A 69221-nucleotide genomic window follows, 5' to 3' on the forward strand; every position below is an offset into this window, starting at 1 on the left:
ACCCCCCGCCCCCCCACCTCCAGCTGCTCTGTAGCTTCAGGGGATTGTCGGAGCCAGTGTTTCTCGGCTTGTAGCGTGTCACAAACCAGTGAAATTACAAAAAGAATCTTCTGGACTCATGTTGACTTGTCAATCTATTATTTTGCAAAGCACAACGAAAAGAGATGGCTCTCTCCTTTCCCCTTCACCCCCATTCCATAGAACGTGCCACACGTCTGGCCGGCTCTGTCCATGGTCTTTACTGTCCAGTCTGCTCAGAAAGGTGCGCAAGTCATCACGGTCAAGCACCTGGGAGCCCCAAGGGGCTCTGGGCAGGACCCTGGGGTGAGGGAGGGATCCAAGAGACAAGGCTTATCAGAGAAAAACGTGGTCTAAAGTTCTTTTATTATATATGTAGATATATATATATATATATATATATGCAAATCTGTTTTATGTACAGTAATTGGTTCTATCAAATAATCATACCACGGCCTTCTACTAGTAATCTTTCCCAAGACAGATTCAGGTGAAATTAGGTATTTGGGCACTTCGTGGACCACCGCACTTGAGACTCCGTGACCGATTTCAGTTTGAGGCCATGCACACAATTCAAAATATACACACACGGGGTTAAGGCGCGGAGAGTGGGCTGAAAGAAAGCACAGGACTGGGAGCGAGTAAACTGTGTATTCTGCTTGTGTGGGAGCCCCCATGTGACCGGCAAGCACTGTGCGTGTCTCAGCTTTTACTGCAGTGGGGGCTTCTGAACATCTGTAGTGATTACACGGTGGGTGGACGGGCAGCAGGTCTGACCTGCTGGACGCTTCGCTGAGGGCTCATTCCTTCTCCGCCTCTCCTTTCTTGGACTCTTGTTTCAGTTTGTAATCCGCTAGGGCCGCCTTAATTGCATCTTCGGCCAGCACTGGAAGGGGCACAAGGAAAGATCACCTCAGTTTGTAGACGGCACAGAGAGGGACTTGGGAATTGCATCTCTAAGAGCTGGAGGGCAGCGGTTCTGGGGAGGGCTTCTCGGAGCCCCCTAGCCAGGGTGCTGGGGTCAGGAGCAAGCCTGCAAAGCCACCTGTTTCCTGAGCCCGATTACCCCTGCCCGCGGCTTCGGAGGCAGACTGGGGTTTAAATACCTGGGATCCTAGGCTAGTCCCTCAGCCTCCTAGAATCTCCTTTCTGTTCTATAAAACTGGGACATTCTTTCCTTGCTGGGATAGTGCGAGGACTTAATATAAGTGACATGTCGGAGGGCCACAAGAGAGGTCAGTTGTCATCTGCTCACACAGAAGTCAGGAATAAACGTAGTGGATGCTGTCTGAGCAAGCTGGCATAACGTAGGCCATGCCACTTTGTTGACAGGTGGCACCTGCCACATCCTCTAGGGATCCCGAATCTGACAACTTTTACTTTGGGGTCAATATTAAAATGAGGCTCTGGGGGAAAACAGAAAGTAAGCAAGTGGCAGAGAGCAGCAGCTAAAGGTTGCAGTGCCCAAGAAGGCCAAATGAAAAGGCTGGGACTTTTCTGAAAATGCTGACTTTATTCCTGGGTACTTGGAATCCCAGCTCAGGTGGAAAAAACTCGGGTCTCAGCAGACTTCCTGACAACTGTGTTAGCACGTCCCTGCCCCTCAGTTCCCCTGTGAGTCTTGCTCTGGCAAGAGGCCTGGCTCTCTGCTGATTTTTAACTAATTTGGTAAGTTAAGGCTACTGTTTCTCATTCCCTTCTTCCCCTAGAAGGTTGAGAGAGGATGGAAAAAGCTTTAAAGACAGAGACTGAACTAGAAAGCCAAGTGTAAGTCTTAAGGCATCTGGGCTTTCTCTTAGCACAGTGGACAGGGGACTGTTGCACAATTGGGCTTAGTCATTCCGTATACACAGAGGCAGACTGTATACACAGTAACGGCACCTGGGAAGGAAGTGGTAACACATGCGACAGATAGGATTATGGCAGAAGCGGAATTTTCTCTTATTGGTCCAAACTTGACTCCAGTGGGGTGGGAACAGACAGATTCTGGAATCAAAGGTTGGGGCTTAGGGCCTGGCTTTCCCACTTAGAAGCCATGTGACTGGGGCGCTTTAAGCTGAGCCCCAATTTCCTGGTCTGTAAGAGGAAGAGATAATGACACTATCTGTGGACTAGAAGACATTTCTGAGGCTTAGACATGATGCCACGAAGAGCTCACATGACGCCCAGCACACACCACCTCCTGCAAGACCCTCCTGGAGATCAGCTGTGAGACCGGGGTCTTTAACCATCTGAAGGTTATGGACTCCGCGGCCAAAACGGACTCGCCTTTACTCTGCACAAATGCCAGTTGATGCCATTACAAAGTCACTCCCAACTGTGCAAGCTAGTTGGCATTTTGGAGCAGAGACTTACTGGAGCAGTGCAGTTTCACGGGGGGGAGGCAGAGCTCTTTGGCGATGTCCGTGTTCTTGATGGTCAAGGCTTCCTCCACCTGAGAGGCATACATGAGACAGTAACAGTTTTAGCGATGCTCTAGGTTGAGGAACAAGCACTAAAAAGGGAAGGCCAAAGAGGCCCTCAGGACAGCGTGGTGGGGGATGACTTCCACTTAACCACCCCAAACCACGCTCACTCATGCGTCAAGGCTGCAGCCGGGACTCTCCAGTGTGGCCTATACACACCCCACTGCTTGGCTCGGGTAAGCAAGGCCGACAAAGATACGTTTACAGGCCAGCCAGTGAGACGTCTCTCAGGGGTCTGCTCAAGGCCAGCAACAGGAGTCTTTTTTTTTTTTTTTTTTAAAGCAGTGATTTCCTGTTCTGGTTTTGTATCAGCTTCACTGATGTCCTTATACCAAGCGTTTAGACTAAATCCCTTCAACTACAAGCGCTGAGTAGTGTCAGGGAGGCCAGAGAGATGGCAAGTAAGCCAGTGGCACAGACGGCTGGAAGTGGGATCTTCCTCTGCCTAAAAGAGAATCTATCTCACCAAAACAGATGGAAAAGGATGCCTGACTTTGCTTGAGCGCCCAAGGGCAGGGGAGGCAGGCCCATGTGGAATGGAGCCGTGCTGCCTTAAGGAAAGCCAGGTTCCCCATTTGTCCCCCCGTTTCCCAATTCTGCTGCCTCCGAGGATAATGCTTCACGTTCTGTTCCTAGTAACTCAGACGGGAGGACAGCAAGGTCAAAGGCAGGCCCTCTTCCTCCACTTTCTGATCACAACTCAAAGGCCAGATCCTGGGAGCCCAGGTGCCTTGTCTCACTTCCCCTTTCCCCGAGGACAGGGCTTAAGAAATCACTTCAGAGGCACCTCCTCCAGATCAGGTTAGGTCTGTGCTCGCCAGAGGAGCCTGCCAGCCAGAAGGCCCGGAGCCACAGGAAGCAGGTGGCACGTGGCCTGGCACACTGCGCTGCTGTAGAGCTGCCCAGCTCCCCGGGCACACACCGCTGTGACTCAGCTCCCTGAACTTTGTTCCTCGGGGCTGCAAAGATAAGCAGTCCTGTATTTTGGCTTTCCTGAGAGGTTTTAATAACTGGATTTTAGAAACTCCAGCTCTTCACTGGGTTTGGGACCTTCTACCTCTGCAGCTGCTGGGAAAGAGGCTTTGGCAGAGAAAAGAACAGAAAAGATGTTCCAGCTTCTCTCATTTCCACCCTCAGAGGGCCGGCCGACCGCCACTTGGATCACTGTTCTGACTGATTTGCTTGCTTTGCCTCATCTTGGCTGTTTGATTCTTTAATCCCTCTTTTAGCACAGGCTGGTTTGTTATTTCATGAACCCTACAAGCCACCTGCGATCCTTCCTGGAACATATGGAAGGGAATAAACAAGAACACAAACCACAATATAACCTCTCCCACCCTTAAGACTCCTAAGAAATTTTAATCAGCAACCTTGGAGAAACCCACAGATTTCTTTGCAGTTCTTTTTTGTTAGTGGGGGAGCTGAAGATTTTTTTTCTATTTAATTAAAATCAAAACTAAACAGAGGTGCCTGGGTGGTTCTGTTGGTTAAACATTCGACTCTTAATTTTGGCTCAGTCAGAATCTCAAGGTTATGAAGTTGAGTTCTGCCTCGGGCTCTGTACTGGGCATGGAGCCTCCTTAAGACTCTCTTTCTCCCTCTTCCCCTCCCCTCCCTAAAACAAAAACAAACAAACAAACCCCTAAATAAAACACCACCCAAACCCCCAAACAAATAAAAATGACGAAACCCCCCAAAATAAAAAACACCAAACAAAATTATCCATAATCCCTAATGTGGAGAATTTAATCAAAGCCTGAGTAGGAGAAATTAAAAAAATTCTGAAGAGTATTTCGAAAAAAATTAACCCCCCCCAAATAACAAGACCCTTCCCTTAACTCCGAGGCAGGTTTGTTGGGAATGTGATTTAAATGTCAATCTGCAAGCAACCTTACCGTCTTCCCTTTTACCCACTCAGTGGCTAATGAGCTGGAGGCAATAGCAGACCCACAGCCAAATGTTTTAAACCTGGCGTCCACAATCTTCCCCTTTTCATCCACTTGAATCTAGAAAAGAGACAGGAGTTAAGCAATGGTTCCTGATGCCACCCTGCAGAACCTGTATTTATGGGGGGGTCACTGGGGCTCTCCCCAAGGGCTTTGGTCTTGTTTTCCACACCCTAAGTTTTAATATTACTGAATTTGCTTTGTCACAAAGGACTCAGTGATGAAGAGGTAAATGTAGGAATGTTCATCAGAATGAAACAGGCCTACGTGGTAAAGAAAAGCTGAAAACTATGCACCCCCCCTTTTGTTTTGCAACCCTAGTCTGCTTTTTGGCTATGAAGTCCTGCTCCTGGTTGCTCGGTCAATCTGCATCTTTAAACACTGGGAGAGTCTGCAATATAGGTCTCTGGTTAGTGCTTTTGAATTTGGCATGAAATGACACCTAGTGGTTTCCTCCTGCCTTGTTTCTGTTTTCCAAGATAGACAGGAAGACCTCTGGCAAGCTGACCCCTCATCACCACGGAGATGTGGACAAAGCTACAGTTTACTCAAAGCGCCAGTCACTACCTTTGTGTTGTTTCCAATTTGGGGGAGGCTTGATATGTGGCATTTCCTGTCTCACTGGGGATTGCTAACTGAACGGTTGTGGTTTTCCTTTGATCAGTAAAATTCACAAAACTTTCTTAGGTGAAGTTGGAATTTAAGCTAATAGAGTAGAAAAGTGACACGAGAAAGGATGAGCACAGTGTACAAGTAAGGAGAACTAAGATTCAGTCCCTACCCTAATAACTGATAACTTCGAATCATCCCGTCATCTCATAAGAATTTAGATAAAGACCAAATGGAAAGCTGTGCATTCAAATGTTTTGTAAACAACGAAACACTGTATGAGCAAAGGGATTACTGATGAAAACCAGTGAGTACCTGCAATTTCATTACATCACCACATGCTGGAGCCCCCACCAATCCAGTTCCAACATTTTTTGACGTCTTGTCAAGGGACCCCACGTTTCTAGGATTTTCATAATGATCAACAACCTGAAATGAGAAGGTTAAGAGAAATCCATGATCACTCTTTTTTGTTACTGGTCAGCAACCTGAACCTGGCAGGCAGTCACTAAGCATCAAACTTCACCTGGGAGGAAGGCTTACACTTATGTCAATGAGACTTTATGACCCAGTCTTTTTGTACCTCTTCTCCAACTACCTTCAGAAATTTGAGTTACTGGAGAAAAATCAGCAAAATCATGTCTTAAATCCATAGTTATTTTTTTTTAAAGATTTTATTTATTTGAGAGAGCGTGAGCGAGAAAGAAAGCACATGGGGGGGGGTAGGCAGAAAGGGAGAAGCAGACTCTCTGCTGAGGTGGGAGCCAGACCTGGGGCTTTATCCTAGGACCCTGGGATCATGACCCCAGCTGAAGGCAGACACTTAACCGACTGAGCCACCCAAGCGCCCCTCCATAGGGTTTTTGATCACAAATAATTACCTGATCTTTACCACCTAAGTCCCAGATTTAGGCTCAAATAACATTTCTGGTATTTCCAAATCCATACTCAAAGGATTATTATTAAAAATTTTAAAAATAAGTATGGTCCAGCAATCGAAGGATTTCCCAGGAGCCTCAAGGAGAATGTTACACGAGGAACAATGCCATGGAATGTGTCCGTTTGTGTATAACACAGTAACGGTCCCGTAACTCTATTTCAAGACCTGGAAATCACTCTGGTGGAGCAGCGCACCCTGGTGGCTGAAAGGCTGCTAGTCCACGTTTGTCGAGCGCGTAATGTCAACAAAACACACCCCTAGGTGGGGGAGGAGCGAAGTCCCTGGCCAACCTGCTGAAGCCAAAACAACACAGCATCCGTTCAAACCCGCACACAGAAGGCTTTAATGTAACCTTGAGGCTTGTTCACCAGTTAAGCCGTAAGCTTCCGGATCTTCCAGTCTCTTTTACCCACTTATCCCACCACGGATTTTCACTCCAAGCCCAAGGACCTACAAGATAGTACCTCGTCTGTACTTTTGGCCCATGTTGATTTACCGTGTTCTTTAGTTAGTCGTTTCCCGAGTGGGAAAGCTTCAGGACTAGGGGACTTAATGCCCTCGGAAGGCAAGGGCTGCAAACTATGCACCTATCCGGTACTCCCCAACGCCTTTCCCCCCTGCCAAAAAAAAAAAAAAAAACAGGACAAAAATTAAAACATTGTTGATTACGTGTCTGACTCCACTCGGAGGCCATGAGTTCCTACAACACTGTAAATGATCTCCATGTGCTGGGCACCATGCTGAGGACTCCACAAGCACTCTCTTGTAGGGGAATGCTAAGAGCTCATTTTACAAATGGGGAAAACAAGTTCAACGCAGAGCAGGGACTTGCCAAGGTCATTTGGCTAGGGCAATGGCCTCGCTGAAGCTGGATGTGTCTGTCCCTGGAGTGAGGCTGGCAGGTCATAACAGGCCCTCCTTCCTCGGCTGTTGGGTTTTGAGGCACGAAATCGCAGCCAGCAGCGGGGCCCACGGGCAGCGGTTAGTTTTATCTGAGCAGCGAAGAAAACCTAGTCCAGTCAGTCGCGTGAGGGGGTGGTCCCTATCCCCGCAGCAGTGGGGGCTCCCAAGGCCGCGCACCATCCCGCGGCCACTCCTCCCCAGGTCGGGCCTCCACTGAGCGCCGGCATACCTGGGTCCTCCCGGCGGTCCTAGCCCTCCCGTCCCCTTGCCAGTGCGGGTCCCGCGCATCCCCTCATCTGCCCCTACCTTCTTGTGATAGAGCCGGGCCGGAGCCGACAGTTCCCGGGCGGGTAGGCGCGGGCTCCGCAGCAGCAAGGCCGAAGCCGCCCGCCTCAGACGGCCCGCTCCAGCCGCCGCCATCTTCCGGGCTTGCGCCTGCGCAGGCAGAGCGCAAGACGGAGGAGAGGAACGCGCTAGTGAGTCGGCTCCCGGCTTGGGGCGCGCACCCTCTTACCTCACCGCGACTTCGCGCCTGCGCCCTCCCCCTCCGTGCACGTGTCGGCCTTTGGTCCCGTCTTAACCACGCCCCTCCGGGGTGGGCCAGGGACGCTGACCTGAAAGACTGAAGTTGGAGGGCTTGTTCCGAGTGCAAGGTTTTGGATCCAAGGGGGTCAGGCCGGAGTGGGGCCCAAGTTTACGTTCACAAAGCCCACCGCCAGAATGCGGCATAGTGGATCAACCAGTCTACTTTTTCAACCCGATTTTTTAGCATAGGAAGTTGAGGGCCAGAGAGGTTTAGTAACTTGTCCAAGGTTGCCCAGACAGACGCATTTGGGATTCAAGCAAGGACAATCCTGAGTTGGAATCCGCCTTCTCCTCCTTCCCGGCTGTGTGGCCCTAGGCGAATGACATCATCTCTTTAAGCTTGATCCTTGCTTTCGTACTAACTCAAGGACCGTTCATTGAGCAAGTGTCATGTGTCAAGGCACTATACTAGGCTTTGGGGATCTAACAGAAAGAAAAATACATTAATTCCTTACATAATTAACCTTGCTAATGAGGGAGAAAGGCAACAAATAAACAATATTTTCCGACCTCAAAAATGGGAGTTTGAGGAAACGAACACGCCATACCCTGATTTTTTAAAAGAGTATGTATATGTCTGCATCTATTTCTCTTTTCATAAAGCAGCAAACCGACATATTTATATGACAATGCCTGGAAATGAAGAGTTTCTAAATAAACGATTAGTAATGAAATTTATTAATATTGGTTTGCAGAATATGGTCTTATAAAAGCAGAAAACTCAAATGTATTTCACTTTTACTTAGGCACCAGGTATTACATAAAGGGGAGGAATCTCTTTGGGAAATAGGTTTTTCTCGGCAAGGATCCTCGTGAATCCTTCCCCGGGGACTTGGAGTTTTCTCTGCGTTTGAGGCTCAGTTGCCGGGGAGACTGAACCACGCGCCAGGTCGGGCTAGGCGGTAAGGAAGGCATTTATTCCAAAACTCCTTTTGACCTTCTCAAGATGGCGCCAAACCCGTCACTTCAACCATCACTCCATGATTTCCTGTACGGCCTCCACTTCCCGTGCAAAGACCCAACATGTGTCCGAAGTTGCGACAGAACACATGCCGTACCGGGGAGTTCTTATTCTGAGAGAGCTTTTACACCTATGTAAAAGCAATACGAAGTTTCATGCATTCCTGGATTTTCCCGTCATTCGAGCTTCACAGTTTCTCTTTCCGTAGCAAGGGGAGCGGGGTTTTGATCAGGCGCACGCCGCGGGCAGCTTCTACTTCAGCGGGTCTTCGGCTGCCGCGAGAAGACCCGGGAGTCACTGGAAGCGCAAGATGGCGACGGCGGCCGCAACATCGGCTTCGGAAGCGGAGGCTGAGCCCAAGGCCGGGCCCACGGCTGAGGGCGAGGAGGATGACGTTAAGACTGCTAGGACGAGGAGGAAGGTGTTGTCGCGGGCCGTGGCCTCTGCGACGTACAAGGCCGTGGGGCCGGGGTGGGACCAGCCGGAGGAAGGTGTGAGTGAGAGCGATGGGGACGAGGAGTACGCCATAGCTTCCTCCGCGGAGAGCTCCCCCGGGGAATACGAATGGGAGTATGACGAAGAGGAGGAGAAGAATCAGCTGGAAATCGAGCGGCTGGAGGAGCAGGTGCGTCCGGGGCTGGGCGGCGGGCTCCTTCCCTCAGGTTCCCAGTCCCCGGCCCTTCTCCCGGGTCTCCGGCGGTAATAAAGCCGCCAAGGCCGCAAAACCGCTATTAATCACCACGGCTCCCGTCATTTCAGCGTTTACTGCTTGCCTGGTGCTTTGCAAGCGTTATCCCATTGAACGCTCGCAGCGAGCTAGTGAAGGAAGTAGTGTATTCCCCGTTTTATGAGAGGAAATTGGGGCTCCTCGTGGAGGGAATTCTCTAGCTGAAGATTACACTTCTGCAAGTGGCGAGCCAGGCCTTAAACTTTGAAACGACTCCAGAGCTCCCGCTCTTAACCACACCGTTAAACTGTGGACAACAATAGCAATAAAATTGTACTCATAAGAGAGTGGTTTTTTTTTTCTTTTTCGTTTTCTTCTTTTTTTCAGTAGCAGTGCCCGCAATGATGAACTACGGTGCGATAGACAAAGCAGTGATAGACAAAGCAGTGACCGTGACGACGATGATAGAAATGGGACGGTAGAAATTTCAGCGTCTGGAGGCTAAGACCCCAGTTGTAGCTAGTCCGTGCTTGTGTGAGCTTAGGCAAATTTCTTAACCTCCCTGAGCCTCCATTTTCTCACCTGTAAATTGGGAGCCACAATTTCTGCATCATGTAGTTGTCGTAACGTTAATTAATAGCCCAGTGCCTCGCACCTCGTGGTACCGTGATCTCTAATTTGTAACTCCTGTGTAATCCAGGGTCTCAGCAGGAAATAGGTGGTACATTCATATTAGGATAATTTGAGAGAAGGTCAATAAAGGGCCTACTGTGTTTATTAAAGTGTGATCAGAACGATCAGGATTGGAGGTGCAGTACCTCAGGGCTAGTGACAGCAGGACCTTGTGTCCACCTTTAGGCCTGAAGAGATGAGGGGAGAAAACCGACCAGTTTTCTTAATAGTTGTGTGGAGAGGGCACCTGAGAGCAGGTGAGACCTTTAGTCAGGGGATGCAGCCCCACCCCATCTTCCCATCAGGGATTGGGGTTGGGGAAGAATACTGTGACCTCTCTTCCTCTCTCCAAACATCTGCTGGTGCCTTTTGCTGGGCAAACCCTGCTGGAAGCAAGAGAGCTAGAGACCCCATGGATGTGGTCCACACAGGAGGGCACAGGACAGGGAGGAGAGGGGGAAGTAGAATTGGAGGGCAGGGCACCTGGGTGGCTCAGTCGGTCAAGGGTCTGCTTTCTGCTCAGGTCATGATCCCCGGGTGCTGGGATTGAGCCCCGAGTTGGGCTCCCTGCTCAGCGGGGAGCCTGCCTCTCCCTCTGCCCCTCCCCTCTACTCCTGTGTGCACGTGTGCACATGCGCACGCTCTCTCTCTCTTTTGCAAAAATAAATAAAATCTTTAAATAAAGGATTGGAAGGGCACACAGAAATTGAGCATTAGTAATGAGGACACAGGCTCAGAACAGATGATGAAATGATTGCTCAGAGTCACTCACGAGGGGAATTGAATTTATCAGGGTTGTCTGTGGACCAGAAGACACACTGATATGAAATCACTCAGCGATGTGAAGTTGTTAACCTACATTACTCAACCTTGCTGGGTGTGAGATTCCTTATAATGTCCTCTTTGGCAGTGATATTTTCGTTGTGAAATAGTGATGATATCCATCGGTATCGTTTGTTTTCATTTGTCATCATATTTGAATGTCAAAGGAGCCTAGTTGGAATAGGCAAGTGGTTCCCTATTCTGCTTTTTAGAAATAAGTACGCCGGTGTTCACTCCATCTTTTATTCATTCAGAAAATGCCGTGTAATATAGGGTGCCAGGCTATGTCCCTGTCCCGATGGAAATCTGTGCTTCCGACTTCTAGCCTTCCTTGGGCTTTTCCTCGAGCCATTTCATTAGCCCACTCTTCTGTGAGGCAGGGGAAAACAGGATTACCTGTTTGAGCTGTAGGGCAGACTTGGAAGCAGAAAGATTAAGTTCTTGGTGAGGGTAACCAGCTAGTGAGAGAGCAGGATGGGTCAGTGCAGAGGTCTCCTGGCTACTGGTGTCCTGCCCTACCTCAGGTCACAGAAGGTGGGATGGAATTCAGACCGTGACCACACTGTGATGTGAACTGAAGAGCCTCTGGCTTTATCAGGCTCTTTATCATGGGGTCTAGAGACTGATTTTTCCAATTTTTCCAAATCTCCCTCCCGCCTCATCCTGATAGCCTCTAGCTCCTGCCGTAACTTGTGGAGTGTAATGATGGATAACTTCTAGACAGGCCTGTGAAAAACTCCACCTTTTCATATTTACACATTCCAGTTCTCTGAGCATATTTTGTGGAAGCTTGAAGTTAGTTGTGGTATCTGTCCATGTCCCAAAGCAAAGATTTCCCGTTAACTGTGTTTGTGTCCTGAAACTAAGTTATTCCAGCTCTCTGAGCCTACGGTGTCCTAGGTGGTGGAAACACGGGTTGTAACGGTGCCTCCCTCACAGGGCTGTTGTGGAGCTTAAGTGACCGGCTGCTTACAAAGCCCCTGGCAACTTTGACACATAGTCGGTGCTGTGCCACGGCCTGCTCTGTTCTTTCCCCACCCTCCCATGATTGCAATGGTTGTGTCTTTTGGACCAGGCCTCTTGCTGTTTCTCTGCCACTGCTCTGGGTCCAGGTTGTGCTGTTAGGGAGTCAGGAAATCAAAACATTTTATGCATGGGCTAAGCCACCTCTTTCTTTAAATCATCCTTTGTTGCTAATGATGTTCTGAGACCAGAATAGACCAGTATACGTGCTCACTTGTCGGTGCTAAGTGAACTCTGTGGAAGGTCTCTTAAGTGCGTCTCAGTATGCATTTAATACACATACTTTCGGAGCACCTCTTCTTGTATAGTGTCTTTATTATTTGGGCCTAGAAATCAGAAATTTGGACCAAAAGCCATCCTGGGAGGCAGTTTCTTTACTTCCTTGACTTTTATACCTTTTTTTTCCCGACCTACACATGGCGTTCATATAAGGGGCGCTTGTATAGACATTAGTCACACTAACAGGACTGTCCCCCCTTTCATGTTCCAAAACCACATTCAGACCCAGGTGAGTTGAGAGCAGCGGGTGACAGGGAGAGCCTTTGCCTCTTGTTTAACGAGGAAAGTACATTTTGGGCAAACCGCACTTCTCTCGTGAGTGTTCCTTTGGTGCTCACTTGACAGTCGGTTTTGAAACATCAGTGCGTCCTGACAGCCCACTGGAGAAGCAGAGATTTACTCCAGCTCCTTCCTGGTACAAATGAGGAAACTGAGAACCAGGGGAGATTAGAGCACTTGTGTCCTGACCTAGTCCAGTCCTTTTTCAACCCATCATGTAATCATGGGATGGACTCAGCTTGTTAAATTTTACATATCAAGAGCAGGAGAACATTGCTGAAAGTCTTTAAGATTTTTAAAAAAAATTATAGGTCAGACTCTTACTGTTTCTGAGTCTTTGTTGTCTTTTTGCATGTAATTCGATATATACAAAGCAGTTCACATCTGTAAATTGCGAACTGTGGTGATCAAATAAACACTACTTACCCCACCACTTGGTCTAAGAGTCTGAGCTTGATCAGTACTGTTGCTTGCACTTAATCGGCTTTTCCCCTATTCCATGGCCCTGCCTCCCCTCCTAAAACCCAGGTAACTACTTCCTTGAACTGGTGTGCTTCCTTCTCTTATAAAATATGTATAGTTTTATCACCTACATATGCATCCCTAAGTAATGCTCACTTTTGCTAATTTTTGAGCTTTTGGAAAGTGTATCATGCTACATGTAATCTTTTGGGCCTGCTTTCCACTCAGCAGTGTTTCTGGGATTCATCCGTGTTGCTTGTAGCTGCAGTTCGTTCATTTTGCCTACTGTGTATTTAGTATGTCATTGGGTGGATGTCCCACCATTTATCAGTTCTTCTGGCATTTGGATTGCTCACAGTTTATTTTTATTTTATTTAATTTTTTATGGTCCTGTTACCAACAAGCTACAAGGAACATTGTTACTGTTGAATTGTGCTATTATTCAACACGTATAAGGATTTCTATGAGTAAGTGTTTTTCAGACTGGGGTCATGGTCCTGGGTCATGAATTTTATTAGACGCAACCACTGCCAGTCTTGTCGTATGTTTTCTGTCTGCGTGGGTCTGTTTCTGGGCATTCTCTTTTGATCTGTTGGTCAGTTTGTCAATCCTGTGTCAATTCCACGGATTAACTCATTGTTACTGAGACTTGCTACCTGGTGAGACAGGTCCTCCTCGTATTTTAATGCAGTAGCTAGTGTCTAGATTATTGAGTACATTGTCAGAGTGTTAGTTGAATGAAGGAGAAGGAAGTACTTAGTGCTGAGACGTTGTGGCAGATGTTGAAAGAGGTGACACTAGTGTTTGTGTGCAGACTTAGGGGAACCCTATACCCCAACTCATATGAAAGCTTTTTGAAAAAATGAAACTTTTCATTTTGAGATAGTTGTAGATTTCCCTGCAGTTGTGAGAAATTCTGCAGAGATCCTGTGTACCCTTTACTGGTTTCTCCCAACGGTAACCTTGGTAAAACTGTAGTATAATACCACCACCCAGATGTTGACATTGGTACAGTCAACACACGGTTCTGTCACCACAAGGGTCCTTCCTGTTGTCTTTTTACAGCTACAGTTCCTGACCTCTGGCAACCACTAATCTGTTCTCCATTTCTATAATTTAGTCATCTCAAGAATGTTATGTAAATGGAACCATATAGTATGTAATCTTTCTGGATTAGCTTTTCTTATTCAGCATAATTCCCTTAAGATTCATCTCACTTGTGGGGCACCTGGGTGGCTTAGTTGGTTAAGCATCTGCCTGTGGCTCAGGGGTCTGTGGATCCTGGGGTCTTGGGATCCAGCCCCACGTCGGGTGCTCTGCTCAGTGGAGAACCTGCTTCTCCCTCTCCCCCTGCTTGTGCTCCCTCCCTTTCTCTCTCTCTCTCTCTCTCACTCTCTGCTAAATAAGTAAATAAAATCTTAAAAAAGATTCGTCTAAGTTGGGTACATGTTGTTCATTTCCTCTTTGTGGCTGAATAGTATTCCACGGTGTGCGTGCCCCACGCTTACTTAAACCGTTCACCATCAGAGGACTTCTGGGTTGTTTCCAGTTTTGGCTCTTAGGAATAAAGCTGTTACGAACATTCACAAAGAGATTTTGTGGGAGCATAGGTTTTATTTCTCTGGAAAAATACCCAAGGGTGCACTTGCTGGGTGATGTGGTAATTGTGTGTTGAACTTTATAAGAAACAGCCCCGCTGTTTTCCAGAGCTGCCATACACATTTTACATTCCTATCAGCAATGTATGAGTGAGCCAGTTGGGTTTTTTCCCTCCATCTTCCCCAGCATTTGGTGTTGTCACTATTTTTTATTTTAGTCATTCTGTTAGGTGTGTAATGATACCTCATTGTGGTTTTAATTTGCGTTTCCCTGAGGGTTAATGATGTTGACTACTATTCATGTGCCTTATTTGCTGTCTGTGTGCCCTCTTTGCATATACCTGTTGGTTCATGTCTTTGACCCATTTTTTAATTGGATTCTTTGTTTTTTACTGTTGAGTTTGGAGTTGTATCTTTTAGATACCAGTCCTTTGCTGGGTATGTGGTTTGTAACTTTTGTTTGCATCCGCAGTAAGATAGTTCATAGACCAAAAAGTTTAAATTTTGATAAGGCCCTAACTGGTCTAGAGTTTTGTTGTTGTTGTTGTTTTTTTAAAGATTTTATTTATTTATTTGACAGAGAGCCAGCCAGCGAGAGAGGCAACACAAGCAGGGGGAGTGGGAGAGGAAGAAGCAGGCTCCCAGCGGAGGAGCCTGATGTGGGGCTCGATCCCAGGACGCTGGGATCACGCCCTGAGCCGAAGGCAGACACTTAACGACTGAGCCACCCAGGCGCCCCTGGTCTAGAGTTTTTTTTTTTTTTTTTTTTTATTTATTTATTCGACAGAGAGAGAGACAACCAGCGAGAGAGGGAACACAAGCAGGGGGAGTGGGAGAGGAAGAAGCAGGCTCCCAGCGGAGGAGCCTGATGTGGGGCTTGATCCCAGGACGCCGGGATCACGCTTAACGACTGCGCCACCCAGGCGCCCCTGGTCTAGAGTTTTTATCATGAATGGGTGTTGGATTTTGTCAGTGCGTTTTCTGTGTCGATGGGTATCATTTGTGTTTAGCCTGTTGATCTAGTGGATTACAGTGATTGATCTTCAGAGACTGAGCTGCGAACTCGCCTTATGTACCTAGGACAAATTCCACTTAGTCAGGGCGCATGATTCTTTTCATACGTTGAATTTAGTTCTGTAAGTTTTCCTCTCCATACTGTGTTAGCTGTATCCTTATTTTGGCTTGCTGTATTTTCATTTAGTTCTACATATTTTTAAGTTTTCCTTGAGACTTTCTCTTTGACCCATGGATTATTTAGAAGTATATCACATTAAACATTAATTTCCAAATGTTTAAAGATTTCCCTACCATTACTGATTGCTAATTTAATTCTGTTGTGATCAGAAAACATACTCTGTATGATTTCACTTTTTAAAAAATTTATCAGAGTTCGTCTTACAGCCCATGATCTGGTCTCAGTAAATCTTCCATGGGCTCTTGAGGAAAAGAAAGATGTATTTTGTTATTATCGGATGGAATGTTCTATATATGTTAATTAGATCTTGTTGGTTGTTGATGCTGAATTTCTTCTGTATCCTTGTGCTAATTCGTCTAGTAGTTCTTTTAGTTGGTGAAGTGGAGGATATTGAAGTCCCCACTGTAAGTGTGTGTGTCCCTTTGTTTTAGCTGGAACAGTTTTGCTTAATCTATTTCGAGGGTCTGTTGTTTGTTGCATACACATTTAGGATTGCTTTGTCTTCCTGGTGGGTTGATCCTTTGATCATTTTGTAATGCCCCTTTTTATCCTTGGTAGTTATATTTTCTCTGAAGTCTGCTTTATGTGATATTAATATAGCCACTTCTTTTTTTGGACTAATGTTTACGTGGTATATCTTTTTTTATCCATTTATTTTCAGCCTTCCTGTGTCCTTGAATTTGAAGTGAGTTTCTTGTAATCAGCATATGGTTGGGTTGTGTTTTTATCCACTCTGCCATTCCCTGCCTTTTAATTAGTATATTTTTTAAAGATTTATTTATTTTATAGAGAGAGTGCATGAGGGGAGGGGCAGAGGGAGAGGGAGAGGGAGAGAAACCGACCCCCCCCCTTAGCACAGAGCCCCCCTTAGCTCAATCCCATGACCCCAAGATCATGACCTGAGTTGAAATTAAAAGTCAGTTGCTTAACCGACTGAGCCACCCGTGCGCCCCCTAATTGGTATATTGAGACCATAAACATTTAAAAGATTGATAGATAGATAGATAGATAGATCTATTTATCAGAGAGAAAGAGAGCGAGGGCACGCACAAGCAGGGGTAGTGGCAGGCAGAGAGAGAAGCAGACTCCACACTGAGCAAGGAGCCCAAGGTGGAACTCGATCCCAAGACCCTGGGATCATGACCTGAGCCGTAGGTAGATGCTTAACCGACTGAGCCACCCAGGTGTCCCAAGAGCATAAACATTAAAGATAATTATTGCAATGTTAGGTCTAAAGCCTGACATTTTATTTTCTGTTTGTTTCCTCTGTTTCTTGTTCTTCTGTTTCTCTTTTGTTGCCTTCCAGTGAGTGACTTGAACATTTTTAGGATTCTATCTTGATTTATTTATAGTGATTTTTAGTGTATGCTTTGTGTAGTTTCTTAGTGGTTGCCTTGGGAATAGTGTATTTGACTTACATGGTGTCTGTGTTCCACTGCCGAGTGAAGCGAGGGAATCATCCTTCCGTTCAGGTCACTTTAGCATCCCCACTTTTAAATATCATCGTTTTGAGTATCAGGTGGTCTCAGAATTTTTGTGTCGGCTATCCCATACAGCTTAGAAGAGTCATGAGAAGGGTCATCCAGGATACCTGTCTGTATTTCATGCTCTTTCAGTTCTTCCTGCCTTCCTGATGCCACAAGATTTCTTTTATCATTTCCTTCCTCTTCCTTTCGCTACCTTTTAGAAAAGTCCACTAGTGACAGATTCTTTTAGTTTTCTGTCGTCTCAGATGTCTGATAGCTTTTTAAGCAGTTATTTTAATTTGTTTTAACTTTTAGTTTGAAAAGTTTCAAATATAAAAATAAATATGTATCTGTCACTCAGCTTCAACAGGCGCTGCCATTTCTTGTTTCTCCCAGCAGGGGTTTTCGCTTTTGTTGTTTTTGTTTGTTTAGTAAAAGAGGAGAGCTTTCACCTTCACAGCTGGCAGGTGCTAAAAGCACATTATTCATCACGTTTTAAAATCCTCACAAGAACCTTACGGACCAGAGACCGTAGTGGTATCCCCATTTTACAGATGAGGAAATGGAGGCTTAGCAAAGTTAATGACTTGCCTAAGGTCACGCTTGGTGTTGATTTGTTTCATCAGAATGGTTCCTGTATTTCAGAGAACAACCCAACTGCATTCTGTTAGGGACTGGAACAGAATGGAGGCTCTGTGCGTTTATTAGAGAAAGCCTCGTTCATTGATTTTTCTTCCTCTTCCCCGGGGGTAAATGTTGCATTGCTGTCTCAGTGGCTCTCCCAGATAGCACATCTGTTTTGTTTGTAGCAGAGACATGCGTTGTCACCAGTGGTGAAAAATGCTAAGTTATTTTGATGGTGGCATTTTAAATTTCACCTTGTGTCCTTTTCCTCTTAGCTATCTATCAACGTCTATGACTACAACTGCCATGTGGACCTGATTCGGCTGCTCCGGCTGGAAGGGGAGCTTACCAAAGTGCGGGTGGCTCGCCAGAAGATGAGTGAGATCTTTCCTTTGACTGAAGGTAACGTGTCAGCAGTCGGGCTGCTTTTATAAACACCGAGAACTGAAGGGTATACATTCTGTTTTCACTGAAACTGGGACGTGTTCCTTACAGAAATTTGGAACATATAAATACAGTGGAAAGAAGAAAATCCATCATCCGGTGTCAGTGAATTCTAGTTTTTCATCTTCTGGTTTTTTGCAAAACAGTCGTGATGGTGTAATACTGGCTCATATTTTGGATCCTGATTTTTTTTTACCCTACATGATTAAACTTTTCTCGTGTCTAAATTCCCATTCCAGTGTTTATGTATTTAATCCTTTTTCTCAGTACCAGGTAATTGTATTGTAATTAAACTTTTATGAACAATTTTTAATGTAAATGTTTCATACCTTGTTTGTTACACAGTAGTTGGGCATTTAGATTATTTATACTTATTTGAAACATTATTACGCTGTGCATCTTGTAGACCAGTCTTCGTGAATGTTTGTAATTGATCCTTTAGGGAGGAGTGGAGAACACTGGTCCCAGATCCAAAAGCATAACTTCTGAGTATAGAAGCTGAAATCAGATTTTCTAGATTTGTTCCTGACTACACATCTTAACTAGCTGTGTGACCTTAAGCGAATTATGTAAACATTGTAAGACTCAGTTTTCCCAGCAGTAAAATGGGGCTAGCAGTAGTTTCTACCTTATAGTACATGGATCAGATGAGGTATTCTGTGTACAACATGGAATAAATGCCCTAACATGTCGTAAATGCTTAGATAGATGCCATCATTATTCATTATTGTGACTATCATCTACAGGAATTTTAGAAAGATTGAATGAGAAATACATATATGTAAGTACTTAGCAAAAGTATAAAATGCCCAACAGGTGTAGGATACTATGATTTTAATTATTTGATCTTATTTGGAAGCATAAACCTTCTATGTGCTCGGTGCCAGTTTTAAGAATTGAATTTCTGTGAACCGTGGCAGGCTGTGTAAGGTGGGTGAAACGTTTGTGTGCTCGTGACTCGTGGTGAAGTCCCTGCTTTCATCCTGCCCTTTGGTGAAGGAGATGGTGATGCAGAGGTGCTGTTGTCTTGCAGAGCTCTGGCTGGAGTGGCTGCATGACGAGATCAGCATGGCTCTGGATGGCCTGGACAGAGAGCACGTGTACGACCTCTTTGAGAAAGCCGTGAAGGATTATATTTGTAAGTTCCCTATTCGCTTTTTGGGGTGTCTGCGGATGCATCTGTCTCTGCTGCCCTGGGTTGCATTGTGAGGTGTCGCTCCTCAGGAAAGAGAGGGTTAGTCCAGCAATTCGAAAGGTTTGAGTTTACTTATTATTCTCATTGTGGTTTTCTTTTCTTTTTCTTTCTTTCTTTCCTTCTTTCTTTCTTTCTTTCTTTGTTTCTTTCTTTCTTTCTCTCTCTCTCTCTTTCTTTCTTTCAAGATTTTTTAAAAATTTATTTGTCAGAGAGAGCACGAGAGCACACAAGCAGGGAGACCGGCAGGCAGAGGGAGAAGCAGACTCCCCGCCGAGCAAGGAGCATGATGTGGGGGCTCGATCCCTGGGTCCTGGGATCATGACCTGAGCTGAAGGCAGATGCTTAACCGACTGAGCCACCCAGGTGTCCCTGTCTGTGGTTTTCATTTGAGGATATCTGATTTTAAAATACAGTTAGAAATGTTTGTAGTATGGGAGTGAATATATTCACACCCAGCATTTTTTTGGCAGGGAGAACTTAACATGGTATTTTCAGACAACTAAAGGTTGCCTTTTACACGTTGAATGGGTTTTTAGAAGTTTTGGACAGAATGCTTTTTTTTTTTCTAATTAAAAAGCTTTTAAAAACTTTATTTTAAAGTAATTATAGATTTACAGGAAAATAGTACAGAGAGGTCCTATACTTACTTCATCTTGCTTTCCCCAATATCTTGTAACTACTGTACAAAATCAAAACCAGGGAATTGATCTTAGTACAAGGTGCGTGTGTACTTCTGTGACATTTTATCCCACGTGTAGATTTTAGTAACCACCGCTGTAATCGAGATACAGAACCCTCCATCACCACAGAGGTCTGCGTTGTCTGATCGCCTTGATGTTTTGCCAGTGCAAGTGGAGTGTAGACACCTTCTCTCCTTTTAAGTTTCTTTACCCTCCCTTGTTGGTAGTATAATTCTCTAAATATTATCTTTATCAGAGAATGCTATGGACAACATGTTTTTTAAAAATATTTTTAGAAATTTCCCCTTTAAAGATGTTACTTATTTGAGAGAGAGTGCGCTTGCAAGTGGGGGTTTAGGGGCAGGGTGGAGCAGAGGGAGAGGGACAAGCAGACTCTGTGCTGAGCACGGAGCCTGACCCTGAGATCATGACCTGAGCCGATATCTAGAGTTGGACGCCTGACCGACGGAGCCACTCAGGTGCCCCGCCCCCCAATATTTCCTTCTTTTAAATTAAACATCCTTCCATACCTGGTTTTCCCCGCTTTCTCCTCGTGACAAGCACTGGTGCTTGAAGATAGACTGCCCCGACAAAGAGAATTTTTCATGTGCCTTTACCAGCCAAAAGAATTGATCAATTTTTAGTTTTTATAATCCGAATATGGAAAATTACAGGTGTTTTGTGAATATGAAATTACACCATATGTGCTTTTAGTATTCTTGTGTCTCTGCTCCTATCTGCCCATGTGGCTTCTTAGAATCTTTTGACGGTTCCACGGGTATGACACTGCCACGTTTTCTGATGATCCTATCACCCCCTTGTGAAAGTCTCAGAGTCGTCATTAACAGCACCTCCCAGACTGTAGTGTTTTTCGGTCTTTGATGGTTTGCAGTCACCCTGCTGTTGGGCCTCCACTGTCAGTGCTGAGGTCAGTGTGCCTGCCTCTTCCCCGACTTCTTCAGGGCTGCTGGGGGTCGGAAGCCAGATAACCGTGCTTCTTAGAATAGGTCTCTTAAAGTAGTTTTGAATGGGGGCCCATGGGGTTCTTGCGTTAGTGTCAGGAGCTGTGGAGCGTGGAAATTGTGTCCCGTGTTTTGTGAATGTTCGGAAGCCACTTTGGCCTGCTTCTTAGTTTTTAATTATGTTTTGCACCTTTGAAGATGCTAAGTGTAGACCTTTCTTTCTGCGCATGCGCTCAGTGATTTCAAACTGCCTGGGAGGTGTTCAGTGCACCAGTGATAGATATGCCTGTGGTTTTTCGGAGGAGGCCTCGTGCAGGGGCTTCAGGCCCGCTTTGGAACGTGGCATCTAGTGCCACGTTGTTTGCCTCTCGTAGTCATTGTGGACTCTGCACCCGTGGGTTTTCTGAGTTTAAAATACTGTTCATAATATTTACCTCATTCTAGATTATTTAGATGTTGGGAGGAGCTGTGAGGTGACCCATTGAAAGTTACCTTCTCTTCAGAGGAGGGGCTGTTTTCATAGGCGATCTGTAAATGTGACTTATCATCTCCGAGGGCTTCAGCTCCAAGAGCTAGATAGCTCTTTTCCTTTTTCTTTTCTTTTTTTTTTTTAAGATTTTTTTTTTTTTTTTTTTTTTTTTTTTAAGCTGGGGCACCTGGGTTGGCTCAGTCAGTTAAGCGTCTGCCTTCAGCTCAGGTCATAATCCCAGGGTCCTGGGATCGAGCTCCGCAGTGAGCCTGCTTCTCCCTCCTCACTGCTCCTGCTCTCTCTCTCTTGCTCGCGCGCGCTCTCTCTCGCTCTCTCAAATAAATAAAATCTTAAAAAAAAAAAAAAGATTTTTAAGTAATCTCCACACCCAGCATGGGGCTTGAACTCACAACCCTGAGATCAAGAGTTGCATGTTCTACCAGTTGAGCCAGCTGGGCACCCCTCTGTTCTGCATCCCATATGGCAGCTCTGTACTGGTGAGCTAAAACAGAGTAGCCAACAGACTTTAGCAAAGTTCTCAGAAATAAACCTTGTTTCAAAGAAAAAGCAAGCAGGGAAACATATAGTAATTGTCAAATCGGTGTCTTTATCTTCTAAGTATTTTTATTTTACAAGGTTAATGGATAGGCCTGTGAGATTATTTTCAGATGTTTGAATAGGCAAAACATGTGCAGTGGGAACCACTGCATTCCTAAAGATTTTAATTCATTAGTCTGCCCTTAAAGCTGCAGGGGTGAATAGATAAAGTCTAAGAAGAAAGTGACAAAAAACAGGGCAACTGGGTCTTTTTTGTTGTTGCTGTTTAAACATCATTGCAAAGAGAGACTTAAAATATAGACTTCTGGTTACGGGATTGGTGGTTTTAATTTGCTCTGTGACTTTGACCAGAGGCTTAAAAAGGTTCAAAAGTTAAAAAATTCTAGGCTTTGAAATCTTTCCTGAAAATTGACTCAGATTAGTAACTGTTTTCATTGAGTTTTTTTTTTTTATTGAATTTTCATTGAATTCTTTCCATTTTAATAAATAGGCTTTATAATCATGAGTGTATTACATATTACCTGCTGGCATATTCTGTTTATGCAGTAAAATCTCAATAATTATAACCTAGTAGGGACGTGGTTTAAGATACACTTTCCCTTCCAGCTGCAGTACTAGGAATATATATACATTGGGATGCTTGTTGATATGCCCTTGCCTTTTTGCATGAATGGGTACTGTTTTGGTGAGCATATTTCTTTTGTGATGTACTGGAAAGTTTTGATCGTTGGGTATTTCATATCCTGAATTAATGAGCACTTTTCCTTCTTAGGTCCTAACATCTGGCTAGAGTATGGCCAGTACTCAGTCGGTGGAATTGGTCAGAAAGGTGGCCTTGAGAAAGTCCGTTCTGTGTTTGAAAGGGCGCTCTCGTCAGTTGGCTTACATATGACCAAAGGACTCGCCATCTGGGAGGCTTACCGGGAGTTCGAAAGTGCGATTGTGGAAGCTGCCCGGGTGAGTGGCCCGGTCTCTGTGACCGGTGCTTGCCTTTGCATAGTTGGGGCTGTCTTTGTAAGTGGCCGTGGAAGAACACAGTCAACAAAATGGTCCTCGCCAGTCCCTTAGTGGGTAGGCAGTAAAGTAAAATCAGTAGTCTTTATGGAACAGCAAGATTGATTTTTTTGATTAAAAAGCAGATGACCCTGTAGTTCTGATATTTAAAAATACTATTTCAGTTATTGGTTCCAGGTGAATATACAAGAATAAGTATGTCATTCAAAAAAAAATATATGTTTATCAGTCATGTCCAATAATAACTGCAAGAGATAAGAGATTTGACCCCATCATAATTGGATTTTTTTAAACTCTGATTCAAGGATTTTGCAGTCCCCTCCCAGTGTCCCCTCTCCCATGTTTGTGTGTGTGCGCAGAGTTACCATCAGTACCTAGTGGAGCCCTCTAGTAGATGGTTGTTATTAAAGTAGCCCAGTCCCTTGTGGATTACATCCCTGTTGAAAAGTCCACAGTGGTGCCTTCAGCTTAGCCTCACAGAGGCGTCGGGGCTAACTCCTCTGGCTGACATTTGTCGCCCTCTAGCATCAGACATAACCCTGCTCCCGTTGACAGTTGTGCACTTGCTGGCTACTGTACTTACACTGTTCCTTCACCTGGGAGACCGTTTCCTCCTCTTTCTACATCGGGAGAGCCTGCAGATTCATCCCACATGCCAGCTCCTCCAGGAGTCTTTCCTGATTTCCTCCCTTCATAACAAAACTCAGCCTTAAAAACCAGCTGAAAGCAAGCCACAGTACTTTGCAAGTTGTGATACTTTCTTTCCTGATGTTTATATTCTGCTTCATTGCAGTCATTCGTGTGTGTATAGTCAATATATACATTTCTTAAATTGCTTCTTGCTTTTCACCCCATCATAAATACTTAGTAGCAGAGACGTTAATTTTTGTGCCTCTTGCAGCATTTGACACAATACCTCATGTATCAGAGGGTCGTATATATATATTTTTAGTTTGAACTGAAAAGCTTGTTGAAATATTTTTTGAAGTAGGAAGGACCGCAAAGTTTGTCATTTACTACAGATTTGCTTCTTTAGCCCATAGCTGGCTTCCTTTCCCCTTTTGACCGGGAACAAACCTTTGATTCACAGCTGGAGAAGGTCCACAGTCTCTTCCGGCGACAGCTGGCGATCCCACTCTATGGTAAGAGAAACTGACCTGCCAACAGCCAGCTCTCCATGGTTTTTAAAGTGCTTTGGGGTATGTCCTGTCGTTAGGTCTTTCCCAGCATCCTGTGAGGCAGATGTTGCTGGCGTTCTTACTGCCACTGGGCATTGTCACTGTGGACGAGGCCCTTGGTAAAAACGTACCTTGAATTGTTAATGCTCAAGAGGATTGAGGGTCAGCCAGCAGGACTAGAAGCCGGACTTCCTGACTCTCCGTGTCGTCTATGAAGACGCTGTTGGAGAGGTGGAGTTACTATAAGGAATAGGGAAACTGACCCCCTATATTTTTTTGGGAAACTTTATTGAGTAAGAGTTCCATCGTGAGCATTTTCTCTTTAGCAGTAACCTCTTCCGTATCAGAATGGGGATTTTCCACGGGCTCTTACCATTCTTTTGCGGGGGGTGATTTGGTTCAGGGACACTGTCGATCGGAAGTGTTCACGTCTGAACTTCTTGGGCTTTTGGTAAGGACATTTCTCTTTGGGGGAATCTGCTTTGTTAAGCCAAGCCTCTGAAGCTCTGGAGCTTGAGCCTGAGCAGCACCTGGAGGACTTTTCTGGGCGCGGAAAGAGTTTGGTGCTGCTGTCTTGTTTGTTCTCTAGGCGTGGTTACACACTGTATGTCCTTGGCACCTCTGGACAGCTGCTTGAGCCCAGACATAATTTCTCTTTCTACTTCGTGGTTTATTTAAATTCGATTTAACAAATTATAAAGTGGCTTTCCAGTTGAATCCTTGGGCGACACGCAGAAAAGGCTAGAACCGAGCGGCCTGCAGGTTTCATCTCATGTACCAACGTGATGTGGCCTAGTACAGTGAGTAGAGCGTGTACTTGAGCCAGCCTGCCTGGTTCAAGGCCTTGCTCTACTGTGAACTACAGACGACTACAAAATAGGGGTCCTGATAGAACCTACTCGTAGAGTTGGGAGGATCGAATGAGTTAGTGGATGGAAAGTGTTAGAACATAGGAAGCACTAGGTAAGTGTTGCTATTATTTAACTGATTGATTAATTGGTAGGGCTTCTGGGGGAATTGCTTTGAGACAGAATCTAAGGTCAAGTCTGGGCCCAGTAGAAGATTCAAGCATAAGAGTTGCCCTGGTCACTAATGCGGGAGGGGCTAGCATCATCCGAGTCTCATGGTTTAATCTCTGGGTTGATAAAACTCAATGGCAAGACCTACGGGGCTGAATCCATCTTTCAATAGATATGGAGGCCACGTTTGCAGAGTATGAAGAGTGGTCAGAAGACCCAATACCAGAGTCCGTAATTCAGAACTATAACAAAGCACTCCAGCAGTTGGAGAGATACAAACCCTATGAAGAAGCACTGGTAAGTGTTGGCCTCTTTACAGTAACCTTCTCGCTGCAAATTTTTCCCTAATCAATAGTTGCATCTTTAAAATTTGTTTTGTTGTGAAATCTGTAGAGTATATAAATGTGTGCGTACAGTTTACATACTAATAATAAAGTGAACGTCCATGTACCCACCACCCAGGTTAAGAAATAGAACATTGCCAGTACCTTAGAAGTCTCCTATGTGCCCCTCTCCGATTGCCTCCTCTTCCCTCTCCCGAGAGGTAATCACTTTCCTGACTTTTGTGATAATCGTTCCCTTGCTTTTCTTTATAGTTTTACAATCTATGAACATACCCTTGATTAATATATTGTTTAATTTTGCTTGTCTTTGAGCTTTAATATAATGGAATCATGCTGTGTATTTCAGTGAACATGTTTTCAGGTCGTAGTCATGTTGAGAAGTATAGTCTGTCTGTTCCACGGTTGCGAAGTTATATGTGTATGCCACAGTTTATAGATCTACATTCCGAGCTGGGTCGTTTTCCAATTTGTTGCTAGGAGCAGCGGCATGTTTCTGGCCATGATTGTGCGTGTCTCTTGGTGCACATATATGAAAAGGGGTTCTCCAGAGTGTATCCCTAGGAGGAATTGCTGGATCGTAGGATCGTGCTGAACTGTTTTTTTTTTTTTGTTTTTTTTTTTTTTAAAGATTTTATTTATTTATTTGACAGAGATAGAGATGGAGACAGCCAGCGAGAGAGGGAACACAAGCAGGGGGAGTGGGAGAGGAAGAAGCAGGCTCATAGCAGAGGAGCCTGATGTGGGGCTCGATCCCAGAACGCTGGGATCACGCCCTGAGCCAAAGGCAGACGCTTAACCACTGTGCCACCCAGGCGCCCCATGAACTGTTTTCTGTGCTATCAGTCGACACTCCTGCCTGGGAGTTCTCCCTGAACTGAGGGTTCTCCTTGGTCTCACCAGCCTTCAATACGGACATAAGTTTGCGCCACTCTCACGGATTTGAAGTTGTAGTTTTAATCTGCATTTCCTTGATGACTAACAAAGTTGAGAGTTTTTTCACATCTGTTGGCCATTCAGATTTCCTTTTTTGTGAGGTGCTGGTTGAAGTCTTTGTCTCATTTTTCTTTCATCTGTATTTTTTTCTAATTAATTCATAGGAATCCTGGATCTTTATCCTTATTTGGTTGTATGTATTGCATATAAGCTTCCCCCAGGTTTGTGGTTCGTCTTCTTATGACATCTTTTGATGAGCAGTTCTCAGTTTTACTCTAATTGGATTTATCATTCTTTCTCTTACGGTTGCTGCTTTTGTTATACTCAAGAAATCTCTCCACGTTCCAAACTCATGAGTATTCTTAGCTCTGTTTTCTTCTTAAAGTTTATAGCTGTGTATTTCATGTTTAGATCTTCATATGGAATTGATTTTTGTGTATGGCGTGGGGTGGGGTTCAGTTTCATTTTCCATATGAGAACCAGTTGTTCCAGCCTGATTCTGATAATTCCATCCTCCCCTCATTGATGTGCCGGCCCACATCTGTCATAGATTAGCTGTCTGTTGGGGTGTGGATTTATTTCTGGGCTTTCTATTCTGCCCCACTGGCTTATATTACACTGTCCTAATAATGATAGTTCCGTAAGTTTTGCTCTTAGGTAACATGAATCCCATCCATGTTGTTCCTCTTCAAGAGTGTCTTCTCTTTTTTTTAATTCTTCAGACTTGGATTTGGAATCAGCTTTTCAGATTTGATTTAAAAACCTGTTGAATTTTGTATTGAAATTGCATTGATCAATTTGGGGAAGAAGATACATCTTACAAATATTGAGTTTTCCAATCTATGAACGTGGCATAGGCCTTTGCTATTTAGGCGTTATCTTTCTGTAAAGTTTTAATTTCATCTGGTCCCTTGAACACATTTTTTAGATCTATTTCTAATTTATTTTTGATCCTATTGAAAATGCCACCTTTTTAAAAGATTTGCTTTTCTAATTGTCCTTGGTATATAAATTGTAATTTTTTTTTTTAAAGATTTTATTTATTTATTTGACGGAGAGAGAGACAGCCAGCGAGAGAGGGAACACAGGCAGGGGGAGTGGGAGAGGAAGAAGCAGGCTCCTAGCAGAGGAGCCTGATGTGGGGCTCGATCCCAGAACGCTGGGATCACGCCCTGAGCCGAAGGCAGACGCTTAACTGCTGTGCCACCCAGGCGCCCCTGTAATTTGTTTTTTATACTAATTTTTTTGTCTATTGAACTTTCTAAATTCTTATTAATGATCAATAGATTCTTTTGGATTTTCCATGTTGACCGTACTATTTGTTTTTTAACCATAATATTGTTTGTAAGTGGCGTTTTTCTACCTGTCTTGGTCATAGAATACTTTCAGCTTCGTTTACCAAGCCTCCGACTCACGCTCATGTTTTCTTGCCCTTCTTGTCTTTCTGTCTGACCGGGAAGGCAGCATCGTTAAGTCAGTCTTGCACTATACAACCCCGGCTTGCTTCGATTCACCACAGGCGTTCCCACTTCCTTTGCTCTTCTTTCCCTGCATCCCAGAGCTTTCATGTGGAATCATTTTTATTTTGCTTCAGGTACACCCTTTAGAGTCTCCTGCACTGGATATTTGCTGGTAACAGATTTTTCTCGGTTTTAATTCGAAAAGGTCTTCACTTTGCTCTTCTTAAAAAGTTCATGTCTCAGGATGTAGAATGCTAGATTAACGGTTATGTCTCCTGTCTTTCTGGCTTCTAGTGTTGCTCGTGAGATGTCAGCTTCTTTGATGGCAATCCTTGTTTTCTCCCTGGCCCATTTTAAAATCTCATTGGTTTTGTTTGATGTCCCATAATTTCCATACAGCAGGTCCAGGTGCGGGTATCTTTTGTATTTATCTTTTTCACAGTTGGTTGGGCTTCTTGGCTCTGTTTTTGGTAACTTGTGGTATAGTAAGACAGCGACTTTGAGAGCCAGGCTGTCTGAAGTTTGCATGTTAACTCTGCCAGCTACTAGTTCTCTGACTTTGAGCTTGTCCTTAGCCGCCGTGTCTATCAGTCACCTCGAATGTAAGATGGGATAATAATGATGCCTCACTGGGAAGACCAGATCCTTACTATATCTTACACCAGCAGAAGCTTAACCTTCACCTAGACTTTGTCCTTAGTATTTCTTGTGTCTTTGCCAGTTTGCTGACGGTCTTCAAGATGGTTTTCATATTGAATCCAGCAGTTTAAGTTGTGTTCAGTGGCTGTCTGGGTAACCAGTTTGTCATTGTAACTAGAAACTGAGCCTAAGACATCATCTTTCTACTCGGAGCGTGTGTGCTCTCCTGCTGGCCTGCCTGTGCCCCTCGCCCTTTTTCACACGTAAATGATTGGTATGTAGTTGTTTTTCTCCAAGCTTCATTAATGAAATCCTCAGCTGGTTCGTTTAAGTACGACCATTAGTGCAGTGTGGCTGAAGAGGAAAGTTGAGTAGGGATTTTGTCTGAAAAGAATTTTGATTGTAGGTCTTTGGATCAGTAAACATTCAGCCTAGCCTCTTTCATGTTCTGCATGTGCCTGTACGCTGGCAGGAGCTGACACTTGGAATGAGAAGCCTTGGAATGGAGGCAGCGAATCACTCCATTGTGGTTGCATTCACTGCACTCAGTAGGCTGAGAAAGTGACTTCTGTTTTGGAGGAATGGCTGGCCATGGTCACTGGCAAAGGTGTTTCTCTGTCATTCAGTTTCTGATGGATGCCCCCATCAGAAACCCCCTGTGGCCTAGGGGTGGGTTTGGAAAAGGGTTTATGGAGCCTTTGTAACTGTTGCCATGGAGAGGCACTGTGGACTCTTACTCTACCTGTCATGTTGTAGACCCCGGCATGCCAGAGCTTCTGAGAGAGGGGACTGGGGATTCTTACTGACGTAGCCAGTCTTGCCAGAATTTAATATGAAGATATGTTGTGCTTCCTAACAGTGTCGAGTAGCTCATTTCAGTCTCATTGTGCTTCCCCTTTGCCTTAGTTGCAAGCAGAGGCGCCCAGGCTGGCTGAATATCAAGCGTACATCGATTTTGAGATGAAAGTTGGTGACCCTGCTCGCGTGCAGTTGATCTTTGAGCGCGCGCTGGTCGAGAACTGCCTCGTCCCAGACCTGTGGATCCGCTACAGTCAGTACCTAGTAAGACCGCTTGATTGTTCTCACTTTTCTCCTTTTTACCGATTGAGACCCTGTTCAGAGAAAATCAGCAAGAGGGCCAGGACTTAGTTGTGGACTGTCTCTGCTTCCTCATTTTCCCTCATTCTCCTTTCCCCTCTGCCAGCTCACTCAGGGAATTCTTCGGGTGTTTCAAGTCATTTCAGACTGATCGCTAACTGTAAAAAAATTTGCTGTCTTCTTATTGAGGACCTTATGACAGATTAATTTTTTTTCTTGCAAGTTTTCATTATGGGAAAAAACTTAAGCACTAGAACATAATTAGTAAGGTGAAACCTTGTGGGCCCATCAGCCAGCTCCAACAGTTAATTCACGGCACTAGTCTAGTTTCGTGTATATCCTTAACTTCCTTCTTCCATGTGATTTTGAAGCAGATCCAGAAATCACATTTCATTGGTAAATATTTCAGTACATCTATATATAAAAGATTTGAATCAGGATCCAGCCTAGGTCCATCCGTTAGGATCGGCCGATGTCTCTTAAGGCTGTTTTCATCTATAGGTTCCCCTTTCTACCTCTCTTCTTCTACCCCAGCTCCCCCTTGCAATTTTTTTGTTGAAGAAACCAGTCACAAGAGGCATTTCTAAGGAAATTTCTTTTGTCAGCTGGCTGTGCTGGAAATGTTTCGTTGATGGTGAAGTCCGTAACGGCAGCATTTTCTCTCCTAACTCTGGACTTCTTTATCGTAGGATCGGCAGCTGAAAGTAAAGGATTTGGTTTTATCTGTACATAATCGAGCTGTTAGAAACTGCCCGTGGACAGTTGCCCTATGGAGTCGTTACCTCTTGGCCATGGAAAGACATGGAGTTGACCATCGAGCGATTTCTGGTACAAATGTTTTTATGGGAAGACTCTTAAGCTTTCTGTCCCAGGCCAGAAACCTAATGCTGTGACAATCATTAAATCAGCCTTCCCCTGGGTGTTAACTTCTGGACATTGGGTGTTAGTGACAGAAAAGGCCCTAAGTGGGAGATAAACTGGTTGTAAGATTTTAATGTGCTAACATTCATTGTGATTTTCCAGGAAGTTGGTGTCTTTTCTCCAAACTTACTTGACCTGGAATTCTTTTAGTGCAGGGCATCTTGTGGAACATGCCCTTTCTAGAACAATTTGTGCAAATTCCGGAGGCGCTTTTTTTTTTTAAACATTTCACTCTAGCTCATTTCACTTTGTTGCCTCCTGTCATTATTATTAAGTCATATAGTATTGGATAGTCAGTAGAGGTTTTTATAACAATCTTGATAATTTATATTACCTTCCTTTTGAATTGGTAACAAAATCCTGGCTTGTTCTTCAATTCCAGGGACCTTCGAGAAAGCTTTGAGTGCTGGCTTCATTCAGGCCACTGATTATGTGGAGATTTGGCAGGCGTACCTTGATTACCTGAGGAGAAGGGTTGATTTCAAACAAGGTATTTAAATTCACGTGTCAAATTCAGTTCTGAATTTTTTCCGGACATGTCTTCTGGTGAGATGTCCCAGTTGCCCAAATACATCATGGTTAGGCAAATGATGTAGACCTGTCATTGGCAACTGTTTTCCCCCAGAAGTTTTTGCTACTTACATCCTTAAGTCCTGCTGTGAATTATAAGGGAAAAGACTTAGGGTCTCCTGCCAGCACTGTCCATAATGTGCTGTTTGTTCCGGTGTCTTTTTCCCCAACTATGTGATGAGGGCAGGACTGGCAATTTAATTTCTGTGTCCCCAGCATGATGCCAGGTGCCTAATAGGCTCCCAGGAGTTTCACTGTAGGATTAAAAAAAAAAAAAAAAAAGACAAACCCAGTGTGCAGTTTCATGAAGCCAGACTTCTCTTGCAACTTCCAACAGACTCCAGTAAAGAGCTGGAAGAGCTGAGGTCCGCATTCACCCGCGCCTTGGAGTATCTGAAGCAGGAGGTCGAGGAGCGTAAGTGTGGCTCCACCCACTGCTTGATGCAGTTGTCTTTCCTCTTCTTGGTGGATGTGCCTTCTCAGTCAGAGGCTGTTTGTCTCTAAACTCTTTTAATTTTGACTAATTCTGTTCTTACAGGTTTCAATGAGAGTGGAGACCCAAGCTGCATGATCATGCAGAACTGGGCTAGGATCGAGGTAAGTGTTTTTGACAGATGTGTCAGTGACATCCACCTTTGAAGGACATGTGGCTGATGTTGAGTCAGAATCCTAGGTGATGGTCTGGACTCTGTAAGGATTTGTGCTCTATAGCTTGGTGCCCATTCATCTGTATCTTAGAGAAAACACTAGCACTCAGGTCAGAAGTTAGGCAGCAAACGTCGGAATGCCAGGCCTTCACTTACGGACTTCTGCCTGGTGCCTGGTTCGTGAGAGTATCCCGGGTATGTACTGTCTGCCAGGCATTTTACTGTGTGCTGGGGAAATGGGGTAGACCTGCTCCGTGCCCCCAAGTCTTTGATCTCCTGTGGGAGACAGAAATTTGACAAATAATTAGAGGGTGTAATGAATTGAATATTATTCTTGGACCAAGGACCCCAAGTGAGTAAGGTATGGAACCTGTCCTTGATCAGGTCACAGAACTGTGAAATTCTAATCCTGTTTTATTTTCTGAGGGAGAGTCAGGTCAAAGAACCAGTATCTGTCAGGTCCAGAGAGTTTCACTTGCCCAGGTCCCTTAAATGGCAGAGCTGGGACCTACTCCTAGATCAGTCTGTCTTTTCTCCACATTGCCTCTCAGATGAAGCGCTTGTAGTTAAGCTTGATAAAAATAAAAAACAAGCGACTAGCCAGTTCTGTTGTAAGTACGTGTGGGCTCCTGCTCTTTGCTCTCAAATAGCATAGGCAGACAGCTTGAGGCTTGTCAGAAAGCCTGAAGTGGTTGAGCTGGGCCTGTCGCCGTGGAGGGTGGCAGGGGAATGTCCAGGGAGTTACGGAACACGGATCAGGAATTGGGGGGGGGGTTAAGGCATGTATGTTTGAAGTATGTTTTATAACGGGTGCCAGTGTCCTAAGGTTTGAGTCTTTCCTAACGATGCCTGTTAATGCATTTTAGGCTCGAATGTGCAATAATATGCAGAAAGCTCGGGAGCTCTGGGACAGCATCATGACCAAAGGGAACGCCAAATATGCCAACATGTGGCTCGAGTATTACAATCTGGAAAGGTAACCGGCCTGGGGGCGGGATTGGCGGTGCCTGTCAGGGAGGGGTAAGCTGTCCTCAGTCCTGGCTGACTTCTGCCAGTCTGGGCTTGCTTCTCACCACAGGCCGCCGGCCTTTATCAACCTGTCCTTCGTTAGTGGCTGTGTGTGTACTGGGCGAGGCTAGGGAACTAAGCCTAATATTTTGTGCCCAGGCTTGTCGTACAGCCATACATTTCTTTCAGTTCGTTATTTTGGTTTGTTTTGATTTTTGCATATGTGTTTTATTTGACTTTTGGGGGAACTATTTTTTATGATTGCTTTGTCTGTCAAAGTGGAAAATATTAAAAAGCAAAGAGAAAAACCCCAAAATTATCTGCAGCAACAGCCCCAGAGACATAACCCCTGTTACCTAATGGTTTGGGTATATTCGTTGAGATTTTTCTATGCTTAATTTTTTTTTTTTTTAAGAAAATGCAGTGATAGTGTACATGTTACAAATCTCTAAAACTTTTAAAAATAAATATGACCAATAATATTTATAACATGGGGAAGGTGTAAAGAATACGACCAGCTTTTCCATTAATTGTCTCTTGAACACTGCATCTCAGATATATTTCTATATACTTTTTTCTTTTTTGAATATTTTGTTTTTGTCCTCAATTAAAAAAATAACACGTGCTCATATTAAAATAGAACATTTGCCAAACTATGTGGTAGAGAGTGAAAGTTTATTACTATCTCACCTAGAGATGACCACTATCAAAGGGTCACCTGGGTGGTTCTGTCAGTTAAGCGTCTGCCTTCGACTCAGATCATGATCCCAGGGTCTTGGGATCAAGCTCTGCGTCAGGCTCCCTGTCCTGTGGGGAGTCTGCTTCTCCCTCTCCCTCTGTCTGCCACTCCCCCTGCTTGTGCTCGCCCACTCTCTCTGTCAAATAAATAAATAAATAAAATCTTAAAAAAAAAAAAAAGCTTCTTGAATGTTCCTCTAGGGCAGCAGTTCTCAAACTTTTTGGTCTCAGGACCCCTTATACTCTTAAAGTTTGAGAATCCTGAGAAGCTTTTGTTTATGTGAGTTTTGTGTATTTAATATTACCATATTAGAAACTGACAAATATTAATAAATATCAATATCACCATATTAGAAAACTGAGAAATTAAAAAATTGTCAAAATAATAAATTCATCACATTTAACATAAAGAATATATTTTTTATGAAAAATGATTCTTTTCCAAACCCCAAAATAATTTAATGAGAAAAGTGGCATGGTTTTGTATTTTTGTAAGTGTCTTTAGTCTGGCTTAGAAGACAGCTGGATTCTGATGTCTGTTTCTGCATTCACTGTGTTGTGAATTCTCATTGAGAAATATGAAGAAAATTGGGCTTCACATAGATAGGAGGTTAGAAGAAAGGGTTATTTAACCTTTTCAGATAATTGTGGATATTCTTTCATACTAGAGCAAAATTCAGCAAGTGATAGTTTCTTAAGTAGTTGCAGTGTGGAATCTGAAACCATTTATCATTGAATTTCTCAGACTCCATTACATTAATATCCATTGGTTTGTTTTGTACTTTGTTTTTTTTTTTTTTTTTAAATATTTTATTTATTTATTCAACAGAGATAGAGACAGCCAGCGAGAGAGGGAACACAAGCAGGGGGAGTGGGAGAGGAAGAAGCAGGCTCATAGCGGAGGAGCCTGATGTGGGGCTCGATCCCATAACGCCGGGATCACGCCCTGAGCCGAAGGCAGACGCTTAGCCGCTGTGCCACCCAGGCGCCCCTGTTTTGTACTTTGAATAGACCTTTTACCCACACGTGATTCTGTGACATGCATCGTTCATTTGGAGAATACTCATTTACTAAGGCCTGCAGCTCTTCCACTGCCAACACATTTCGTCATACAGTATTTAAAAAATCACATTTGTTTATATCCTCAGTGATCTTAGTAGAAAAGTCTTTTTTTTTTTTAAGATTTATTTATTGGAGAGAGTGCATGTGCACACAAGTGGGGAGGTGCAGAGGGAGAGGAAGAGAGAGAATCTCAGGCAGACTCCCCACTGCGCATGGAACCGGACCAAGGTGGGGTGGTGCTTGATCCCATGACCCTAAGATCATGACCTGAGCCGAAACCCAGAGTCAGACGCTCAGCCGACTGAACCACCCAGGTGCCCCAGTAGAAAAGTGTTTTAAGTAGGAAGCTGTCAAACTCAAAGTGGCAGATAGAAATTTTCCAAAATTCTGATTTTTGCTTAAAAGCTGCCATTTTATCATGGCAACAAATACAGCCAGGGGTTTTCCTTGAAGTGACAGTCTTCCTTCATTAATTTTCAAGAATGTCTACCAGATACTCAGGTCTACGTAACCACAGTTTTTGTCACTCAACTGTTTTCTCAAGTAAAAATGGTGTTCCATGAAAAAACAAACTAGTTCAGCTTGCATCCCAAACAAAAAGATAATGGTTTTCTTTGTGACAACCATTGTACTTTGGTGTGCAGGAAAAGTGTTTTATATGTATATCTCCTTCTGTCGAACACAGTATGAAAAATAGTGTGCAGTCTTGATTTGTGCCAAGGGCCACCGTAGCTTTTGTACCATCAGTGCAGATGTCAACACAGCGAGAAAGTCAGTTAATGTTCAATAATAACGAAAGCAGTTTTGACTTTGCAGATCGCCCGAAAGGGTCTTAAGAGACCTTCAGGGCGTGTACGTGGATTATACTCTGAGAACCGCTGCTCTTTTTTTTTTTTTTTTTTTTTTAGTGTTCTAGTATGTATTTATAATAGTTATGTATATTTATAAGTTTTTTTAAATAGAAATGGGAATATAGTGTTTCATAAGTGTTGTTAGTAGGAGAACATTGTTTATAATTACTGTGATTAGCTGCATATCTTTCCATGTGAGTATCAGAATGCATAACTCTGGGCATGAAATCTGACCGTCCTCTGGACTGGTGATTCTCCCCTTGGATAAGACAGCATCCTAGAGTTTCTCTGAGGACTTTATCAAGTTAGTGTAGCATTCTTAGATCCCCCCACCTGTGTTGCAGATGCCCGTTCTATAAACGCGGGACACCTGGTCGCAGACTGCTGTCCCAGGTGCATTTTCCAGTAGCATCTCCTTGCTAATGGAAAGAGTGACTTAGAAGAAAGCCTTTGTTTTGACTGGAGGGAAAAGGAGAAAACATTCTAAGTAGCAGTAGTACAGATAGCTGTGGATAGTGCTGGAGGCCAGAGTCATCGCAGTGCTTCTGATCTTGTGACGCTACCTGCCAGAAGACGGCCCCTCCCTTGGCATGCCTTCTGCTTTGCGTCCTGGTGGCAGCAACGGTTTGTTTTCTGTCCTAGGGCACACGGTGACACCCAGCACTGCAGGAAGGCCCTGCACCGGGCTGTCCAGTGCACCAGTGACTACCCGGAGCACGTCTGTGAAGTGTTGCTCACCATGGAGAGGACAGAAGGTAGGGACCCTCAGCTCCCTGCTTCTGCCTTAGAGTCTGTCCCATCCGCCCTTTGGTCTCAGGACTATAGTCTGTGAGGACAGACTGTGTACGGGTAGAGCCGCTCAAGTGGTGCTCCGTGATTAGATTGTCACGCGAGCCCACATCCCCTTGCCCCTCTGCTCAGAGTCTCCGAGTACCAGGAGGGCTCTCTGTGACGTGGCTCCGGCACAGGGTTCTCACCATTCTTTGCGGTGGGTGCTGTTCTGTCTCCTCGCTAGTTACCAGTAGCACTCCTCCCTGGCCCCCAGTCACGACAGAAACATCTCCAGACTTGCTGCCTGGGGACCCAGGTCGTTCTAGCTGAGATTGTGTGCTCCAGCACAGCGTCATGCACACCAAAGGCGCGTTGGGAGGCAAAGGGCTAAACGTGGGCTTTGGGCATGAGTGCATCCCTTGTAAATTTTAGAGCCTTGATATTAAGTTCTCAATAGGAAAATAATGAATTTACCCATGGGCATTGATCTGGATTTTGGGTGTGAACCCCTCAGAACTGGAAGTAAAACACCCAAGCAACAACAGCAAATAAAAAACACACCCATATTTATCATCTGAGCAGCTCTTAAAATCCTTTGGTCCTCACATAAATGTCTTGTACCTTTTACGTTAGAATGTCTTCATAATCTTTGCTAATGAGAGTAATAGATCATATTCTGGTTTTTAATTACTTTTTAAAAGAGAAGGGAAATTTTTTAAACTTTTTTTTTAAGACTTATTTAACTTTAGAGAGAGAGTGAGCAAGCATGTGCAGAGCACGCTTGAGCAGGGGGGAGGGGCAGAGGGAAGAGACATGGGGCTCGATCCCAGGACCCTGAGATCATGACCTGAGTTGAAATCAGGAATTGGACTCTCAACTGACTGAGCCTCCCAGGTGCCCCAGGAGAAGAGATACACCTAGAAGGGGGCACCTGCGTGGCTCAGTCAGTTAGGCGTCTGCCCTCGGCCTTCTGCTCAGGTCATGATCCTGGGGTCCTGGGATGGAGTCCTGTGTTCTCCCTGCTCAGCAGGGAGTCAGCTTCTCCCACGCCCTCTGCCCCTCCCCCTCTGCTCATGCTTTTCTCCCACTTTCTCAAACAAACAAATAAAATCTTAAACACACACACACACACACACACACACACACCTGGAAGAACTGTTCAAATTCCTAAAAGTTCAAGCCTACGGTAAGGAAATCGGAAAATGGGGAGCCGAGTCTCCAGTTCTTATTTCTCATGGGAGAGATCTCTTGTGGAGGTGTGGGGAAATTAAGAAAATTTTGTATTATTCTATCCTTTAAAATTCTAAAAACTGACAGTTTGCTTCTGTTTCTATCAAGGTACCCTAGAAGATTGGGATATAGCTGTTCAGAAAACTGAAACTCGATTAGCTCGTGTTAATGAGCAGAGAATTAAGGTAATGGTGCTGGTAAAATCTTCAGAAGCTCTGCTAGCTATTTTGACAGTGTTTGGTATGAATATTTCTTGTCAAAACCTCTGAGGTCTTCCTAAGAAGCATCTTTTACTCAGAGAATATTAATTAGTGAAATCCTTGAATCAGTATGTATCATTTTCTTGGATTGGCTTAGAACTTTAGCCCTGACAATAAAAGCTTCATGTTGATGGGGAGTTTGGGGCCTGAAGTTTACTGGGATATAGATGGAAAAGCTAGGGATGGAGCCTCACTTAGCCCTGTGAGTGGAACGTAAACACATCCAAATTAATTAGAGCCCCAGTTTTATACTTTGTTTTCTTTCTTCTGGTGAGTAATTACTGGGGATGCTGCAGGACATCCCGTAGACGTGAGATACGGAACCCTACGAAGCCTGAAGAAGCCCTGGCAGGGAAAGTTGTCTCACGCCCTTCTCCTCCTCATGACCTCTCCTTTCCCTGGGGTAGCAAATTTTGGCTCCCTGCGTCCTCTTTCTTCTCCGCTAGGCATGGGCCCATAGAGGTCCCACAGTTGCTGCATCCTAGTAATGCGTCCATGCTCCTATCTTCCCAGGCTGCGGAGAAGGAAGCAGCCCTTGCCCAGCAGGAAGAAGAAAAGGTCGAACAGCGGAAGAGGGCACGGGCCGAGAAGAAAGCGTTGAAAAAGAAGAAAAAGACCAGAGGCGCAGACAAGCGCAAAGCAGAAGAGGATGATGAGAAGGAGTGGGGCGATGATGAAGAAGGTAGAGCTTTCTGGAAATGTTATTTGGGAACACTTCTAACTTCCAGAGAAGTTACAGACACCGTACAGAGAACTAGTGTCTGAACCAGCTGAGAATAAGTTGCTTGCATGGTGCCCCATCACCCTTCCTGTCCCTGCCTGTCGTCCACATGGGTGTCCTCCCCCTGCTCGGGCTCTAGGTCGTGAGCCCGGCACTGCCCTGCAGCCACTCCCGCCTGTCCACCTGGGCTCCACTCCGTCCACTGTGCCGTTGCCCCCTCTGCCCGCCTCCTGTGTGGTGCCCCTTCACCCCGCTTGGGTTCCCACAGTCCAGCTGTCGCTGTCCCTGCCCTTCAGCCTCTTAGGCTCTAGCACCCCGCACCGCCTTGCTTGGCCTACTGGATGGTTTTGACTTGGTGGAGTTTCCAACTAGGGCTTCTCTCGCCTCTGCCATTTCAGGGGTGGGCGGGTGTGGGTCAGATTTATTTTAGCACGGTCTATCAAGGGAAAGAATTGTTCGTAGACATTCAGGGACTCCATGTGTTTTCCTAGTACAAAGGTGTCAACCAGAGGGACCTTTCTTGTGCACCTTTTTGAGGCCGTCAGAAATGACCATGGATGGGGGCGCCTGGGTGGCTCAAGTCATTAAGCGTCTGCCTTCGGCTCAGGGCGTGATCCCGGCGTTCTAGGATCGAGCCCCACATCAGGCTCCTCTGCTGTGAGCCTGCTTCTTCCTCTCCCATTCCCTCTGCCTGTGTTCCCTCTCTCGCTGGCTGTCTCTCTCAAATAAATAAATAAAATCTTTTAAAAAATTAAAAAAGTGACAATGGATGGAGATTAGCTCACTGTCCTTGAGGGCTCCAGGTGTAGCAGGGGAACGCAGATGTAACACGTGCCTGCAGTGGCGTATAATCGGGACCGTGGGAGAGGATGGTCTGGATTAATGGTGGAGGCCAAAGGAGGGCGAGGTGCGTGCTCGGCTCCAGAGACAGGAGCCGGGCATGTCATGTGCAGCCGCTGCAGACCCGCCATCCCGCAGTGGGAGGAGGGTTACATCGAGTAGCTCACCGGAAGAGAAGAAGCAGTTCGTTAATCGTTGCTGCTTTTCTTCTTTCACCCTACAGAGCAGCCTTCCAAACGCAGAAAGGTGGAGAACAGCACTCCTCCAGCCGGGGACGCACAGGACCTAGAGGCAGAAACGGGACTCTTTGGGAAGAGTGCGCCTGTAGATGTCGACCCCCCCTCCAAGCAGAAGGAGAGGGCGGCCGCCCTGAAGAGGGACGTGCCCAAGGTGCCCCACGACAGCAGTAAGGACAGCATCACCGTCTTCGTCAGCAACCTGCCCTACAGCTTGGGCGAGCCGGAAGTGAAGCTCCGGCCGCTCTTTGAGGCCTGTGGGGAGGTGGCGGAGATCCGCCCCATCTTCAGCAACCGGGGCGATTTCCGAGGCTACTGCTACGTGGAGTTTAAAGAGGAGAAGTCGGCCCTGAAGGCGCTGGAGTTGGACCGGAAGACTGTAGAAGGGAGGCCGATGTTCGTTTCCCCCTGTGTGGATAAGAGCAAAAATCCTGATTTCAAGGTGGGTCTGTTCAGAAAACGCCTTTCATGTCGGGTTGCTGTCGACAGACTGAACGCTCTTTGGCTACAGTAACTAACATTTAGAACCTACGTGGAAGGTCTGTAGTCTGTTAAGAGCTAGACTCACACATTAACCAGGGTCTGTTCTGAGCTGGGTAGGTGAGGCCTGACTCACGGCTTGGTCACTTCGAGCTCGCACTAGTTGACAGATGATGAGAAAATTGGAAATCACAATAATGGGTACTTGCCACTGAACGTTGAGGAGTGGCAAGGGGCTGTGCGGAGTACTTATCATGTTACCTTGTCAGATGCTCACCTCAACTCTGAGACTAGGGGCTTCTATCCCTCCCATGATCCGGGGGAGGAAGTCGGGGCTTGGAGAGGTTAAGCGACTTTCCCAGGGTGACCCCACTAACGGTTTGCAGCAGCCAGAATCGGCTCTGGTCTCCGGCTGGGGCGAGACCTGTGGTCTCGAGCCTGGTGCACTGGGCTGGGCCCTGGGTGTTTGACTCTTTCCTTCCCTTCTTCCTGTAGGTGTTCCGGTACAGCACTGCCCTGGAGAAACACAAGCTGTTTGTCTCAGGCCTGCCTTTTTCCTGCACTAAAGAGGAGCTAGAAGAGATCTGTAAGGCTCATGGCACCGTGAAGGACATCAGGCTGGTTACCAACCGGGCAGGCAAACCAAAGGTCAGTGTCTACACGGACAGTGTTAGCTTCTTGAGGCTCGGGCAAACCTGCTTCTCCATATGTTCAGATTAATAGGTTCTGAGTGGGTTCCTCATTTGCTGAGAAACAAGTTCACAGAACAATAGGGACACTTCGCTCTACTTGCATTTGGAGTCGGATTAACCTGTTTCTAGCTAATTATACTAAAAAGAATAGGGCATTGGGGGAAAGAAAACTTCCCATAAATTAGCAGGGGCCACAGTGCAGACCCCTGGCTGCTTGCGCCCTCCTGCCCAGACTCACCTCTTCACGAGGCTTCCAGGCACCCCCTCCGGTCTGAGACCCCATCACGTCCTCCCACTGGCTCCCCCCAGCGTCCTGCAAAATTACCACATTCTGAGTAGTTGTTTAGAGTTTGGGTTACCGGTCTTTCCCCCAGCCCTCCGGGTTGGTGGAGAGTTGAAGAGCATGAAGTACGGAGGGGCTGGGGCCCAGCCATGAGGGCTCACCTTGTGTCCAGCCGCCTCATTCATTTGCTCTTGCTGGATTTATACTAGTTGGTCTGTCGGCCCCTTCCTCCTTCCCTCCCTATTTTTCCTTTTCCGTCATTGTCTGTTTTTTTTTCTTTTTTGCCGGAGCAAGCACGAGATACGCTGACCTCACAAAGGTTATCTGAAGTTACAGTCAGCTGGAGAAACAGGGAGGAAGAGTAGGGCCAGTGCGTAGACTGATAGACAAAGGATGGTGGCGGTGGGGAAGGGAACCCGATGTCGGGGTGCCTGCCCGGTACTGGCTTCCGGGCTGAGGCAGGAGGTTGGGTCCTGGCTCGGCCGCACCTGATCTGGCTTTGGATCTGAATTTTGCCTCTTACAGGGCCTGGCCTATGTGGAGTATGAAAATGAGTCCCAGGCGTCACAGGCTGTATTGAAGATGGATGGCATGACCATCAAAGAGAATGTCATCAAAGTGGCCATCAGTAATCCCCCTCAGAGGAAGGTTCCAGAGAAGCCAGAGTCAAGGAAAGCTCCAGGTGGCGCCATGGTGCCGCGGCAGATTTACGGAGCGTAAGTGTGTGCATGGCACCCTGCGCGGACTTGGCCCTGGCCAGCACTGTGGTGGATTCGTTTCCTGCTAGTACAGCGAGCTGGGGCGGGAAGCCAGGGCCTCCTGTTCCTGGGGATGCTCACTGTCCTTCCCCAGAGCAGATCCATGCAGAGCACAAGCCCAGAAGTGGAGCCCTTCCTGGTGTTTCAGTTTACACATGTGATTTATCTGAGGTCAGTTGGTTTCTAGGCAGTGGCTATTTTAAAGCCTCCTTTTGGCAGTAGAATCCATACGAGTAGATTTAGAACCTGACAGCCATATGCTTGCCGGGGTAATCTACACTCTGGGTGTAATCACAGAAGAGCTAGCTTTTCACCTGGTAGGAAGGAGACAGCGAAATCGTGAGGTGGTTTGGGGTAAAGTCTGAAAGAGGATAGCGTTTTTATCCACCTTACGTGTGACTGTTGCACAGGGTTGGTCTTTGCCAAAATTGTGAAAAAGGCAGTTTGTTAAACTGGTTTTTACTCTTCACCTATTAACTTGGGACTCTACACATTCTGAGAAACTTCTCTAGTAACAAACTATAGAAATGAGCCAGAAAGTGTGGTCTTCACTCTGTAACTTCGGCTGATTGAAGACCATCCTGGCTTAATTTTGCAAATAAAGCAGGGGCCACGAATGGTTGCTTTGCAAGTGTACACCCGGTGTTTGCTCTTCTAGGCGGGGGAAGGGGAGAACCCAGCTCTCCCTGCTGCCTCGTGCCCTGCAGCGCCCAAGCGCGACGGTTGCCCAGGCTGAGAACGGCCCTGCCCCGCAGCCGGCGGTCACCGCCTCAGCAGCCACCGAGGCGCCCAAGATGTCCAATGCTGATTTTGCCAAGTTGCTTCTGAGAAAGTGAACGGGACTCTGGAGAAGGGAAATGCCTTACTTCACGCTGGCCAGGAAGAGCACCCGGCACCCAGCTGTACTCTGGGTATGGAAGGGCCCGGGGCAGCACCCCCCCACGTATTTTCCTCGGGGTTAGACAGAAGGGGATGAGGGTGTCCAAGGAAGGAGGCTTGAAGCGCTCCCTCATATTGAGGGCAATGGGAGGAAAACGATCACTCCATGGGTTGGGCCCAGTGTGTAGTTTCTTAAGCTATTTTTGTGTCTTATAGAGTGAGAAACAGAAGTGAAACTCAAACACACCGTTTCGAGACCCACTTGTCCAAATGTTTTTGGCCAGCTCTGGCCCCCTTTTATAAGAAGACACTTCTCTTACAGCCTGCGCAGCTCACGTGCCCGTCACTCTTTTAATTTTAAAAGACAAAATGGCAGATGCTAGTAATTCACCAGAATGGCCTATTTTAGTAAAGGGGTGGTGGGGATAGGAGAAGTCACGTAAAAAACGTTTGATGGATTTTCGTTCAAAGGGGGCTGTGCGTTTTTATATTATGTATTTGTAAATGACACATCAACCCATTGTTTTATGTTTCCTAAAAGCGAAATATCTGTGACCTTTGTTTTCTATGGGAGTTCTGTGTGCCACCTGCTGTGGACCATTTTCTTTGCCTGGCGATTAGTGAACTGTGTTCTTTGTCTAAATATTGAGTTTCTGCCCTTTGGTTTTGTTTAAATACCATGTCAAGTGCAAACTTAAATTCTCCCCACTTAGCTTTGTTTATTAAACTGAAGTTCTCTTAAAAACTTCTTGCCGAATGGTACTCAGACGTGCATTCAAACACGGATGTATTTTGAAGTGGGTGCACTTGTGTTACCTAACAGATGTGTAAATAGAACTTTTGTAAGTCAGATCCTGTTGTCCCTTTGATTTGTCATTTCAGTTGTGATGGCTCTTCAGTTTTAGACTTCACTTTGCTGCATTTTGGCCCTTTAGCTTCTAGGCTTTTTTACCTCTCATCTCCTATCAAATATTTATTGCTTTAAAAGCCATGTTGCCAGTTCAGTAGGGAAACGGACTTTTTAAATAAAGGCATTCTGGGGGAAGAAATCAGGAAATGCTCTCATGCGTGCTAGAAATCAACCCGCTTTATCTGGTTTTTAAGTTTTTGTGCACCAGGCTTTACTGCATTTTTAATGGAAAATTGGTCATGTCATCCAAAAATGTTGACAAAAGAGCAAAAGGACTCACGTCCTTGAGCTTCAGCATCGCTGTCTAGCGCAGGGTCCTTCACCGCCGCCGCACCCGCCCTCCCTGTGACATCTCGGCAGCCCCGCCCCCCACCCCCAGGGACTGCGGCCAGTGCCTGCAAGAGATCCGGCCTGTACCCGAGCTTTTATCATTACTCCTAGAAAGAAGAGCAATAATGCCTTCAAGTCCTCAACTATCCAAATTTCTAGTTTCCTGTTGTTTTGTAAGTGCATCCCCCCACCCCCTAGGAAGTTAGGACCGGTTGATAAACCTCTGAAGTCTTTTAATCTGACAGTTCCCCTCCACCTTGTCTTTCTCTTTCCCACAAAACATTTTTTGTTAGGTGTTAGTTGTGAATTAAATTCACGTAGTGGCCAGAAAAACGCGTGCTGTAACCCTGGTCCCTCCTGTGTTCTTGAAACGGGCACATACCACGCCCCCCCCCCCCCCCCCCCCCGCCCCACCGAAGACTGTTGGTTGGGCGAGAGGACTAGGAACGCACAGGGACTGCCACCGAGGAGCCCTGAGTATCTCCTTACCAGTCCCAGCTGATGTGGCTTCACTCCCGCTGCTGCACATTTCACCGTTCCGCTCTCTTGCTGTTGGCCAGTCTTCTGCCCTCACTTCATGCTTTCTCATGTCAACACAGGCTCATTACAGAATTGAACCCACTCAGACTCGAGCTCGGGGCTCAGGGTGTTGGACAGTCCTAGAAACGGACCGTCAGGAACATGTGAGTGGGTTTATGTGTTTTCCCCAGGCAATCAAGAACTGATGGTAAACAGAAGCACGAAACACCATTTGCGTTACTGGCGTGTTAGCGGAAGACCAGTGCTTCAGGCCTGCCAGTGCAGGTAGGTCGCTTACCCCCACAGCTCCCTCTCATCTGCCTGTCGAAACGAGCACCTTATGCCGTAATACAGACAGGGCTTAACGTTCCGAAAGAATTCCTCCTTCATCCTTGTGACGGATGGGAACATCGCTTGAATAAGACAGCAAAGTCTCAGGCCTTTATGTAATAAAATACTTTATTAGAGTCAGTAATCTGTCAAGTAACATCCTTCACAACAGAGCTAAAGTGCATGTTTCTCTCTAGTACCAAGCACGCACTTCTGTCAGGCTTCCTCGGTGTGCTTGTAAAACCAGGACGATAGAAGACTTCAGGTTGAAGAGATACCTTATGGCAGCATACGAGGATGAAAATATTTTTTATAAGGGTTGGAATAACTCTCCCTTGGGGCCACGTCACACAGCTTTTTCCTAATCTTTCCGAAGGCTACTCTGTGCCTATTACACAGTTAACTGTAGAAACACCTGCTACCTCAGAAGAGTGACCTCCTTCCTGTCAGGGTGTGACTTCCAAGTCAGAGACCACACTGTGTATGTGTTCACCACCATTCCGACCCCGACAAAGTGCATGACAGCGCTAGATGTCCCAGGCTCCGTCACTGGGAAAGGAACCTATGGCCCTTTTGACTCTGAGCAGCATAGCAGCGGTCATATCGGCGCTGGGGCCAATATGCTCTTGATAGAGGAGTCGTCTTCTGTAGAATGACTTGGAAACCTGGCCGTATTACGTAGAACATTTTATCATTTTACAAATTGCTAGAAAAATAAGGCCACTCCAAGGCAATCTCTTCTGCTTCCCTGACGGGACGCGGGACAGTACAATGGCTGTGGGAGGTGTGGGGGTCAAGTCAGTAAGTGGAGAAGACTGCGTGACAAAAAGGACACATCCTGGCTGTGGTGAAAGGTTTCTTCTTGGTTTGGTAGAAACTCCCTCTAATTCATTTTCAGAAATGCTTACTTGGTGTTGACGTGCCATCTGTTTTCTCAGATGTGTTCTTGAATATCTGCCTACACAAGATGTTCAGCTCAAGAGTCAGGGCTGAGGGCAGACTTGGTTACTTGGCGATACCTGACCTGTGGTAGGACTCAGTTGTGTGACGAACCCAGAGGACTTGTAGACCAAAATATCTGGTCTGAGTTGCTGAGAACGAAGTGCGAGAAACATTTCATACACAGAGCATACCAAGCTGGCCACTCCCCTATTCTTAATTAGAAAAAGTCTTGATAAGGGAACAACATAACAGCCTCTGGCACTGGAGTTTGCGAGCTAACTATGACTCAAGGCCTTCCTTGAAATGAGCAAGGCATCTAACTAGAAATGTCAACATTAATCTTATTTCACATCTCAAAAGTTTGCTCTACCAGTGAGAATTAGTCTCAACGCCAGTGTCTATAGAAGCAAGCTTTCAGTCCTTTCTCAAAACCGGGACCAGGTTCTCCCCAAGAGTGCTGACCTCTCAGGTCAAGTCACAGGACACTCGGAGGAGTTCCTCCTATAGCTTCTGGACCTCCTTCCACACTTCTGGCCTCTCCCCCACCCGAGTGCAAATTCTGCGCCAGAACCCGCGTTCTGGTTACACACACAGCACTGATGCCCCCAAAAGCCTACTTCGGGCCACCAGTGCAGACAGCAGACACCACACAACATTTACTAGCCCCCAAAAAGAAAATAAATAATAACTTGGGCTGAATTATAAGTTACCTTAGAGATAAGGCGTAATAATTTAGGTTTTCTTTTTTTTTAACTGAAACATTTGGAGGTAAAGAATGTTTAAGTTCCTTTTCTGTCTCCTTTTGCTTTAGGAGACAACTAGGTTTCTATGAAATGCTAAGGTTTTTCCCCCCCACCTTGGGGACCTCTGTTGTCCCCAAGGGAGGATTTCGAGGGTTAGGGCTTCACAGGCAGCGTCTCCTTAAACCCGGAGTGGTTGGGTTTGGCCTCGGGCAGTGCCACCGGATACTCCGTTGTGGCAAAGAGCAGGGTGTCCAGAGTGGTCTCCGTACACTTGGCGATGAAGCGGATGAACGGCCTCACGTCGCCTTCATTGGCGACCTCCAGTACGTGGTAGTACTCGGACCTCTGCTCCTTGCGGATGGTGATGGGGGGGTAGCCCGCCTGCATCAGGATGAGGTTCATCAGCAGGCGTGAGGTCCTCCCGTTGCCGTCGATGAAAGGGTGGATGTAAACCAGTTTATAATGGGCCAAGGCCGCAAACTCCACTGGGTGCAGATTCATGGCGTCCTCAGAGTTGAGCCACTGGAGGAACTCCTCCATCTGCTTTTCCACATCTTGAGGATGGGGAGGGATGTGGTGTCCCACGAGGACCTGTGTCGTCCGAAACCTGCCAGCTTCCACTGGATCCACGTAACCCAGCACCCGCCTGTGAATCTCCAGCACGTCGTTGACGGTGACAGACCCGATGCGGGAGACCAGCGTTGTATTGATGTACGTCATTGCCGCGTGCATGCCGATGACCTCGTTCTGCTCCTCCAGGCTTTTCCCTGGCACGGCGTAGCGGGTCTCCAGGATGTGCCTGATTTCCGAGAGGGTGAGGGTGTTGCCCTCGATCGCGACCGTGTGGTAGATGTGATGGTAGTAGGTTTCCTCCATGACCCTGCGCAGGGCGGAGTTGCCCTTGGGGATGGACATGACCTTCTTCACTTTGCTGTCAATGATGCTAAAATACCTCTGGTCAATCTCCTCGACCAGCGGCAGCGTCCGGTCCCGGTTGACCAGCGCTTTCTCGTGGTAGGGCGAGATGGTCAGCGCTCTGGTGTATAAGTAATCCGCCTGGATGATGTCCTTGTCCTCTTCTGAAAAGATGCCAAACTCATTGAGCGCGTCCACGAAGTCTGGGTCCATTTTGAGGGCGTGTAGGAAGAGCTTGTGGGCTTTCTCCCGCTTGCCTTGGCGTTTCATCTCCAGGGCTTGGTTCAGAGCTGCTTTGGCTTCCAACTTACCAGCTAGAAAAGAGCCAGAGAAGCGTTGGCAGGGAGGGTAGGGAGGGCAAAGGATGTTCAGGGGAGCTGGCCCCTTTGCTGGCCCTTCATGGGGCTCATTCCAGCTCCTCTGCTCACGGTACCACTGCAGCTGGTCTTTGTGTGTCCCCAGAGCCATTCTCTGTACCTGGGAGGTACCACCTGGACTCCCTGGCCCCGCCTTCCGAGTGCTGGAGTGAGTGGCTGTGGCTGCAGCTCCTGTTAGGTGACTCTCCCATATGCTCAGCTCTCTGCTGTCCTGGATCAGTCTTGGTGGTGCTGGTCCCGGCCCCTGTCCCTTCAGGCCTAGGCTGTTAACAGCTCCCCCCTGGTGCTAGGCTCTGGAGGCTTCCCCATCCCTGGGCTGTTCTTTAAATCTTTTAACCCAGTGTTTCTCAACCAGGGGTGATTTTGCCACCCCCCCCCCCCCCCCGCCCCCGGACAGCTAGCAGTGTCTGATAGGGGGGCAGTGCTGCTGGCATCCAGTGGTTAGAGCCCAGGGGTGCTGCTCAGTGCACCCCAGAGGACAGTGCGGAGGGACAGAAACTGCTAGACCTAGCTGTCCCTCATCACCCCTCCACCCGCTGAGTGTCAGCCACACACGGGGCTGCTTTTCCTCACATGCCCAGGCTCCCTCACCCTCTGGTCTCTGCCTGGTGCACTTGTCCCCTCATGCATTTTCCTTTGGGTCATTTTCCCATTTACACTGGGGTCTCAGCTCAGGCATTCCCTCCAGGGAGCCCGCCTGCTATGCTCCCCAGTTTCCCCATCACCACACTGGTGATGCTATATCTTAGCCAGTTGTCAGCTCGTCTAGGCTGGGAGCTCGGGGCGGACTTGTTCACCAGAGTACCCTGTGCCCTGCACACGGGACACGGTAGGCACTCTAAATAGCTATCCAGTTCAGAAGTGGTGAGGACAGCTGGCCGGTCTGCCTTACCTGGAGAGGCCTTGGTCTTGACCGCCAGCAGTGGTGCCTCCCTGGAGGTGACACTGAGCTCTGTGGAAGGGCTGCTGCACTTGGTGATGGCATGCTGCATCCTGTCCAACTTGCTCCTGAGCAGGTAGAAGCCTTTGAGCACAGTCAGACACTGCTCTTCTAAGGCCCCCAGCGGCAGCAACAGCGCCAGCAGGGACCCCACCACCATGCTCAGCAGCATCACCCACAGGAAGCGGCCCCAGACGGAGACCCATTTTGGTTCAGTCACTGCCATCACTGAAGCCATCGGCATGAGTGTCATCTGGACTCAGGTGGGCCCCTGTACATACTCAGTTGCCTCAGAGCAGGATCTGCAGGGAACCAAGAGTTGTAGGAGATGAGGCAGGGGAAGGGGACATGTTTAAGATAGGTTTCTGAATTCAGTTTCTGAACTCAGGCCCCCCAACACCTCCTATTTCACTATGACCACGGGTTGGGGCAAGGCAGGAAGTGGATATAAATGGGGAGGGGCCAGCCTGGAGGACGGGTGCCACTTCCAGGGCACCGTGACTCTGAAAAGTAATGCCACTGCACTCAACATTTATTGAGCACTTACTGTGTGCCCGGCCCTGGGCTAAGCACTAAGGGACCTCACGCATAACTGTCTCTTGCAGTCTTCAACAGGAGCTGATGCTATCGTCATCCCACTTCTCCAGATGACGAAACAGGCTCAGAGAGATGAAGCCCCTTGTCCACAGTCACCCAGTGAGTAAGTGACAGCTTTAGGACTTGAATTCAGGAACCTATGGCTCTAAAGTCCCCTCCCTTGACCACAGATCTCTGACCACACACATATTCAGATTGGCCAAAGCAGTTCTGAGGTCTGGTCTTTGATGCACACAACTGTTTGGTGGCCTGATTTGCTGCCACATGGTGGCCGCCTCTTCATGCCTACATCCTGGTATTAGCCACAGTGCTGCTCCCCTCTCTGGCCTTCCTTCCCTGACCTGTCCAGCAAGGATCTCACCTAGAGCTTGGGCAGTCCAAGCACCTCAAAAGAAACTCAAGCTGTGGGCCAAAGTGGGTGACCACTCGCCCTCCACATAACAGTGGGCATGTGCTTTGGGCTGGCAGCGGGAGTGGAGGGGTCAGGTATGCAGGCACCATTATGCTAACAATAAGCATTTATTGGGCAACTATGGTGTACTGAGCACTAAGCTGAGTGCTAGCCATGCGTTATCTCAATTATTAACACCCTATGAAGGAAAGCTACCCCCAACTCCATTTTACAGACAAGGGAAACTAAAGCAGAGTAAGTGAATCTCCAGAAGGCCACGCGAGTAAATAGAAGCTTCAAGAATGAATCCCCAGTGCATCTGGGAAGAGTACCCAGGTCTTAACCGCTACCTTATTCCCAATCAGGGCCCATGCATCCCTGCTCCGGCCTGCTCCTGGTGCTGAGCCTCCAAGACCCAGAAATGACTGATTAGGTTTGTGATCACCCAGGGCTTAGAGTCTAATGGGGAAGCCTGGCTCATTGATACACCTGAAATGGCTTGGTCTGTGCTCTAACCGGGGTACGCTGGGTGTGCTCTGGAGGTTTAGAAGAGAGTATGGGTCACTGCTTCGTCCAGGTGTTCTGGGAGGCTCCGGGAGGGATGGGATCCGCGGCAGAGCTGGAGTTCGCCAGGGACCCGCGTCTGCGCGGGGAAGGCAGGAGATGCGAACGTCTCACCCCTCAGTACACTAGGAAGGGGGAAACTGAGGCCCAGAGGGGCGAAGTGGCTGGACTTACCCCTCTGAATCCCGCCCAGGGCTCACTTCGCCGCTGTCCCCTGCCCAGCTCGCTCCTTCCGAGCCCCTAGGGCTTTCCCCCTCCTACCGCGCGCTGCTGCCCGACCCTGCCGCCGCCTTCCAGGCGCTCGGAGGCCCAGCAGCCACGGGCTCCCAGGCCCTACTTCGCCGCCGGCCTTCTGACCCCGCCCCCGGCGACTCGCCATTGGTCGGTCCGCCATCCTCTTTGCGGCGGATTGGCTTCTCCGACTCGTCATCCCCTCGCACTTCCGGGTTCTCGCGTCTGTGTCGGCTTCCCCGGGAAAGACGCGCCGTGGGTCACCCCCATTGGCTGGCTCCTGTGTTGGTCTCGTGCCCGCAGCAGCCAATGGGCAACCGGAGGGGCGGGGCCCGGGCGACAGGCGGGAGTAGCGGGCGGAAAACCAGCGCGGCGGCGATTGGGGGTCCTATCGGTTCCGCGACCGGAAACTCGCAATTCCGTCTGCCGTGAAGAGCTGCGCTTCTGCGCCTTGTCCCGGGGCCACTCTCGTGGGCCTCCGTTTCCTTACGTGGAAAATGAGGATGCTCCGCACCCTGTTAGTCTGACTTCAGAGCTCCTGTTCTTAGCCCCGACGCTGTGATAACAGGGTTGCCCTCTTCCCCCGCTTTCTCACCTCTCTTTCCCTTTTCCTCCCCGACTCTATAATTTGCATCCCCTCGAGAAGGAACTGTCTGGTTTATTTAGCTTCCCAGAGAGACTGGGATTTTTCCTTGAAGCAGAGAGCTGAAACCTCCATCCTTGTTCACAAATACTGAAATTCATCATCTAGGACATGCTCAGAAATGCTAAGCATTAAGATGTTAGCCATATAGATTCTGCAGGCTTCAATCCAGACGTTGTCACCTAAGCCCTGTGTGACCTTGGGCGTTACTCTAAGCCTCAGTTTTTCCATTTGTAAAACGGGGACAAACAACCGACCTCGCCTTTGACCTCAAGTTCAGGATCTGCGGAAGGCCTGCATCTTCAAGATCTGCCCTCCTCCATGACCCCCATTCCCCTTGGGAGCCACTATCAGGCAGTGGTTGTGGGGGTCTCTACTGGAGCCACACAGCCCTGGGGTCTAATACCAGCTCTGCCACTTAAAAACTGAGTTACATTTAGCAAGTGACTTGATTTTACCGGTCCCGTCTGCTTCTCTAAAATGGGGACAGTGCGATGACAGTACCTCCTCCTAGGGTTTTGTGTGAGGGGGAAGTGAGATCCTCCATGTCTGGCACAAAGCTAACATTTGATAAGTATCTGCTGTTGCAATTATTCCTAGACAAGACACAATGTTGTTGCTGTTTTCTTATTCACGGAAGAAACAGAGCTGCAGGTGGCTCCAGTCACTGGGGAGTGACTCCATGTCCTTTCATAGGTCTCAGTCGGCTTCTAGTTTAGGGAAGCTACTGACCACAGCCAGAAGTGTGCTGTCATAAAAGACACCGTGGGGACAGGGGAGGGCATTGCAAGGTGAAGGACCAAACAGCTTTGGCCCTTGCTGGCTGTGCTTCCTGTTTATATCTTGTAACTGTTCCCCATTCCCCCAGCTCCCGGCCCTTGGCATAGAAAATAGCATGTAGTAAATACTTGAGACATTTTGTTGACTCAAATAAGAAATACCTGAAGCAGGACAAACCATGGTGATTTTAAGAAACAAAATCAGGATAGTGGTTATTTCTGGGGCTTCTTGTTTCTATCTTTTGAACAGAGGTCTCCGACACTGTTCTCTTGAAATCTGGTGAATTTCTCTTCTGATGGCTCAAGCAGTAATGTTGTAAAAACTTTCCCCAAAGGAGGGCCTGCTATGAAACCGGCTAATTATGGAGGATGGTTGGTGGAGTAGAAAGCAGTGAGGCTCAGAGGTCAGACAGGTATGTGCTCAAATGCAGGGTGTATCTCTTAATAGCTCTGTGTCCTAGAGCAGGACACTTACCCCACTGAAATGGGTAACCTGGGGCTTGTGGACTTCTGCCCCTCCCAGGCATAAGATGACGTCATCATCTGCTTATAAAGGCACCCTCTGTGGGCACCTGGGTGGCTCAGTCGGTTAAGCATCAGCCTTTGGCTCAGGTCATGATCCCAGGGTCCTGGGATTGAGCCCCAAGTCAGGCTCCCTGCTCTCCCTCTCCCTCTGCCCCTCACCACTGCTCGTGCTCACTTGCTATTTCTCTCAAATAAATAAAATGTTAAAAAATATACATTAAAAAAAAATAAAGGCACCATCCACCTTCCACATTCTGAGGTGCCACTGTCAGCTCTTCAATGAGCTTAGAACCTTAGGTTGCAAACCCAGAAGCTGCACAAGAACCATCGGCAGTTAAACTGCCTGGGCGTGAGGCAACAGGGGTAGGTGTGGAGTGTGGAGAAGGTGAGAGTGCCTCCCTTATCCAAAGCGGGCAGCAGCTTCTCAGCTCTAGCCTACATTTATTGTGTAAAAAATGCATTTCGTCCAAAAGTTGACAGATTTTCTAATTTTTCAAAAGAAATGTCAGGCCTAGATTTTTAAGCAAATGCTCCAGATTTTTAAACAGTTGGAGTATCTGCCCACTGGCTACGGAGGGCTGCTAGACCTCAATCCCAGCTTTAGGTTTTTTAAAGATTTTATTTATTTGACAGAGATAGAGACAGCCAGCAAGAGAGGGAACACAAGCAGGGGGAGTGGGAGAGGGAGAAGCAGGCTCCCAGCAGAGGAGCCTGATGTGGGGCTCGATCCAAGAACGCCGGGATCACGCCCTGAGCCAAAGGCAGACGCTTAACCGCTGTGCCACCCAGGCGCCCCTTAGGTTTTTTAAAATGGCCTGGAGATGGTAGCTGGGAACAGAGGCAGGAACATCACGCCTTTTGTCAGATGAGCGCACCACTGTCTGTGGCCACCAGGGGGCAGTAATTTACCAGGTATCACTTCCCCCACACAATCTCTTTGTCAGGAGATCCCACTCAATTTTCTTGACTGTGTTCGGCTGCGTTGAATGCACAAAATACGGTCCCTGAAGCGATATTCAAAAGTTGGCTTGCTCCGCCTTAAGCATTCCGTCTTGGGTGGAAATGGCCTCCTCGCGGCCCACGGAGGAGTGCTCTAAAAGCTTACCTTGACACTTGATAAAGAACCTGGAAAGTGGCTGCTTGGGAAACGCGTCCATTATGCAAAACAAAACAAAACAAACCCTTATGCATCTTTAAGAAACAGCAGTCAAGCGCTTCTTGCTGGCAGAGTCGAATTCTATTGCTTAGGAAACACAAAATTCCCCCCAACTGGAGGCTAAATACTGCCTTGCAAGAAATGTCTCCAGAGTGACTCAACTTCATTTAAAAGAAAAGTCACCATACTGGTCCCCTCCCCCCCCACTCCCAGGTTCCTCTAATTCCCAGTCTGCTTGGATTTTTCCCCCTCTCCTTCTAACTTAGAGCTGCTGTCCAAGAGCCCCCCCACCCCCACCGAAACAGTCCTTCTCTGATATCTTCATTTTGCATACCCAGTGGCAGTCAGGCCCAGTGCCTCGGGCCCAAGAGGCAGGGTTTGGGGGAACATTGAGTAGGTGTCCTTGGGCCCATGACTCCTGCTCTGGATTCAGGATGATCTCAGACATGCAAATAAGTGTTGTTTTCAGAGCAAATCACTTGGGGAAGTGATATTTCTTACTTTCAATAAATTAAACATAACTGCTTCTTTTCTTGTTAAATAGCCAAAATAACCAACTACTTTATTTCTTTTTTTTTTTTAATTGAAGTATGGTTGGCATACAATATTATATTAGTTTCGGTTGTAGGACATAGTGGTTTGGCAATTCTGTACCTCACTCAGAGCTCACCACGAAGAGTGCAGTTACTGTCCGTCACCTTACAATGTTATTATAACCAATTTATTTCCTAAAAGCAAAATAGGATCACAGATAAATAGAAGGCACAGATACACAATAAGAAAAAAAATTCCCATGCCCAATTGAACTAGATATTTTTTATGCACGTCTATTTTAAAATTATGAAGTATTTCAGACATCCAGAAGGCATAGCTTATAAAATGGGTACCTGTGTGCCTGCCCCCAGTTTAAGAAATATCACAGGGGCGCCTGGGTGGCACAGTGATTAAGCGTCTGCCTTCGGCTCAGGGCGTGATCCCGGCGTCACGGGATCGAGCCCCACATCAGGCTCCTCCACTAGGAGCCTGCTTCTTCCTCTCCCACTCCCCCTGCTTGTGTTCCCTCTCTCACTGGCTGTCTCTATCTCTGTCAAATAAATAAATAAAATCTTTAAAAAAAAAAGAAAAAAAAAAAAAGAAATATCACAGTGGGACACCTGGGTGGCTCATTTGGCTGAGTGTCCCCATCTTTTGATTTCGGCTCAACTCATAATCTCAAGGTCATGGGATCGAGCTCCACGCTTAGCATGGAGTCTGCTTGAGATTGTCTCTCCCTCTCCCTCTCCTGCTTGTGCTCTCTCTCTGTCTCTAACATAAATAAGTCTAAAAAAAAAAAAAAAAGAAAGAAAGAAATGGATATTATCAATGCCCTGAAGCCCTGGGCATCCTCTCCCCTGTCACTTTCCCTTCCTTCCCTCCCAGAGATAATCACCATCTTGAATTTGTTGCTCATTACATCCATACATGGCCTCTTGTTTGTAACCATATGTATATACTCCTAAATAACATATAGTGATGTTTTGCTTGCTGTTACATGTTATATATATATACTGTGTATCCTCCTGCATTTTTTTTTTTTTTAGTTTGGCACTATATTTTAGAGAGTTATATTTATGTTGATACAGTTAATTCTGGCTCAGTAATCGTGCACTGCTGTGTCACGTTCCACTTACGATTTATTTCCCATTTACCTGTTCATAGGTATTTGGATCATTTTTAGTCCTTTGTTTTCTTTTTAAATATTTTATTCATTTGAGAGAGAGAGAGGCAGAGAGAGCACAAGCAGGGGTAGAGGCAGAGGGAGAGGGAGAAGCAGACTTCTCGCTGATCTGGGAGGCTGACATGGGGCTCGATCCCAAGACCTAGAGATTATGACCCAAGCTGAAGGTAGATGCTTAGCCACCTGAGCCACCCAGGTGCCCCTCTAGTTCTTTTCTATTACAAACACATGGCAGTGAAATTCTTGTATGATTTTTTGGCATGTGTGTGGAAGTTTCTCTAGGGCAGAGTTTCTCAAAGAATCAATCACCTGGGGAGCTTTTTAAAAAAAACATCCAGACCTGGGCCTGCTCTAGACCAATAAAGTCTTCCAACCTTTCTGATCCTCCTGTGTCTTGACTGTAAGTGGAAATAATTGTACCTGTCCCACTGTCTCATTATTGGTAGTGGTAACAACCATTCATTAAGCACTTACTGTGTACTGAGTAATTTATGTATATTATTTTATTGGATTTTTGTAACAATACCATGAAGTAGAAATCATTGAACCCACTTTACAGAAGGGGAAACTAAGGCTCAGCGAGGCACACAGCCAGCAAGTGGCAGAGCCAGCGTTCACAACCGGTCTTCCTGACTCAAAATTTATAGTTTTAACCACTATCAGACTCTATGATTTCATGGCTGACAGGTTACGCTTTAGGTTTTCAATTTTAGAGGTGGAGAAACTGAGGTGGATAGAGGGCAAGGGCAGAGCCTGGACCCAAATCCAAGTCTGTCGACTCTGTTCACCAACACATGACTTTCTTTCGTAAAAGTACTTTGGGGAGGGGTGTGAGGAGCAAAGAGGGAAAATCTTAATAAAACCATCTTTTCAGGGGCGCCTGGGTGGCACAGCAGTTAAGCGTCTGCCTTCGGCTCAGGGCGTGATCCCGGCGTTCTGGGATCGAGCCCCACATCTGGCTCCTCCACTAGGAGCCTGCTTCTTCCTCTCCCACTCCCCCTGCTTGTGTTCCCTCTTTCGCTGGCTGTCTCTCTCTCTGTCAAATAAATAAATAAAATCTTTAATAAATAAATAAATAAATAAATAAATAAATAAAACCATATTTTCTTATCAAGACAATTTCTGGCTGTCCTAGGGGCAGCTGGATCTACTCTGTGTCAGTTATCCGCTGCTGCGTAACAAACAGTACCCAAATTTAGCAGCTTAACACGACAATGCAAATGTATTATTTTGCATAGTGTGGTGTGTCAAGAATCCAGGAGCAGCTTAGTCGGATAGTTCTGACTCAGGATCTCTCTCAAGATTGCAGTTGTCATGTTGGCTGGGGCTACAGTCACCTAAGGCTTGACTGGGCTGAAGAACCATTTCCAAGGTGGCCCGTTTTGGTGGCTGGCAGGTTGGTGCTGGTAGTGGGCAGGGGCTTCAGTTTTTCTGCATGTGGGTCACTCCATAGGGCTGTCTGGGTGCCCTCCCAACACGGCGGCTTCTCCCGGTATGAGTGATCCGAGAGCATGATGTCCTTTACGACATAGCTTTGGAAGTCACATAGTGTCACCTCTGCTGAACTGTGTGGGTCACAACACAGAGCAGCCTAGGTACACTGTGGAAGGGAGCTGCCTGATGTTCAGCAGGAGGTGCAGATCATTAGGGGCCATCTTGGAGGCTGCCTGTCCAGCACCCACTGTGCCTGCCCCTCCTCAGTCCCAGTGGTTCCATCCGACAGCCTAACAGCATGGACTTCGGGCCTCTTTGGCCAAGTCTTGGGGGCCCTCGGGGCAGGAAGGTTCTGCAGGTGTGAGACTCACCTGTCACAACACTGGGTTCCCAGTTGCCAACTGCCTTTGCCCCAGATGTTTCATGAAAGCTTTCCAGCTGTGTTACTCTCATTGCCCAGAGAAGCGGCCTCCCCCTGCCTAAAATTATGGTCATGCTGACAGTGGAGACTGGCTCAGGTGTCAAGATGCCATTTTAGATCACAGCCTCTACAAGGTGTGCCTAACACCCACTCCTCTTGCTGCATGGTGATGGTGACTCAGGGTGGCCACTAGGTCAGCCTGGAGGCAGACGGGACCCCCTGTCTGCCTCCTTCCCCTTCTCTGCTTCCCTGCTTCACGGGATCATGGTTTGTCCCACCCATCAGCAGGCCAGCCAGCGTCTGGGAGCTACCGGGCAGAGGGGCAGAGGGGCAGATGGGTCCAGATTGCAGTCCCTTTGGACACGCCCCGGAAGCTCTCGGTGGAAGCTTTCTGTTGCCATAGTAACATGGAGACAAGGAAATTAGCAAGGGTGCCTGGCTAGGCAAGAAAGCAGAGCCTTTTCTATGCATTCCCCTCCCCTAACTAGATAAGAATTCCGAGGGAGGGCTACGGACAGACATCAAAGGGTCTTTTCCTGGCATGGAGGAGAGCATCTCCTCTTTAGTGAATTGTTGTGAAAGGAGCACAGCCCTTTGAGTGATGGTTTTGGCTCTGGCGTTTGTAGAGGAACCGGAGGAGAAAGTTTAGAGCCAACTCACCATTCTGTTGTTCGTTGTTGTTAAGAAGACTGTCAGGTTTTCTTTTCTTTTTTTTTTTTTTGAAGTTGATTGATTGATTGATTGAAGAAATCTCTATGCCCAGCGTGGGGCTCGAACACACGACCCCGAGATCGACAGTCTCATGCTCTACCGACTGAGCCAGCCAGGCGCTCCTGTTGTTAATACCAGCTTTATTGAGCTGTGATTCTCATACCATACAGTTCACTCAGAATCACAGTCGATTTTAGAACTGTTCATCTCCACCCCCCCCCCGCCCCGCCCCGAAGAAACCTCCCACCCTTTAGGTTTTTCTGCCACCACCCACCCTCTGCCCCAGCAACCTACTTTCTGTCCATATAGATTCCTCTTCCTATAAATGGAAGCACAGAATATGTAGTCTTTGGTGACTGGCTTCTTTCAGCATTTTTATTCTTTGCCTCCTTAAGGTCCGCCATAATCTCTCTGACAAAGGCGACTCCGTTCTCTTTGAGAACAATTCCGTTGTCTGGGGGTGCAGCTACCGAATTAGCCCACGAGCTCCAGAGGGACGGAGGGGAACAGATTCCTGCGAGGCCCCCAGCGCTGGCCCTTCCTGTTCCATCTGGAGCCTTCCCCACGGCTTTGAGACTGTAGTGGGGCAAGGGGCCCCTTCGGAGCACAGCTGGCCGGGTGTCCTGCCTGCGCGAGCGGACATGCTTCCCCACGACTTCCTCTTAGGGAGGCTGGGGTGGGACAGTGCTCATCACAACAGGCAAGTGTTTCCTGGGTGCCAGGCACCATCCCCCAAGTGTCACGTGTGTTAGGACTGGTTCATTGTTGCAGACCTTTTCTTTGCCCTCCTTTTCTTTTTGTGGGATTCACTTAAAAGCCACCTCTCCGTGCACCTGTTTTGCTAAAGCCATAATCTGTTTTCTATCTTTCAGCCATAAGCAATGCAGGTAGAAGTCATCTCACTTTTTGCCTTGCGCTGGTCTAGGTATTTGACTTGCTTATTTGATTAGCATTATTACTGTGTTAAAATGCACGTGCCCTGAGATTAGCCGTCTTAACTATTTTGAAGTGTGCATTTCAGTGGCATCAAAGACACTCGCATTGTTGCACAACCCATGCCACCATCTATCTCCAGGACTCTTTTCATCGTCCCAAACTGAAACTCTCGCTCCCCAGCCCCCCTCTCCCCAGCCTGGGAGACCCCCTTCTACTTTGCTTCTTTCTGAGTCTGACTGCTCTAGGCGGAACCCTACAGTGTTTGTCCCTTTGTGACAGCTTAGCCTAGTGTCCCTCAGGGGTCATCCCCATGGTAGCACGAGTCAGAGTTTCCTGCCTTTTTAAGGCCAAATAACATTCCTAGTGTTCACTTTGAACGTGTCCTCGGGTACAGCTGAGATGCTGGTCTGCTATCATTTCTTTTTTAATTTTAAAGATTTTATTTACTTATTAATTTTTTTAGAGCAGCTTTAAGTTCACAGCAAAATTGAGAGGACGCACCAGAGATTTCCCATCTACGCCCTGCCCACCCCCCGGGCATAGCCTCCCCCTTTACCAGCATCCCCCACCAGAGTGGAATGCTTGTTGCAATCGATGGACGTACACGGACACATCGTCATCACCCAAAGTCCACAGTTTACATCCGGGTTCTCTCTTGGTGTTGTGCATTCTGTGTGGGTCTGGACGGATGCAGAAAGACAGGCATCCACCATCACAGCATCATGCAGAGTGTTTTCCCTGCCCTAAATGTCCTCTGTGCTCTGCCCGTTCATCCCCTCCCATCCCCCCAGTCCCCCCCAACCCAGGCCAACCTGATCTTTTTACTGTCCCCATAGTGTGGTCTCTTCCAGAATGTCATATGTTGGAATCACATGTGGCCTTGCAGACTTGCTTCTATCACTTCGTCATGTGCAGGGACGTTTCCTCCAGGTCTTTCGTGGCTTGATAGCTCATTTCTTGTTAGCCCCGAATATTTCCTCGTGTGGACGGACCACAGTTTATTTATCTTGGTTGCTTCCAGGTTTGGGCAACTAGGAATAGAGCTGCTGTAAACATCTGTGTGCAGGTGTTTGTGTGGACGGAAGCGTTCGAATCCTGTGCTGGATCGTATGCTGAGAGGATGTTTCGTGTTATCAGAAACTGCTAACCCGTCTCCCAAAGCGGCTGTCCCGTTTTGCATCCCCCCCAGCCCTGAGCGAGAGCTCCTGCTGCTTCACATCCTTGTCAGCACTTGGTGTTGTCGTGTTCCAGATTTTGGCCATTCTCCTAGGTGCGTGGTGGAGTCTTCTGTTAATTTACATTTCCCTGATGACCTGTGATATGGAGCATGGTATCATTTCCCCATCGCCTAGTGTCTGGGGAGATTAATTGGAAAAGTTGGCTGAAGCAGAAAAAACAGAAGATTTTATATCCTAGAATATTTTCTCTTTTATATTAACGTACCCACACCAGTGTTCTGTATATTAATTTGCATTCTGTACATTAATTTTCTTTTTTTTTTAAAGATTTTATTTATTTATTTGACAGAGAGAGATAGACAGCGAGAGAGGGAACACAAGCAGGAGGAGTGGGAGAGGAAGAAGCAGGCTCATAGCAGAGGAGCCTGATGTGGGGCTCGATCCCACAACACCAGGATCACGCCCTGAGCCGAAGGCAGATGCTTAACCGCTGTGCCACCCAGGCGCCCCTCTGTACATTAATTTTCTAATATTAATATTGGGCTAATTAATATTAGGTCAATTGAGTAACCTAAGTAATTAATTAATATTGGGTTAATTAATCGATGAGGGGTTAATTGATTCAAGTCTCCTGTCATCTTCCCTGTACAGGTCAGGTGATTGTCTCTTTTGGCTTACTTCAATGTAATGAGAATTGAAAGACACTCGCAGGGCAGAGTATAGGACCCTTCCTATTTTAATGGCCGCAACCGCCCAATGTTTTACAGTGTCTACCTCTATAACTCCTTCCTTATCAGTTCCTATTTAGAGAGTTTGTTTATTTGACAGAGAGAGAGAGAAAATGAGCACAAACAAGGAGAGCTGCAGAGGCAGAGGGAGAAGCAGACTCCCCCCTGAGCAGGGAGCCCATCGTGGGGCTCAATCCCAGGACCCTGAGATCATGACCTGAGCTGAAGGCAGCCGCTCAACCAACGGAGCCACCCAGGCGCCCCATCAGTTCCTATTCAGGACGTTGATTTTTTCAGGGCTTTCCCAAACACTTCACTTTTTGTAGACACAACTTCCTTTTCCCCTCCTAGTTTATCCTGTCCACTTCTTACCTAAAATATGTAATTATAATGGCAAGTACAGGGGGCATAAACAGGTTTGGGAGCAAACAGCTACTTTTGGTAAGCACGCAGCTCACCTGGTGGCAGCTGGTGGCTTGGGGTCCGTGGTGGTGGGTGTGCCGTGGACAATCGAATTGAACAATCGAGCTGGACAGATCCAAACTGAGCAAAATTCTACAAACTATCGGGCCAGTACTTGCCAAAAGTGTCCCAGTCTTAAGAGCCGGGGAAAGACCGAGGAACTATTACTGACTGGAAGACACTGAGGAAATGTTGGCGTCTAAATATGTCCTGATTCTGAATTGTGTCCTTTTATTATAACGACTTTATTGGAATAATTGGTGAAACTTGTTTGGGGTCCAAGGATTAATTGATGATGATAATTGATGTTCGTTGTTTGATTTTTTAAAAAATAGTTATGTATTTGAGAGAGAGAGAGAGAGAGCATGAGCGGGGTGAAAGGCAGAGGGAGAAGCAGACTCCCTGCTGAGCAGGGGGCCTGATGCAGGACTCCATCCCAGGACCCCAGGATCATGACCTGAGCCGAAGACGGACACTTAACCCACTGAGCCACTCAGGTGCCCCTGTTGCTTGATTCTGATGGTTGTCTTATGATTCTGTAGGAGAACTACGTGCTGCACGCTCCTGCTCCCCAGCTCAGAGTCTCTCCCTGAACAGCCCATTAAGGGGGAGCAAAAGGAGCGTGCCTGGACCATCCTTTTCACTTCAGGAAAGATCTTTTGCTCTCCTGTGATATGCAGAATGATGTCAAGTAGCAATAAAATTCATGACGGAGTTCAGGGACTACACGTACACACCGAGGGCCCGTCCAGCCAGAGGACTGCTACACCGTCTTTTCACCTGGAATGTTCTCTCCCACACCCCTGCTTCCCGTAGTAAAGTCCTGCTCACCTCAGAGCATCTCAGCTCCTTTCTTGGGGAGCTTACTCAAACCCGAGCTCAGGGCATCCCGTATGTGGTCAGGACTTCCTGCCCTCTCCCTGGGTGTCAGTCCTTCTCGTACCGAATTTTTTGTCTCCCGTGTCCCTGGTAGCCCCGTGGACTCATGAGGGCAGCCCTTGTCTGCTGCGGTGACAACACACAGCACGAACCCCCAAAGAGTTGCGGCACGAATGGAGCGTTCTTGGAACCATCAAGAGCTCACCTTGTTTCAGGGCTGATTAGATTTTACTGAACCTTGCTGCTTCTATTTATAAACATCTTCCCTGTGGCTCCCCCTCACCGGGCTAAGTGTCTCTCTTGGGGTGTTGACCTCCGCTCATCCCATCCTGGGGTTCTACCCACTGAAAATGGAGAGGCAACAGAGGACAGATGAGTGGTTTCAGGGCTCCCGGAGAGAACGAAAGAGTGATTTATGGACAGGGTCGCTGGTGCTGTTGCCACATCACCTCCAGGCGCCCCATAGAATCTCATTGTTCAACATTTCACTTTATATGGCTGATCTAATTACTCGGGGAATGGAGTGTTAAATCTCACACGTTGGCCCCTGTGGCTTTCAACAGGGAGGGAGTTAAGAGGCTCAGTCACAATGGAAATGGAGGACAAATGAGCTTCCAGGGTGACGGGAAGGCATAGAGGGGCCCTCAGAAGTAGTAGAGAGAGCCTCTTGACCATGATACCCACTAATTTCTGTGCCTCCTGGAGGAGTAGCCGAAGGCCCTAATTATAGAATAACAATAATTGCATTTGGGCAGGGGCGATCTTCCAAACCGTTGGCACGCGCTTCCTCCCTGGATTGTCCTAGTAAGCCTGCAGAGAGAGAGAGAGAGAGGGAGAGAGGGAGCGCGCGCACGCGTGCGCATGTGTTTTCTGTCTGTGTGCCGTGTGGGTATTGTTTTCATTTTACGGTAGGGGAAACAGAACCAGGAGGTGACACAGTCTCCTCAGGGTCCCACAGGATTCCCTTCCTGATTTCGAGACCAACTTACCGTTCGTTCGCTTTTTCTACGATACAAATCCCCAGTGGGTGGCTCAGGGGATGTGCTTTAGAAATGACAAAAGGCAGTGCTGTGCAGTGGTTTAAAGTAGGGGTTGGCAGACTATGGCTTGTGGGCCCAATCTGGCCCACTGCCTGTTTTTGTAAATAAAGTTTTATTGGAACACAGCTGTGCCCACTCATTTATGTGTCATCTATGGCTGTTTGAGTCTACAGTGGCAGAGTGGGGTAGTTGCAGCCGAGGCTGTATGGCCCACAAAGTCTAAAATACTTAACTCCCGGGCCCTTCATAACACAAGTTTTCTGACCCGTGGTTTAGAGCGTGGGTTCTGGAGCCAGACTGGGGCCTGAAAACGCAGCCCTGCCACTGAGCAGATGTGTGACCTTGGGCAAGTTATTTAGTTCTCCGTGGCTCTGTCTTCTCATCTGTGAACTGGAAATGATCACGGTGGTTATCACACCAGTTGTTGGAGGAGTGAGTGAGCTCTTGGCATGCGACACCTGGGAGACGGTCTTGCTCCTCTGGCTTGAGGTTGGAGATGGGGATGTTCCTAGTTGCTTTCCTGGTGGGGGTGCTGGCAGGTTTGCGTGTTGGTCACAGACACGATCACACTTGAGATCAGCCCTGTTGGGGCTGGGGAAGTAGCTGCGGGTTATCAGAGGGTGTTCCATCCCCGTAGAGGGTCCCTGGTTGTTTCCACAGGCCCCTGAGCTAGGCTGTTGTGTGAATGGGGGTGTGTGTGGTCCTGGCTCCCAAATTAAAGAAGGATATGAAATAGGCTGCCCTGAATCCTCCTTAACCCTAAACCATGAGCAAGGGGAAATGGCATGACCCCTCGGTGGGATTTCTGTAGAGGAGATATAAGCCATGTGCAAAGTGATTTGGGGAGCTGGTGGCAGGGAGCCAAGTGGTGGGATGAAATGGGCCAGCTGGTGTATCTCCTTGGCTTCGACTAGTGGTTACAGTACAGGCTCTGAAGATGGACCTGGGTTCAAATGTGGGCTCTGCTGTGTCCCTTGTGACCTCAGTCCCAAATGACTCCACCTCCCTGAGCCTCAGTTTCCCTAGCTATAAAACGAGACTAACGATAACACCTATAGCAGGGTGGTGTAGGAGAAGAAACCCCATCATGCTGTTAGCCCACCTGTGAAACACCTGTTTTATTATTATTTAATGCTCTTCTTTGAAAATCTTTTTTGTTGTTTAAAGATTTTATTTATTTGAGGGAGAGAGCACACACATGAGCAGGAGGAGGGGCAGAGGGAGAGGGAGAAGCAGATTCCCTACTGAGCAGGGAACCTGACACGGGGCTCGATCCCAGGACCCTGGGATCATGACCTGAGCTGAAGGCAGAGGCTAAACCAACTCACCACCCAGGCGCCCCCATTTAATGCTTTTCTTCAAATCACCTTTTAAACCTAGAACTTCATCCTAAGGCAATAACATTGGTGACATCACAGGGTGCCAAGTGTCTTTTTCCTAACCCACATCCCAGCTGTGTTTTAAAGCTGTGTCCCACCAGAAACCAAGCTTCACACAGCCAGGGATTTGTATGTGTTTTGTTTGCTGATCTGTTTCCAGTGCCCGGCATATAAAAGGTGCTTAATAAACGCTTGTGGAATGAATGACTGGATGAACTTAAATCATCCTCCACGCTTCGGGAGACACTGAGATCATGCACGGAAGGCGGTGCGTTTGGCACCTGGCCCGCAGCAAGCATCTGAATACACGTTTGCTATTACGATAGTTAGCGCCGGCAGTCAGGGTAACGCGGAGCCCTCGGGTTGGAAGGCCACCCCTCCTCACCCACTGGCGGGAGGCATCTTCCCACCTCTTTGGTTCCACGCTGGGGGGGGGACCTAAACCCAGGGAGCCTGGGATGTCTTTTGGCTTCTCCTGAGCTCTCAGTCCAGATTGCAGGCAGGCCGAGCTGAACCTCGACAAGTGCAGAGAGGCTGTAGGGTCTAGAGAGAGACGTTCACGGTCATGGGGGCCCAGGGTGTGCAGCGCCCGGATCAGGCCTTCGCCAATCTTTATTTTCGCCGCCAGCATTTTGTTAAGGAGATGGCAGGCGTTTGGGCACGTAGCTGCTTCCAGATGTCCGCCGTAAATGCTCTGCACTTGCTGAGTTCCCAGGAACATAAAACCCGCTGTCAATAGACTTGCCCAGAGCCTGTATTTGCTGCGTTTTTGTTCTTGTTTAGTTATTACATTAAGTCTCCTGTGATTACAGAGCTGACAGCTGGTAAGGATTTGCATATGGCATGAAATTAAGTTAGTTCATTTTAATGTCTAAACGGAGCGGGGCATGAATTTGTCTGGTGAAAACCCTGCCTTTCTTATCTTTGTCTGCACATCTGCTTTTGGCACTAGGACTGTCTTGAAGTCTGTTTTCTCCGCACTCCACCCAGAGAAGACTGGGGGATTGGCTCCCCTGTGTAGACCTCCGGGAGGGATTTTGCACTTGGGGCTTAGAATGTTCTCTTTTAGGATTAGGGATGAATTCAGATTCAAGGGCCTCTGAGGAGATACCAGTGTTTAAGCCCCCAGCTTTGTGGCTTTTTTTGCTGTTTCACCTTGGGCAAGTCGCTTTCCCTCTTTGGGCCTCAATTTCCCCCATCTGTCCAGTGAGGGACTAGAGAAGTGTTCATCTCTGGGGATGCTTTCGATGTTTGGGGTGGGACGAGTTTTCATTATGTGGGACCAGGCAAGGCATGGTACATTGTTTAGCCTCCCTGGTCCTTTGGTATCAGATGCCTACATTCCGCCCCTGCCAATCACTGCCCGCCAATAGATCCCTCCACACACGTCCTAACCCCTCTGTAGCGAACACAGTCAGTGCCCTGCTTGTAGACCCAGAGCCCTTTACCGTGTTCACATGCTCTGTCTCCCCCACAACCAGCACCTGTGTCTCCGTGTTGGGGCTTTGTCCTCAGACTGCCAGGATCCGCTTTCTCAGGCATGACTAGGAGGTGAGGAGGGGGGATACGCCCTCTGACCCGCTCTACTCTAAGATGGCAAAACCGAACAGATTCCCCAAACCATTATTCGGATTAAACAGAGCACATCTGCAAGCTGGATCTTGCCAGAAGCTGCTGGTTTGCGACCTCCAAACATGACACTACTGATGGTGAGGTTAGCCAGTGTTCTCACAGGACTTGGTGTCTGCGAGGGACTGTTCTAAGTGCTTTGTGTGCATTAACTCATTGAAGACCACCCTCGAAGGGTGACATTAGCCTCCCTACTTTGCAGATGGGGAAACAGAGGCACAGAGTGGCAACTTCTTTGCCTCGGGGCCCGCAGCTAGTGAGTGTGGAGTCAAGACCCACATGCTGGTCGTCTGGCTCCCCAGCCCATGCTCTGATGTCTCCTCCACACTGTACTTAGTCTATATATGGGATGGCCCTATTTTTGTTTAAACACATGCACACGGTCTGGCTGGAGATACCCCAATATGTTGACTGCTTATTTTATCTTTGGGTGATCTTTAAAAAAAATCTGCCTCAAAACGGTTTTTTATACACTGAAAAAAATATGTATGTAGAAGTTGTGTAACAATAAAAGAGTAAAGGTCAAAGAAAGCCAGAGGGCCTCATTCTCTTCTCTCTCCTGCTGTCATTCCCACCCCCACCCACAGTTGTCCCCAGAGCTGCCTGGCTGCTCCCTTCGGGGTGTCCCTGGAGGTGTGAGTCTCCATTCAGGCTCTGGGCGCTGCCTGGCTCCCCCTGCATTAGGACCCGGGGCAGGAAACCAGCCTTGTTGTAGGGCACGTGTCTCCAAGGGAACCTGGTCTTGGGTTGGGTTTCCTGGAAGAAGACCTTCTGAGAGAAGGACTTCTATGTCCCAGGGGAGATGAATAAGGGGAAGGGGAGGCAGGACAGGGAAAAGAAGGAAACCAAACAAGTCTGATTTTGGCAAAGTCCTGTGGAGGGTATTCTCAGCCTGATCCCTCGGGAGTGGGGGGTGCCCTGGAGAGTGAGTCACATCCCAGAATCAGCCCACGCCTGGGGGGGCACGGGGCTTTCGGACATAGACACCTGATGGGCATCTTGTAAGGGCTGTCTTCGAGAAAGCTCAGGGGCTTCTGGTCCCCTGCTGGCGTCAGCAGAGGGCCCCCAGCAGCCAAGGGGGTGCTCCAAGAAGAGTCCTTGGGACTGGCTGTTGGAGGTGAATGCACCCAGAGGCTGGTGTGGATGGTGGGGCACACAGAAAGGAGCGAAGGGGTCTGAGTGGACTTGGGCTGAGCACCAAAATTGTCTGGGCCAGACCAGATGCCGGGATGTATCAGGAAGAGTGATTGACTTGGTGTTCTCCATTTCTCCTCTCGCTATTGACCTTGGGCAAGTCCGTTAGCGTCTCTGAGTCCCAGTCTTCTCATCTGAAAAATGGAGGCAATCATCTGCACCGCCCCCCCCCGCCCTGCCCTAGGGCTTTGTCAATAAAATACCACACAAAGGTAAGGTGTTTACCTTTCTCTTGGTTAGGGATTAATTTGTGTCATATCTTTGTTCTGTATTTTAAATGGAATGAGATTGTGTATTGTATTAGTCAGCTGGTCTGCCGTAACAAAATACCAGAGACTGAGTGGCTTAAACACCAGAAATGTTATCTGTCACAGTTCCAGAGTCTGAAAGTCCAAGATCAAGGTGTCAACAGGGCTGGTTTCTGGTGAAGCCTCTCTCCTTGGTTTGCAGATGGCTTTTTCCTCTGTGCTTGTGTGGGGGGACGGGGTGGAGAAGGGGGTCGAGAAGAAGAGGGGAAGAGGGAGAGAGAGGGAGAGACGGAGGGAGGGAGAGAGAAGAAAAGAGGGAGAGAGGGAGAAAGGAAGAGATGAGGAGAGGAAGAGGGAAAGAGGGAGAGAAGGAGGGAGAGAGAGGGAGGGGAGGAGGGAGAGGGAGGGAGGGGAAGGGAAGGGAAGGGGGAGGGAGAGAAAGAGCAAGAGATCTCTGGTGTTTCTTCCTCCTCATGTAAGGACACCAGCTCCATTGGATCAGGGCCCCCATGCCATGACCTTATTTAACCTTCATTACTTCCTTAAAGGCCCCATTTCCAAATGCAGTCACTCTGGGGGTTAAGGCTTCAATATATGAATTTGCAGGGGGTGTGGGATGACACGTTCAGTCCAGACCATGCGTGTAGAAATCTCCCATGATGCATAGGTAGGTGCTGTAAATGTGCATGTCTCTCTCCTCCCTTCCCCCCTCTCCCCCTTGTCCTTTCTTCTAACCAGCATTCCAGGTAGTGTCCTGGGCTGGGGAACAGAGTGGTAACCAAGACAGACACAGTTTCTGCCTTCATCTCCTCTGAAAATAACTGACCTCTCACCCATGGTGAAGCAAAATCAATAAGTTCAGCTTTGGGCCTAGGATCCTTAGAACACAGTGTTTGAGATCAGAGCCGGCACACCCAAGCCGAACAATCGGGCATGCCTCATGGCTGGGGCGGGGGTCGGGGGGGGGCACCCAGAATGTGTTTAAAATTAAAAAAAAAAATAGTAGTTAACTTTGAAAATATGATTTTGCTTAAAAATGGCTATTTCCAGCTTCTCTTGAAATAATCAGCTGGCAGCTGGCAGCCTTGAGCAGGCATTCTTATGAGGCCTTTGTTGGCTTGAGCCCCATACCTGGGCACCCTTGGGGAAGCAGGGGGAAGTGGTTTCCAGTTCTTTCCATTCCTCCCCTGGTCTGGCTCAGTAATTATCCTGCCTGTCCCTGTAGGTATTAAGATTTGCAATGGCTGGTTTAAATAAATACGACTAATGGAAGAGCCTGACTTTGGGGCCTTACTTTTCCCATATGGAGAATGGGGTCAGTCGAATCGTGCTTTCTATTCTTTCTTCCGTGGGCTCAAGATCACAGAATGCGGGGTGCGGTTTGGGGCGAGGGTGGTTGGGAATTCGGTATCACTGGGGGGTAGGCTGGTTGCTCCTTCCCTCCTCATCCCCCTCCCTCCCTCTCTCTTCAACTTGAATTCATTGAACATCTGCTTTGTGCTAAGGTATATTAGGGACCAAACTAGATGGGGTCCTTGTCCTTGGGATGTTTATAGTCTTGCTCCTGTTTCTGTCACCCACCTTGCAATCCTGAACTTCAGTACGGAGGTGACTTTTTTCATGGTTAGGACAACACATGCTGCTCTGATCTGGGATGGGTTTCTTCCCCGCCGAATGCTTTGTTACAGCTTCCATTGCTCCCGTTTTATTTATTTATTTATTTTAAAGATTTTATTTATTTATTCGACAGAGATAGAGACAGCCAGCGAGAGAGGGAACACAAGCAGGGGGAGTGGGAGAGGAAGAAGCAGGCTCCCAGCGGAGGAGCCTGATGTGGGGCTCGATCCCAGAACGCCGGGATCACGCCCTGAGCCGAAGGCAGGCGCTTAACCGCTGTGCCACCCAGGCGCCCCATTGCT

The 69221-nt window shown here is 47.3% G+C and overlaps 3 protein-coding genes and 1 non-coding gene across 8 annotated transcripts; 1 reads left to right on the plus strand and 3 right to left on the minus strand.

Moving 5' to 3' along the window:
- Nucleotides 1-367: 367 nt before the first annotated feature.
- Nucleotides 368-7421, minus strand: ISCU (iron-sulfur cluster assembly enzyme). The gene is made up of 5 exons (XM_026515048.4): nucleotides 7188-7421; nucleotides 5354-5467; nucleotides 4379-4489; nucleotides 2374-2452; nucleotides 368-904 (listed from the first exon to the last, which is right to left on the minus strand). Exons 1-5 carry the CDS (start codon nucleotides 7299-7301, stop codon nucleotides 819-821), a joined length of 504 nt encoding a protein of 167 aa, XP_026370833.1. The 5' UTR covers nucleotides 7302-7421; the 3' UTR covers nucleotides 368-818.
- Nucleotides 7422-8694: 1273 nt separating this feature from the next.
- SART3 (spliceosome associated factor 3, U4/U6 recycling protein) lies at nucleotides 8695-44684 on the plus strand. Of its 4 annotated transcripts, none has more exons than XR_007190566.2 (20): nucleotides 8695-9052; nucleotides 17790-17916; nucleotides 18992-19096; nucleotides 22595-22779; nucleotides 23927-23978; nucleotides 25206-25330; nucleotides 29316-29471; nucleotides 30197-30335; nucleotides 30811-30918; nucleotides 31336-31413; nucleotides 31537-31595; nucleotides 32512-32621; nucleotides 35947-36059; nucleotides 37414-37490; nucleotides 38079-38247; nucleotides 39350-39804; nucleotides 40338-40490; nucleotides 41343-41533; nucleotides 42234-42486; nucleotides 44405-44684. XR_007190566.2 is itself a non-coding variant. In XM_026515046.4 (19 exons), the coding sequence occupies exons 1-19, from the start codon at nucleotides 8738-8740 to the stop codon at nucleotides 42409-42411; spliced, it is 2895 nt and encodes a 964-aa protein (XP_026370831.2). In that variant the 5' UTR covers nucleotides 8695-8737; the 3' UTR covers nucleotides 42412-43306. The 4 variants fall into 4 exon arrangements, 2 of the variants coding, with proteins under 2 accessions (XP_026370831.2, XP_026370830.2); XR_003320582.4 differs by having other exon boundaries at nucleotides 8708-9052; nucleotides 23873-23978; XM_026515046.4 differs by lacking the exon at nucleotides 44405-44684 and having other exon boundaries at nucleotides 42234-43306.
- Nucleotides 44655-50390, minus strand: FICD (FIC domain protein adenylyltransferase). Of its 2 annotated transcripts, none has more exons than XM_026515047.4 (3): nucleotides 50187-50390; nucleotides 48413-48762; nucleotides 44655-47457 (listed from the first exon to the last, which is right to left on the minus strand). In XM_026515047.4, exons 2-3 carry the CDS (start codon nucleotides 48711-48713, stop codon nucleotides 46382-46384), a joined length of 1377 nt encoding a protein of 458 aa, XP_026370832.2. In that variant the 5' UTR covers nucleotides 48714-48762; nucleotides 50187-50390; the 3' UTR covers nucleotides 44655-46381. The 2 variants fall into 2 exon arrangements, with proteins under 2 accessions (XP_026370832.2, XP_057161744.1); XM_057305761.1 differs by having other exon boundaries at nucleotides 49965-50389.
- A 7284-nt stretch (nucleotides 50391-57674) lies between these two features.
- On the minus strand, nucleotides 57675-57747 carry TRNAD-GUC (transfer RNA aspartic acid (anticodon GUC)). Its single transcript has one exon. It is a non-coding gene; the product is annotated as a tRNA-Asp (tRNA).
- Between the last annotated feature and the right edge of the window lie 11474 nt (nucleotides 57748-69221).

The sequence above is a fragment of the Ursus arctos genome, unplaced genomic scaffold (assembly GCF_023065955.2).
Source record: "Ursus arctos isolate Adak ecotype North America unplaced genomic scaffold, UrsArc2.0 scaffold_34, whole genome shotgun sequence".
Classification (NCBI taxonomy): Eukaryota; Metazoa; Chordata; class Mammalia; order Carnivora; family Ursidae; genus Ursus; species Ursus arctos.

What these genes read in the sequence shown, in the direction of transcription:
- ISCU (XM_026515048.4), bottom strand. Translation starts at nt 7,301, where the DNA reads ATGGCGGCGGCTGGAGCGGGCCGTCTGAGGCGGGCGGCTTCGGCCTTG. An exon ending in CCCGGCTCTATCACAAGAAG is followed by an intron (nt 5,468 to 7,187) that starts GTAGGGGCAGAT and finishes TTCTCATTTCAG; the next exon opens with GTTGTTGATCATTATGAAAA. An exon ending in AGTGGGTAAAAGGGAAGACG is followed by an intron (nt 2,453 to 4,378) that starts GTAAGGTTGCTT and finishes TATGCCTCTCAG; the next exon opens with GTGGAGGAAGCCTTGACCAT.
- SART3 (XM_026515045.4), top strand. Translation starts at nt 8,738, where the DNA reads ATGGCGACGGCGGCCGCAACATCGGCTTCGGAAGCGGAGGCTGAGCCC. An exon ending in ACCGGGCAGGCAAACCAAAG is followed by an intron (nt 40,491 to 41,342) that starts GTCAGTGTCTAC and finishes TGCCTCTTACAG; the next exon opens with GGCCTGGCCTATGTGGAGTA. An exon ending in CCGCGGCAGATTTACGGAGC is followed by an intron (nt 41,534 to 42,233) that starts GTAAGTGTGTGC and finishes TTGCTCTTCTAG; the next exon opens with GCGGGGGAAGGGGAGAACCC.
- FICD (XM_026515047.4), bottom strand. Translation starts at nt 48,713, where the DNA reads ATGACACTCATGCCGATGGCTTCAGTGATGGCAGTGACTGAACCAAAA. An exon ending in CAAGACCAAGGCCTCTCCAG is followed by an intron (nt 47,458 to 48,412) that starts GTAAGGCAGACC and finishes GCTCTTTTCTAG; the next exon opens with CTGGTAAGTTGGAAGCCAAA.